The sequence below is a fragment of the Phacochoerus africanus genome, chromosome 3 (assembly GCF_016906955.1).
Source record: "Phacochoerus africanus isolate WHEZ1 chromosome 3, ROS_Pafr_v1, whole genome shotgun sequence".
NCBI classification, from domain to species: domain Eukaryota; kingdom Metazoa; phylum Chordata; class Mammalia; order Artiodactyla; family Suidae; genus Phacochoerus; species Phacochoerus africanus.
This window is the reverse complement of record NC_062546.1, coordinates 53,190,070-53,261,257: the sequence shown is the minus strand read 5'-3', so window position 1 is coordinate 53,261,257 and position 71,188 is coordinate 53,190,070. Positions and strand designations below refer to the sequence as shown.

General features: G+C 50.7%; 1 protein-coding gene across 1 annotated transcript; it reads right to left on the bottom strand.

Moving 5' to 3' along the window:
- Nucleotides 1–14,184: 14,184 nt before the first annotated feature.
- Nucleotides 14,185–68,064, bottom strand: SFRP1 (secreted frizzled related protein 1). Its single transcript, XM_047771822.1, has 3 exons — nucleotides 67,332–68,064; nucleotides 62,263–62,340; nucleotides 14,185–17,647 (listed from the first exon to the last, which is right to left on the bottom strand). Exons 1-3 carry the CDS (start codon nucleotides 67,855–67,857, stop codon nucleotides 17,325–17,327), a joined length of 927 nt encoding a protein of 308 aa, XP_047627778.1. The 5' UTR covers nucleotides 67,858–68,064; the 3' UTR covers nucleotides 14,185–17,324.
- Between the last annotated feature and the right edge of the window lie 3,124 nt (nucleotides 68,065–71,188).

The window sequence follows — 71,188 nt, the reverse complement described above, 5'->3', positions numbered from 1 at the left end:
GCTGTTCTTCCTACCTACTAAGTGCCAAGGAGGTCCAGCCTGATGGCCCCCGACCAGGGAAACCCTATCGCACTAAGGAAAGCGGCTGACTGCTAAGATGACCCTTTAGAAGGGTTCTGTACCTCTTAAAGCTCTTCAGAAAATGAGGCTGCCAGCTGTCCCCTACCTCAGTAAAGTGGGATATTTCTTTCATCTCCCTCGGGGCTCTCCCTGACCTGCAGGGTGTCAGGGCCCAGGGCCAGTGGTCCCCACCTGGGGAAGCAGACCTGACAGATGGAAGGTGGCCTGCTGCATGTGAAGGGATACACTTGTGTGCAGAGCCTTGTGTGCGTGGCAGGCACACAGCTTGATTACAGTGTGAGGGGCTGTGGGAGGAATGCACCCCCCAGGCTGGAGAACAATCGTGCCTTGTTTTGGTTACTGCATACAAGGATGCACCAGTACGGAGGGCAGCATGCAGGCAGAATGTGCGACGTTTCAGCCCCTCAGGAAACAGCAGCATCCCTGCTGCTCCCTGGAGAGGATGCTACTCCTTCAGCTCTGCTATGGTGGCTATGATGATCTTGCTGTACACCAGTCATGGATGCTCTCAAGTCAAGGGAAGTCTGAACTTGGTGACCGAGAAGCATGAAGAGGGCAGCCTTGGCCAAGGAGGCTGCCTGACTTGCTACAGCAGGGCCAGATTCCCTGGGTGTGGTCCGGCCAGAGGGAGGGTCCCTGCTGCAGGGCACTCAAAACGAGGGTCCTCAAGTCACAGATTGTATGTGGTTATGAAGAGGAGCTGAGGAGAGAGAAAGACAAGGAGAGGGCTTGGAAGACAAAAGAGGAAGAGTTCCCATGGTGACTCAGCAGGTCAAGAACACGACACAGTGTCTGTGAGGATACACGTTCGCTCCCTGGCCTTGCTCAGTGGGTTAAGGGTCCTGCATTGCTGCAAGCTGTGGTATAGGTCAAGTATGTGGCTCGGATCTGGTGTTGCTGTGGAATGCCATGGCTGTGGCATCAACAGCTTCAGCTCTGTTTCGACCCTTACCCTGGGAACTTCCGTATGTTGCAGGTGTGGCCATAAAAAAAAGAAAGAAAGAAAACAGAAAGACTGAGGATTGGGGGGGGGGAAGCCAGAGGGAGCGCTATGAGGGAAAATGATTTGTTTTTGCCTTTGAATATTTTTATTGAAATATATTTGGCATATAACACTGTGAATTTCAGGGGTATGACATGTTGACTCGATACATTAATATCTTGTCAATATGATTGCCATTGTCATGATAATTATCACCTCAATCATGTCACATAGTTATCGTTTCTTTTGAGTGGGTGGAATAATTAAGGTCTAGTCTTTGGGAAGCTTGATGATTTTACTATTTCTTTGTCTATATTCACTATACTGTGCATTGGGTCTCTAAGGCTTATTTCCTACCTGTTGCAAGTTTGTACCCTTAAACCTCTGTCCTCGTCCCCCAACACGCCCCACAGGGATGGACCGTGTGAGGATTGAGCTCAATAAAGGATAAATACTCACTGAGATCATTCACGTGTGGTATCTAAAAAAGCCAAACTTGGGAGTTCCTATTGTGGCTCATTGGGTTACAAACTAGTATGCATGAGGATGCAGGTTTGATCCCTGGTCCCCCTCAGTGGGTTAAGGATCCGTTGTTGACATGAGCTGCGGTGTAGGTCAAAGTTGTGGCTCAGATCCCGAGTTGCTGTGGCTGTGGTATAAGCCAGCAGCTGCAGCACTGATTCAACCCCTAGCCTGGGAACTTCCACATGCCAAGAGTGTGGTCCTAAAAAGAAAAAAAAAAAAAGCTAAACTTGTAAAAATGGAAGGTGATTCAGGCATAGACATAGAAAACATATGATTACTGAAGGGGGAAAGGGTGGAGATAAATTAAGAGTCTGGGCTTAACAGAGACACACTACTGTATATAAAAGAGATAAACAACAAGGATCTACTTATAGCATGGGGAACTATACTCGATATCCTAGAATAACCGATAATGGAAAAGAATCTGGAAAAGAATAGGTATGTATACATGCATCACTGAATCACTTTGCTGTACACCCAAAAATAACATGAGGAGTTACCATCATGGCTCAGCAGTTAACTAACCCAATTAGCATCCATGAGGACACAGATTCGATCCGTGGCCTCCTTCAGTGGGTTAAGGATCCGGCGTTGCCGTGAGCTATGGTGTAGGTCGAAGACGGGGCTCAGATCCTGCATTGCTGTGGCTCTGGTGTAGGCCAGCAGCTGTAGCTGTGATTCGACCCCTAGCCTGGGAACCTCCATATGCTGCAGGTACGGCCCTAAGGCCTAAAGCAAAAAAAGAAAGAAAGAAGGAAGGAAGGAAGGAAAGAAGGAAGGAAGGAAGGAAGGAAGGAAGGAAGGAAGGAAGGAAGGAAAGAAGAAAGGAAGGAAAGAAAAGGAAAGGAAAGGAAAGGAAAGGAAAGGAAAGGAAAGGAAAGGAAAGGAAAGGAAAGGAAAGGAAAGGAAAGGAAAGGAAAGGAAAGGAAAGAAAAGAAATTAGGGCCTGCTGCACCTAATTTCTTCCAACTCACATTCTCCCAGGCTCTGGACACTCCCTTTTATTCCAGAAAGGCCCAGAAGAGATGAAACAGTTTTTGGATTTTTTTTCCCTCTTAGGGCCACACCCGTAGCATATGGAAGTTTCCCAGCTAGAGGTCAGATTGGAGCTGCAGCTGCAGGCCTAAGCCACAGCCACAGCAACTCCAGATCTGAGCCACATCTGCGACCTATGCTGCAGCTTGTGGCAATGCCGGATCCTTAACTCATTACGTGAGGCCAGGGATCAAACCCGCATCCTTACAGAGACAACTTTGGGTTCTTAACCCACTGAGGCACAACAGGAACTCTCTAAACATTATTTTTAATTGTGGTAAATACACATAACACAATTTACCATCTTAACCATTTTTCTGGCGGCACCCCCGGCATGTGGAAGTTTCCGGGCCAGGTATTGAACCCACGCCAACAGCATCAATGATGAATGATGGCAATGACAACACTGGATCCTCAACCCACTGAGCCACCAGGGAACTCTATCTAAAGCATCTTTAACTGTGGAGTTCAGTAGTGTCAAGTTCACTCTCATGGCTGCTGTGCATCATGTAACCCATCTCCAGTTCCTTTTCCACCTCACACACTTGAAACTGTATCCACGAAACGGCTCTCCACCACAACCTCCCTAGCCCTTGGCAAACATCACCTACTTTCTGTCTCTACGAACTTGATTATTCCAAGAATCTCATCTATGTGGAATCATAGTGTTTGTCTTCTTGTGACTGGCTTATTTCAGATCATAGAACGTCCTCAAGTTTCATCTGTGTTGTAGCCTGTGTCAGAATCCCTTTCCCTTTTTAAAATTTTTTTTTGTCATTTTCTTTTTTTAATGATTTTTATTTTTTGCATTATAGCTGGTTTAAAGTGTTCTGTCAATTTTCTACTGTACGGCCAGGTGACCCAGTCACACGTACACATATACATTCTTTTTCTCGCATTATCCTCCATCATGCTCCATCGTAAGTGACTAGATACAGTTCCCAGCGCTATACAGCAGGATCTTGTCGCTTATCCATTGCAAAGGCAATAGTTTGCATCTATTAACCCCAAGTTCCCAGTCCATCCCACTCGCCCCCTCTTCCCTCTTGGCAACCACAAGTCTGTTCTCCAAGTCCATGAGTTTCTTTCCTGTGGAAAGGTTCGTTTGTGCTGTATATTACATTCCAGATATAAGTGATACTATACAGTATTTGTCTTTCTCTTCTGACTTAGTTTGAGTCTCCAGTTCCATCCATGTTGTTCTTTGTTATGGCTGAGTAGCATTCCATTGTGTATATGCACCACATCTGATTAATCCATTCATCTGTAGATGGGCATTTAGGTTGTTTCCATGTCTTGGCTATAGTGAATAGTGCTGCAGGGAACACACGGGTGCATGTGTCTTTTTTCAAGGAAAGTTTTGTCTGGATATATGCTCAAGAGTGGGATTGCTGGGTCCCTTCCTTTTTAAGGCAGAATAATATTCCTTTGTATGGATATATCACCCTTTATTCATCCACTCAACTCCCTCTCGACTATTGTGACTAACGCTGCTCTGAACTTGGGTGTACAAGTCTCTTCAAGACCTTGCCTTCCATTCTGCTGAAGTGGAACTGCATGGATCACATGGTAATTCTATTTTTCATTTTTTGAGGAGCTACCATGTTATTGCCCATGGCACCTGTGGTCTTTTACCTTCCCTATGGCAGCAGATGAGGCTTCCAACTTCTCTCCACAGCCTCACTAACACTTATTATTTTCTGGGTTTTGATAGTAGCCCTTCTCATGAATATGAGGTGGTATGTTGTGGTTTTGATCTGCATTTCCCTGCTGATGAGCAATGATGAGAATCTTTGAATGTGCTTATTTGTATATCTTCCCCCCATCACCCCTACCACCCTCCTTGCACCCACAGCGTATGGAAGTTCTGGGGCCAGGGATCGAATTTAAGCCAGCTGCAACCTCCACCATAGCTGCAGCAAGGCTGGATCCTTTAACCCACTGGCCCGGCTGGGGATTGAACCCACAGCTCTACAGTGACCTGAGCAGCTGCAGTCAGATTCTTAACCCACTGCATCACAGCAGAAACTCCAACTTATTTCTCTGTCTTCTTTGGAGAAATGCCTATTCAAGTCCCTGACCCCTTTCTTACTCAGGTTGTTTACTTTGTTGTGGTTGAGTTGTAGAGTTTTTATATATTCTGAGTATTATCCCTTTATCACATGTATGATTTACAAATTCTCCCATTCCGTGGGTTGCCATTTCACTCTGATGATTGTGTCTTTTGATGCACAGAAGTTTTGAATTTTGGTGTAATCCAATGCATCCAGTTTTTTCTTTTGTTTCCTGTAAGGAACAGTGTTTTAAGCCAATTTCAATACCGGGGCTCTTCTCAAGATGTCAAGATGTGAGAGACTAGCACCCTGTGCTGATGACGTGGGCCCTGGAGCTCAGAGTGGCCCCAGTGAGTAGGTGTGGACTTAGACAGGAGCTAACCTTCCCTTTCTGCCACTCACTTGCCAAGTCAGTTTGTACGAGGTTATCGAGAAATCCCCCTTTTATTGTTTGCAGACCTATGCTAAACTTAAGGATTTGGTTTTTGGCTTTTGGTTTTGTTGTTCCTGTCGATGGTTGGCTTTTGTTTTGATGATGGGTTTTTTTTTCCCCCTGCCTTCTGAGTATGCATCTTTCAAGTCAGACAGCAAGAAATCTTAAAGAATGAACTTTGCATAAAAATCCAAAATGAGGCATTTCCACCATGGTGCGGCAGGACTGGCGGCATTTCTATAGCACCAGGACACAGGTTTGATCCCCAGCCCAGCATAGTGAGTCAAAGACCCAGCATGGCAGGAGCTGAAGTGGAGGTTGCAACTGCAGTTCTGATCTGATCCCTGGCCTGGGAACTTCCATATGCTGCAGGGTGGAAGACAAAGAAAAAAAAAGAGAGAGAGAGATCCAAAATAAGCCACGTATGTAGCAGAAAATGCCCCAGGGGTTCTGGTCAGCTCAGTTCACTGCTTGCACCAGACAGGTTCATCCTAAAATCAATAAAGAGTCCCCAGGGGAGTGAGACAAATGCAGACATTTACTGATCTGGAAGATAAGGGGCTGAAAGCATCTTAGAAAGAAACGCTCAGCATTCAGGTCCTGGCTCGATGCTTTACGGGCCCTAATTCTGATCGGTGTCAGTTGTTGGGTCCTCTGCCAAAGAAATACTGGAAAGCCAGCTTTCCCTAATTTCCTCGGTATGTCAGCAGCTGATGGACACCGTCTGTGAAGCCAGACCAACCTTTAGACCATTCAGACCTACTGCCATGAATTCACCATGCTCCCCTCATAATGGAAAAAACAAAGCCAGTTTAACTGAAGACACTTTCAATGCCATGGTGCCAACGAGGGTTGAGGAAGTGTGCCTAGGCAGGGCCAGCCAGGCTGTTGGAATGCTGTCCTGTCTCGTCACCCCTTCGAGGGATTTTCCTTTCTCCTGGGAGGCCCCACATCAGCCCCCATCTGCAAACTCGGATGGCTAGCTGTTTCCACCCTTTTTGTTCTTAACCACCCAGACAAGTTACCAAAGAAGTTCTCATTGTGGCTCAGCGGGTGAAGAACCCACCAATATTAGCTCTGGGTCTCCTCCACTGCATTGCCCTCAGCACATGGCTTGTACCGGGGCAACTTGTCTTTTTTTCTTTTTAAGGTCACACCTGTGGCATCTGGATGCTCCCAGGCTACAGATCAAATTGGAGATGTAGCTGCTGGCCTGCATCATAGCCACAGCAATGCAGGAGCTGAGCCACATCTTCGACCTATACTGCAGCTTTTGGCAATACCAGATTCTTAACCCACTGAGCAACGCCAGGGATTGAACCCACGTCCTCATGGATGCTAATGAGTTCCTTAACCTGCTGAGCCACAATGGGAACTCTACCTTTTCTGTTTTGTAAATAAGTTCATTTGTATCATATTTAATATTCCACACATGTCTTATCATATGGTATTTGTATCTCTCTTTCTGACTTCACTTAATATGATAATCTCTATTTTCATCCATGTTGCTGCAAATGGCATTATCTTGTTCTTTTTTATGGCTGAGTAGTATTCCATTGTATGTGTGTACTGCATCATCTTAATCCATTCATCTGTTGATGGACATTTAAGTTGCTTCCATGTCTTGGCTATTGTGAATAGTGCTGCAGTGAACATAGGAGTATTTTTTCAAATTAGAGTTTTCTCCAGAGAGATGACCATGAGTGGGATTGCTGGATTATATGGCAACTCTATTTTTAGTTTTTTGAGGAATCTCCATACTCTTTTCCATAGTGGCAGCACCAATTTACATTCCTACCAACAGGGCAGGAGGGTTCCCTTTTCTCTACACCCTCTCCATTGGCTGAATTCATAATGAGTCCTTATCCTATTACTCCAATCCAAACAGGTTTTCTGTGAACCCTGTAAGAAAATGCACATGAAGTTCTTGGAAGGGCTGGACATTTTGCAGGAGTAAATTGGTGTCTGTGGGAGGTGTCGCCGGAATTTTAGGAGAAGAGAAGAGACCAACCAACATGGCATGTTTGTTCCAGGGCTCTCGAAGATAAGCATTTACTCCTGTGAATGGATGCTGGCCTCTCTTATCATGGACTCTGGCTCACTGGCAGCACAGGTCAAGTTCAAATGCTTCGTGCTGCCCAGACAGTGACTGGGCCATGAGCAAGTCCAGGTGGTTCTGATTAGGTCTAGAAAGGTGTGGCTTGTCCACTAGAGAACTAGTTGGTTCCAAAGGTCATCATTCCTGGCTTCTCAGGCCAAGTTTCACTCCTGATGGACTGTCACTTATTTCCCAGGTTCAAAGTCAAGGTCTTCCCTTAGTTCTTCCCACCTACCCTCCTCCCAAAAAGACATCAGGAAAAAAAAAAAAAAAAAAAAGGTTGGCTTGGAACAGAGGCCCTGAAGTTTGCTTGGACATTATCCACCTCTTGTAAATCAGCATTTTAATGAGTTAAGTACACATTAAGAAATGCAAGGGTCACATTTCCTCTGAAATACTTGGGGTGAGGATGCAGTTAGCTTAATCCCAAATCAGGAGGCCAGCCAGGCCCTAGTTACATGTCCCCTGTCCGAACGTTTGGCTCAGTACCCAGGACCTCAGCTGGTCAGGACAGCATGGGAGCTCACAGCCCCGAATTCCTGATGGCCAGCGGGTGACAGCTGCCTGATGACCTGCCTGGGGTAGGAGGGCGCCCGGTTCCATAAATGAGACCAACAATCCCAGCAGTGCCGCTCTGGCCTCCCCAGCAGGCAGGCAGGCAGAATAGGAGGCAAGGGATAATTTAGAACAATGAAAGGGTCTGACATGGAAATTTCAGTAGGAAACAAGCAATTACAAGAGAACAAACATTCCCAACGCCATTCACAATCATCCCAACACATAACAGTGATTAAAAGAACGACAGCAACCAATTTAGACCCAGAGCTGTTTGCACTTTGAAAAAATTGTCCTCCTGGGGCGGAGTTGTGACCCGCTCCAGGCACATGTGTGTATCTGTGTGTGTTTTTGTGTGTGTGTGTCTGTGTGTGTGTTTGTGTATATGCCTTTTGAAACACATGAATTTCATTTGACTTGATTTAAAGCTGGATCTCTTTCCCCTGCAGTTGAAACCACTTCTGAACAAACACGCTTCCATTCGCCAGGCAGGGAGGAAACTGTGAGTCAGAAAAGGGGAGGATTTTCCTGGACCTGCTGGAGGTTTAGTGGATCCCTGATGGAGAGCGTTCAGACCTGGAAAAGAACTGTCCCCGGTCCAGAGCTGTGCTCTCCGGCTCAGAGCTAGAGGTCAGATCACAGCGAGGAGAGTCTAGGCTGCAAATGTTTTGCCCGGAGCTTAAGTGACCACCAGCTGTCCTTTTTCCATCAGGCAGAATCAAGCTAGTCCCTAGGGTTTTAAAATGAGTTCTCTCTGGGGATTTCCCATTGTGGCTCAGCGGTAACAAACCCGACCACTATCCGTGAAGATGCGGGTTCCGTCTCTGGCCTCGCTCAGTGGGTTGAGGATCCAGGCATGGCCATGAGCTGTGGTGTAGGTCACAGATGTGGCTCATATCTGGCGTTGCTATGGCTGTGGCATAGGCCAGCAGCTGTAGCTCTGATTCAACCTCTGGCCTGGGAACTTCCATACGCCATGGATGTGGCCCTAAAAAGACAGACAGACAGATAGATAGACAGATGATAGATAAAATGCGTTCTTTCCTTCCAACTCATTATGAGGATATAAAAGCAAGTCTCTGGGTCCTGATATCCATCTAACAGGGCCATACTTAGTCTGCATCCTGTGTTGCCTTCATCCCCCATCTCTAGCCTCCACATCCTAAAAGAGCCTGCAGAGAGGAGGCACTGGAAAGGAAGGAGGAAGCTTGAAAGCATTATGAGAGGGCACAGAGAGTTTACGCGCGGCAGTGGCTGGCAAGGCAGGGGCAGAGCTAGGAAGGCGTCCTGCTGACATTAATTGCACTTTACAGGCTGGGGCTCATTTTTCCTCTCAGCATCTCCAAGCTGCCTCTTCCTCCTCTCCCTCCTCTGCAGAGGTCTTGGAGCCTCCTCCAGGCCCTGCCCAGCTCAGGGCCCCATTTGCCTACTTCTGCCAGAAGTCACTGAGAAACCTGCCAAGCTGGGCAGCCAGACTTGGATTCCCAGCGGCCTCAGCTGCCAGCCTGGGGAGGGAGTGCTGGCCCTGGAGGAGTCCAGTTAATTCTGTGGCACCCACCCTGGCAGTCTAGGGGTCACATTATGAAACATGCACTTGGGTTTTGGCACACGGTGCTTTATCCCTTCAGATGAGGGGCCAAATCTAGGCAAAGAGGCAAAATTGCCCAGAGCTGCACAAACTCTCCAGAGGACTATACAAGCAAAATGGAAACTGAGGCCTTTCTACCACCTCTCACCCCCAATCCATGCTCAGGTATAAATAGTGACAGTGATGCTGGTGTGAATTCTTTAAAAGTGCAACAGAGGCATTCCTGCTGTGGTGCTGTAGGTTAAGAATCTGCTTGCAGTCGTTCAGATTAGGACACAGGTTCAATTCCAGCCCAGCACAGTGGGTTAAAGGTTCTGGTGTTACCACAGTTGTGGCATAGGTCACAGCTGTGGCTCACATTTGACTCTTGGCCTGGGAACTTCTCTATGTCATGGGTGAGGTCACAGAAACGACAACAACAAAAAAAATGCAACAGAGGTGGAGGAGTCATGCACAAAACATTTCAGCAGGGTCTCCTCTTTTCTAAAACTTTCTCTCTCTTTTCTTTTTCAGGGTGCACCTGCAGCATATGGACGTTTCTGGGCCAGGGGGTAGAATTGGAGTTGCAGCTGAGGCCATAGCCACAGCCACCGCAACACCAGAATCTGACCTGCATCTGAGACCTACACTGCAGCTTGTGGCAACCCTGGATCCCCAAGCCACTGAGCGAGGCCAGGGACCAAACTCACATCCACATGGAGACTGCATCAGGTCTTTAACCCACTGAACCACAATGGGAACACCTCTCCTTTTTAAAGGAAATCCAATATTCAGTTCTGGGTTTTGATTACTTTATTTATCTCTAAGTCCTGACATCTGAGGAGTCTCGGAATAGTCCTAGTAGCCCTGGATCCCACCTGACAAGCCAATGGACAGGCTTCCAGAGAGGTCACAGTTCCAGGGCCCCGGTCTCGGGAACTCCGGGGAAGAAAGAAGGTGAAACCATGCCTTGCAGCTCACAGATGCCTACAGCAGAGCTTGGCGGAGGTGCCCAGGACAGGACCATGAGAATTCCGAATCCTTCACCTCGTGGGGGCGGGGGGGGGGGGGCATCAGCCAACCCTGACACTTGGACGATGAGAAGGTCATCCTAATTAAAACCAGTGGTGGGGTTTCAGCTGTGGAAAATGGCTCCCTTCTCCTTCATCTCACCTCCTCTTTCTCTCCTTAAATACACACTTGCAACTTTCCCTCCTTTTATTTAAGCAAACAGCTCTCTCCTTGATTAAGTACAGCCCCTACTTATCTAAATAGTCCACAGATGTATAAAGACACAGGAGCTTTCGGCTCCTATTTGGAGCTTGTTCTGGTACCCGTCTCCTCCAGATCTACAAAGAGCGGCCTTCCTTGGCCTCTACTGATGGAAATTCCTCACGCCTTTCCCCCCAGTAAATCAACCTTGTTCAGCAGGCTGTCCTCAATTTATCAAAGAGGTGGGATTTCCCTTCCAAATACTTCATTCCCTCTGCCCCCGCCCCCTTCTTTTCGTGGCCTCTCGCATAACCTGAGCTTGAAGCTGCCCAGATAGGAACACTGAAACATGGAAAGTCCCTGTTTTGGTGCGAAATTCTGATACTGTTTGGCAGTGGAAGGGAGCATCAGCAGGTAGTGAACCCCAAGGCCCCCGGCGGGAGGGTCTGGGGCTGGGGGGAGGTCAGTCGAGGGCAGAGGCTGGATGGTTAATAGGGAAAAGAAAAAAGGAAAGTATTCTGTGTGTTTCCAGAATAAGCAGAGTCTGGGGAAAAGAATCCACCATGGAGAGCTGGGACAAAAGTGAATTCTAATAAGCAGGTGGAGAAGGTGGGTCCACAGCTTTGGGTTTCTAACTGCAACTCTCCAGCAGTTTGATTTTCCTTCCATCTCAAAGCACGGTTAACGTTTTGAGGCCCCAAGGAGATGGGCTCTGCCTTGGGTACCCCAGAGGGTGTGCCTTACAGCTGCCGTGGACAGGACCAGACCTGCAGCCTCAGCCCCGCCTCTCACCCAGGAGCCAATCAGAAATGTAGAACTCCAGCCCCCCACCTCAGATCTATCCAATCAGAGCCTGCATTTTAACACGGTCCCCGATGACTTGCTTGCCTATTAGAGTTTGAGAAGCATTCCTTGGAAAGCCTCTCACCCACAAGCCACTTAGGTCTTACTAGAATGTTACACAACATAAGATCCAGTGGAATGCGGGCATCTGGAAAACCCAGAGCACAAACTCAAAGTTGAGATTCTGGGGCCCCGTGGCAAACCTCCGGAATCTGAGTTTCTGGGAGGGAGAGGCAGAAACCTGTGTGTTAGCAAACTCCCCTCAGTGACACACACTAAAATTTAAGAACCGTCTGCCCTATTTCCTTTGAGTCCTAGTGGATGCTTGGTACAGATTTCTCCTCCTTAGCAGAGAAAGTAAACTCTCAGCACTTCTGGACCTATTGTTGCCTTAGAAGTAAGACCCACCTAACTTGATTGGTCTTGATCTCTGATCTCTTTCTGCCCCAGCATAGAGGAGCACCTGCACAATTCCTTGAAGAGATGTGAGTTGGGTGGAGCCGGAGGGCCAGGCTGCTGTTCTTGGTGCTGCCAGCAGCTCTTAAGTGTCAGGTTTAAGCAGTCCCAACCCTTGAACACCCCAAACTCCAAAGTGATGCCAGCAGCTGGAGCCAGGAAGCCTTTGTACACACTTCATTATCTTTTGAGTGATTTGAGTTTTAAAAATTCAAAACAGCACTGAGAATGAATGGGTTGTGGCGATGGGGTTCCAGTGGGGTGACAATGACATCCACACCCACCCTAAAAGCAATCTGCCTTATTAACCACAGGGGAACTAAAAGGAAATGTCAGTATTTTCCTTGGCTGGGCTGGCATGTTGGCTATCAGGTACACTAGTTCGGGAAATCTTTTTTTTTTTTCTTTTGTCTTATGTCTTTTTGGGACCGCACCCATGGCACATGGAGGTTCCCAGTCTAGGGGTCGAATTGGAGCTGCAGCCGCCAGCCTCAGCCACAGCCACAGCCACACCAATCTGAGCCGAGTCTGTGACCTACACCACAGCTCATGGCAATGCCAGATCCCCAACCCAATGAGCAAGGCCAGGGATCAAACCTGCAACCTCATGGTGCATAGTTGGATTCAGTTCTGCTGTGCCACAACTGGAATGCCAGGGATTTTTTTTTTTTTTTTTTTTTTTACGGCTACACATGTAGCATATGGCAGTTCCCAGGCTAGGGGTGGAATTGGAGCTGTAGCTACAGGCCTACACCACAGTCACAGCAACACCAGATCTGAGCTGCATCTGCGACCTATGCTGTAGCTCCTGGCAACACAGGATACTTAACCCACTGAATGAGACCAGGGATCAAACCCGCATCCTCATGGATGCTATGTCCAGCTGAGCCACAATGGAGACTCCAGTTTGGGAAAATCTTTTGATACTGGAGCATGACTTAGTGGAATTTTTGCAAGTCTTCATACCACGACATAAAAACGATGTGTCTTGGAGTTTCCGGTGCGTCGCAGTGGAGACAAATCCAACCATGAGGTTTCAGGTTTGATCTGTGGCTTCACTCAGTAGGTTAAGGATCTGGCATTGCCGTGAGCTGTGATGTAGGTCACAGACATAGGTCAGATCTGACATTGCTGTGGCTGTGGTGTAGGCTGGTGGCTGTAGCTCTGATTAGACCTCTAGCCTGGGAACCTCCATATGCTGCACCCACAGCCCTACCAAAAAAAAAAAAAAAAGATGTGTTTGTGCTTAGGTATGGTTTGGGGGGGACTGGAGAATATGGAGTATTTGTTCACTTCTGGATAATACTGCCAGTTGTCCGAGGTTCGGAAGTGCCCTGTCAATCAGGGCATGACATGAACTGAAGCTGTCACTGTACTTACAGATAAAAATCCTTTTTCTAGCAGAATTCCTTCAGCTAGAAAAATATAGCCTATGAGTTCCCATTGTGGCTCAGAGGGTCAAGAACCCAACTCATATACATAATGATGCAGGCTTGATCTCTGGCCTCACTCAGTGGTTAAAGATCCGGTGTTGCCACAAGCTGTGATGTCGGTTGCAGATGTGGCTCGGATCCGGGTACTGCTGTGGCTGTGGTTTAGGTCTGCAGCTGCAGCTTCAATTTGACCCCTAGCCTGGGAACCTCCATATGCTGAGGGTGTGGCCATAAAAAGAAAAATGCAGCCTAGTCTTAGGCAATTTGGGCTCACCAAGTGGCACAGTCAGGGTCCCAAGGGAGGCTCAGCAGTCATTCAGACATTGTTGCCGTAAGTTTGGGTTTGGGGAGCCCTGAGTTCTGGTTCTAGCAACACCGGTGACCCAAGAGCCCCAAACTCCTGGGGAAATCCTGGCCTTCTCACCTCTTAGCTTCTCATCTGTAAATTAAAGGGGCAGCCCTTGGTCTCCTCTAAGGCTCATGTGGGTCTGAGAGTCCAAATACCAAAGAGTTTTCCAACTTTAGTTGGAATTTTAACATTGAACCAGCCGGAGGGGAAAGATATCTGAAACCAACGACATGGAAAAGGAACTCAGGCAGGGTTGAAAAATAACATTCTTGGAGTGCAAGTATTTAACCTTCTTCTGACCTGAAACACATACAGCCGGGAGAAACTTCTGGAAGTGATTCATGGGAACAGGTGGTGTAGGTGGGATGGGGGTGGAGGTTTCCAAGGTGCCTCCCAGGTACTCCCCCACCCTACCCCATGCCCTGGGACCATGAGAAAGCTGTCAAACTGGGACCGGAAAGCATCCTCGGAAAAACTCAAGGGAGGGTTATGTGGGCAATAGAAAAGGGTGAACGGGGTACCACTGGGGAGGGGCGGGTGGAGTCACCATGCACGTTGCCATTGATTAATTGAGCAATTTTAGTCGAGTGAATATTGATACATGGCAGGAAAAGCATGAAAATAAAATGAACACATACAGGAATTACTATTCACATAAGTGATAACATCAAAACATCGGGTAACAATGCAGTTTAAAAACAACAGCAACAACAACACACCAATGAAATGGAATGTTAAAACGTTTTCACAGTATTCAAAGCTTCTGCCAAAGATGTCGACTAAGAGGGGTGCTACGGAAGGAACTAGAAGAAACCAGCATTTCATCTGCCTCCTATGTATCTGCTGGTGAAAAAGTCAGAAGGACCAAGTTACCTAAGGTGTGCTTCTGAGATGGGGCCTCTGAGTCCAAAACAGCTCCGAAGTCACAGCAGAGCTGCTCTCACTTGGTGTCTGATGCGAAAAACAGATGCTAGGCTTGGGCAATGGCGTTTCTGTAATTTAGAGATCCCAGTGCAAACTGGAGCTCTGATTGGCTTCTGCCTCAGGGAGCCCGAATCCACAGCACCAGGAGCCAAGATGCTCTAAAAATAAAGTGTTCTTGGAACGCTGAACTCCGTGCTTCTAAGATAACTACTAATAGTCTTCAAAGATTTGGTGGAGTTCTGCCCATGACCTCACAGGATGCCACCCAGAAGGACTAGGTTAAACCTTTACAAAAAGGACCTTTGCCCCAACCATAACTACAAGCACACATAGACCACCCCTTCTGCAAATCAATGATCAAGCCAACGAGTCTGCACATTGTTTTTGTTCTGTCTTTCGTTGAGAAAAACAAAGGTGGGTGAGAAAAACGCAGCTTTGGGCCCAGGGCCTCCCTCTGCCCTGAAAGGGCTAATGTGTTGCAGACAAGGCTGATCCCAGGCCACAGTGAACCCTGGGCCCGAGCCCCTGTGGTTGGGGCAAAACCTGCAGCCACAATGCACATTTTCACTGTATTTTGAACTCTCTCTGACCACACTGCTTCTTCCCGCCTGAGAGGTCCACTTAGAGAGCTGCACAGCCCAGCCACCTTTTTCATTTGTAACCTCTCTGTGCTGATTGCTACGCCCCACACAAGCCCTGCTCCCTAGACCCCCTTACCCTGGACAGAGGCCTCCTTTCAGGACAGGCTCTGTGCAAACAAATGGATACAAATGGGCACAGAACTCTTGAGTTAATCAATGAAAATGGAGACCCAGATCCAGGCACTCATGAAACTGCTCTGAATTTCAATTGACAATAGGAGAGTAGCGTACTTCTAATGAATTAATATATATATATACATTTTTTTAAAAATCATCCAAAATTACAGTCAAATCACTCAGGTTCCCCAACACTTTGATTAAAGTTCAGAGAAATCCAAAAAAGAAAAAAAAAAGCATGAAATGATGGATCGCTAATTATGAGGGGTTAATTCGATCAGGATCACCTCAGGTAGGTAATAAAGTTGGCCAGCTGATTTTCAGACTGGCATCTTCAGAGGCTGACAGAATCTTGCACTGTTTCTGTCAGGCAGAGCCATGGGGGTGACACAGCCTCACTGCAGTGCTGGATGGGATGCAAACCTTCGCCCACAGGACAATCACTGAAGTCCTTGAGGTGTTCCGGAGAATAAAGAATCAGACTGGAGGGAGACATTACCAGTAATTTGGTGGACTTCTTTCCTATCCATTGAACAAGAGGAGTCAAGCTGCTTCCGTGAGTGGGTTTATGTATGTCACTTAGTAAACACCATGGCTTTGAGACTTAAAGACCTCAAATGCTTTACTTTTGAAACTCTCTCCCTTGGAGGGGGACCCTTCCAGCTTACCTTTCCCTCTGCAGAAATGAAAAATAATTTTAAGTACCAGAGGACAGAAAGGGTGTTTTGAATGTCTTTGAGCGCTTGGCAATCGAGTTTAAACGATTCCATTTCTTCATAGGAAAGACAAGAACGGGACTCACGGTGAGTTTTGATTCATGTGGGGGCCAGGACAACCCAGAACTCCTCAGCAAGGGGGCCAAGCCTATGCTTCTAGGAGACGCCACCTCCCACCAGTAAACACCCAAGGACAGACACAGCCGCTTGGCTGGAAAGTTGCCTCAAAGGCACCCAGAGACCCTGGCCTTTGCATACCTTTCAAACGGGAGATTTTTTTTTTTTTTTAAACTTTGAAAAGCAAGTGGGTTTTTTCTTGTTCTTTTAAGAAATGTGAAATGAACACCCAGAGGACTCAGAATACTAAGTTTTCACCCCATGACAACGCACCCTAGGCTAAGCCACCGGCTGGACTGTTCTAATTTTTTTTTTTTTCTGTTTTTTCTCCTTTAACGATGCTTTTGGAAAACCACTAACCATGGCCTTCTTAGGCAAATCCTCATCTCTGCCTGGCCAGGGCTTTGGTGCCTGGGGCATTTCCTTTTCCTCACCCCAAAGCAGGCACGTGCTTCCCCACTGCGTGACCACGTGACAGAAGGGAGGTGTTATCCACCTCCAGGGTAGCTGAGAGGTGTGGGTGGGGCAGGCACCTGCCCTCCCCCCCTCCGTCCCCCATTATTTCTCAAGCTCCTCCTACACCTGCCACTCTCTGGAAATGCTTTTCGGGGGAACAGGGGGTGGGGTGGGGTGTGTGTGTGTGTGTGTGTGTGTGTGTGTTTGTGTGTGTTGTGTGTCTGTTTCTGCCCCCAAAACAGACAGCCCTGCCAGCCAGGCGTCTAGCTCCAAAGAAACAGATTAGTGGAGAGTGCCACAAGCAAAGGGTGATGATGCAAAGAGAAGGGGCCCGACCTACTGTTGGTGGCTGCCTCTCACTTGCCGCCTGTCCCCTTTCTCTCCTGGCAACATGTCCTTGTTCAGTGACACTGTCTCTGGTTAAGATGCTGAAGCAGCCACCCTTCCCCAGGGGCGAGCTGCTCCACACTGGAGGTCTTTAAAAGCTTCCTAATCTAAATGGGGTTCCTTACCTGGGAGTGCGGCTTTACATATGGCCTCTACTGGGGTCCGGAGGGTGGGGGTGGAGGGAGCGGGTGGGGGATGCTGCAAGCAATGGGATTACGGCGCCCTCCACCGCTGAAGGAGCAGGGAGTGGGACCCACTGAGGGTCCAGGGGGGTCGGCTCCGCCCCCATCTCGCCCCCCCCACCCGAAACTCAGCCCCCCTGCCCCAACCCGCCCCGGGAGAATCACTTAAAGACCGACTGGAAAGTGGGACATTCGTGATTTTTCATCTTCTTCATGAAGTTTTTGAACTCCTTGTTTTTCTTGTCCCACTTGTGGATGGCCGTCAGCAAATACTGGCCCTTGACCTTGCGGCCCATGATGAGGAAGTGGTGGCTGAGGTTGTCCAGCTGATGGCAGGGGCAGTCTGCCCCATTCTTCAGGTATAGCACCAGCTTCTTCAGCTCCTTCTTCTTGATGGGCCCCAGCTTCAAGGGCTTCTTCTTCTTGGGGACGATCTTCTTGTCGCCGTTTTCTTTTTTCACCTCTTTGATCTTCATCCTCAGGGCTAGAGCGGGTCGGGCAGAGAGAGGAGAGGAGAGAGCGCTTTATTTATTTATTTATTTTGTCTTTTTGCCTTTTCTAGGGCCGCTCCCATGGCATATGGAGGTTCCCACGCTAGGCATCTAATTGGAGCTGTAGCCACCAGCCTACGCCAGAGCCACAGCAACATAGGATCTGAGCCACGTCTGCAACCTATACCACAGCTCACAGCAATGCCAGATCCTTAACCCACTGAGCAAGGCCAGGAATCGAACCCAGAACCTCATGGTTCCTAGTCGGATTCGCTAGCCACTGAGCCACGAACGGGAACTCCAAGAGAGCGTTTTAGAACAGGGCCTTTCATCCGAAAGAACCACGCAGGCTGAGAAGGCTGAAGAGCAGGAGCAGTAGAAGGCAAACAGCACCTAAAAGGCTCTATCTCTGTATTTACAGACAAGGAAGGACCTGCCCCTACTTTCGCAGTGTCTAATGGTATCTCAGCAGTTGCTACAGGACACCATCAGATTCTCAAATAAACTTGCAAAGCCAAATCCTGCTCTTTTTTTTTCTTTCTTTCTTTTTAGGGACACGCCCGTGGCATAGGGAAGTTCCCAGGCTACGGGTCAAATCAGAGCTGCAGCTGCCAGCCTACACCACAGCCCCACCAGATCCTTATTAACCCACTGAGCAAGGCCAGGGATCAAACCCATGTCCTCATGGATACTAGTTGGGTTCGTTACTGCTGAGCTACAACAGGAATTCCTCTGTTGCTCTTTTTCAAAACTCGGGAACTCAGACTACTGCACAGTGCTTTAAGAGTAGAAGGGGATCTGGAGTTTCCATTGTGGCTCAGTAGGTTAAGAACCTGACTAGTATCCATGATGATGTGGGTTCCATTCCTGGCCCATCAGTGGGTTAGGGATACGGCAGTGCGGCAAGTTGTGGCACAGGTTGTGGATGTGGCTTGGATCCTATGTACTGTAGGCCAGCAGCTGCTGCTCTGATTGAACCCCTAGCCCAGGAACTTCCATATGCTGAAGGTGTGGCCCTGAGAAGATTTAAAAAACAAAACAAAACAAAACCTGTCATGCTTAACCACATCAAACACCAGTGTCCAACTTCAGCATCGGAGAAACTGGATTTCCTAACACTGAGCCTCCGGGAGCTCAGACAGCAGGTACTACTCTGCCATCCTCCACTAACCAACCACTGTGGGTGCCCCTAAGATGCTATCCTATCCACCGTGTAGACCCACAGAACCAAACTCAACTTTGACCTCTTAACCCATTCAAGCAAGTCCTGGTGAGGGTCTGATGGATAAACCCAGGCAATGGTGCCTCAAATCCAATATGGTAGCTGGATTCATCCATTCTCAGCATGGTGCGCTGCACAAACAGAAGGCCAGCCCTTCCACCGACCCTGCCCTCCTGTCTCTGTCTCTGTAGAGCCTAGACCAACATTGTTAGTGTGTGGACCACACCCTCTAGTGCTGGCTGCACAGGATCAACTGGTGAGGATAAAGTAGCATGGTCCATTGTAAATGCACCCAAAACACAACCATGGCGTCCCTGGTCCAGTCAACTCCCCTCAGAGACTGGGCAGCCCGGATACTTGCAAAGGAGCTGGAAATGAGTTCTAGATGCTCATCACCAGATGATTTGTCCAAGCTCTGAATCCCAGATCACCAAGCCCTCTCCCTTTCATGACTCCAAGCTTCCACCCACACTCCACGAGGAACGACTTGAATCTGAGCTCCCGATCATGGAGCGAACGGTTATGAAAGAAAACGGATGCCAGCAAGTGTGTTGTTTTCCATGCATTTCCTCAGTTAAACCTAACAGCTCCACAAAGAAGGCACGATTACTTTCCCCACTGAACAGATGAGAAAACGGAGGCATAAGGGTTACTTGCCCAGAGTCACGGATCCTCAACTTAAACACATGCTCTCAACGGGCGCTTTTCATCACTGCGCTGTCCAGGCTGACTCTATGGTTGCAAAACTTTAAAATGAACCCAAACGTTAGAAAGCTGATTAAACGGACCAAGAAAAAAGGAGGAAAGGGCTCAGGCTCCCTTCCCAGTTTCACCCACGTTTCAAAACAACTTCACTGTTGAAGTGGCAAGAGTTCCTCCTGGTTGCAAGGGGCTACTCTGACAGAGAAAAAAAGTGCTTTTGTTTTTTGTAAGGCTTCATCGTTATTATTATTATTATTATTATATTATTATTACTGATGTACCACGGCATATGGAACTTGCTGGGCCAAGGATTGAATCCGAGCCACAGCTGCAACCTATGCTGCAGCTCTGGCAACGACAGACCCTTTTAACGCACTGGGGATCGGACCCGCCCCTCCACAGCGACCCAAGCCGCTTCAGTCTTGTTCTTAACCTACTGCACCACAGTGGGAATGCCAAGGCTGTATTATTTAATTTTCAGTTGTTGAGAAAGCATACCTTTGGCTAACCCAAGAGTAAGGAGGAGAGGGAAATCCGAGGAATAAATCTTCAGGGAGGGAGTTCCTGTTGTGGTGCAGCAGGAAAAAATCCATGAGGATGCAGGTTCGATCCCTGGCCTCACTCAGTGGGTGGGGGATCCAGCGTTGCCATGAGCTGTGGTGTACGTCCCAGACATGGCTTGGATCTCTAGTTGCTGTGGCTGTGGTTGTGGTGTAGACTGGCAGCTGTAGCTCCCATTCGCCACCTAGCCTGGGAACTTCCCACATGCCGCAGGTACGGCCCTTAAAAAAAAAAATCTTTAGTGAATAGGTCAGAATCAGGAAATGTAACTTGCTCCCATCACTTTCTTGCGGCCACTGAGCCCCACGTTAATAGCCCAGGCCCTTGGTTCTTAAGAAAGGTCTCACTCTCGGCAGGGTAGGGTGGCGGGGTGGGCAGAAGCTTTGAGGACTGGCCAGAGCAGCAGAAGGCTCTGGCTGAGGTCAGCACTGACCTGAAGGCTGGCCCAGGCCACTGCCCCCACCCCTACACATGCAGGAGTTGTAGAACACAGCTTGGAATAAGTTCCCCTGCTTCTTTAGCCTGCCCCACCGAACCAGCCACTGCCCAGCATGTCTGATTTGGCCTGACACCTGCACTGTGGACAGAGGCAGGGGACAAGGAAGGGGGAGAACCACAAATAGGAAACAGCAGCGACCACCCCTCTGGGGCCTCCAACCAACCCTGCCCCAAGAAGAACCACCCCCAGTTCAGCTCCCCTTGCTGGCTTATGATCCTGGTCCCTGCAGGGGAGGGGGAAGGTGTCACTGCAGAGAAGACTTCACCTATGCAAGTCTGTGGCTCCCTGAATGAGAACATTCTCCATGGGGCTGAGTGAGGAGCCGGCCAGAGGAGACCTAGGCAGAGCCAGAGCTCCGCTTCTGCCCGCCCTCCGCACTGAAAGAACCCACTGACCCAAGGAAGGTCGGGAACCGCAGAGACGTGAGTGGCTAGGACAGATCTGCTCCTTCCACGAGGTCGGGTGACTTGAGTCCCAAGCCAGTTCCCAAAATTGAGGGCTGAGGACCCAGTGTCGCTGTAGGAGTGACTGTTTTTATCACCCAGGGAGACCAGTGCGTTACCAGGGACAATGGAGCACCCCTCTTTTCTTTCTTTTTTCTTTCTTTTTTTTTTTTTTTTTTTTTTGCTTTTTAGGGCCGCACTTGAGGCATTTGGAGGTTCCCAGGCCAGGGGTGGAGTGGGAGCTACAGCCACCAGCCTATACCGCAGCCACAGCAATGAGGGATGCCAGCCACGTCTGTGACCTGCTCCACAGCTCACAGCAATGCCGGGTCCCCCACCCACTGAGCGAGGCCAGGGATGGAACCCGCATCCTCATGGATGATAGTCAGATTCTTAACCCTCTGAGCCACAGAGAGAACTCCAGGGCACCCTCTTTTCTGCAGAGTCATGAGCCATCATTTTTTCAGAGCGCCCACCATGTGCCAGGCTCTGCCTAGCAGCACAGGACAGGTGTTGTCCCCGTGGCTCCTGACTTCACATGCAGCATCAGCCGTCCTTATTGGTTATGATCAAGGGGAAGGACTTGGGGGGGGGGGTGACCACATGAGACCACCGTCTGTAAAAAGAGCCTCAGGACGAGAACCCACACCTCACCCCAAAGACCACGCTGCTTCCCACTCTCCCGTGACGGGGTTTCAAATGCTATTGCTTCAGTGGAAACTATTTCACTCTTTTGATTGTGTTGCTTTTAATCACAATTCAAATCAAAAATTAATGTTCCTTTGCCATGACCGTGTCAAGGAATTTTGTTTACATAGGTGGGGGGGTGGGGGGGAGGGATAGCGGGGAGGAGGGCGAGCAGATGAGGAAAATGTGTTCCGAATTAGACCCTTTCTTTCCTGCCATTTGGCTCACTTTCTTTTTCGGAGGTGGGGAGACGCGGGAAAGGAAGAGGCACATATGGCCCGAAATTACTAACATCTTGCCATCTTTCAAGGCTTGATTTTTGAGATGCAGATTACTAATGTTTGGATAGGCGATTAGCTGTCCAGGTTGATTTCTCCCTGCCTTGTGGGTATGGGTGCAACCCCCGGCATGCCGGATCCAAGGGCTGCTGGGGACCTTGGGGTGCGGGGGGTGTGGGGGGTGCTGATCCCCCCTCCCCTCCCCCACCCAGCCCCCACCTCGTGGACGGCCCAGGGATTTCGCCCATGGACTGTGTTCCATTGCATTGTACGTGGTGGTGGCTGAGGGTGAGGCGGGGAGAGAAGCCCCAGGAGGCAGCAGCTCGGCCCAGCATGAAGTACCAGGGCCTGGGTTCTAACTCTGTGACCACAAAATCTGGTTTGGGCACTCCCCGGGGACTGCATATTCCATCTGGGAAGTATACAACACACTCAGTCTGCCTGCTGGCTTGCGGGTCGACCATCCAGAGGGCCCACACTGGGCATCCTGAGGAGGTGGCAAAGCGCACTTCCAGCACCTTCGCCCACCCTGCTCCCCCGCAACCTTCTCTCCCTCCTCCCAACCTGTCTCACACCGCGTGATGATCCTACCACTGTCTCAGGTCCTTGGTCTCTGCTACCTCTGACGGCTGGGCCTTGGACTAAAACCAAACAAGAGGGAGTTCCCTTCGTGGCTCAGCGGTTAACGAACCCAACTTGGATCCAGGAGGATGTGGGTTCCACCCCTGGCCTCGTTCAGTGGGTTAAGGATCTGGCGTTGCCGTGAGCTGTGCTGTAGGTTGTAGATGTGGCTCGGATCTGGTATTGCTGTGGCTGTGGTGGAGGCCGGCAGCTGTAGCTCTGATTCAACTCCTAGCCTGGGAACTTCCATATGCTGCAAGTGCAGCCCTAAAAAGCAAAACGCACACACACATGCGCTCACACACACAAGAAACAAACAAACAAAACTCTGCTTTTGGGTTGTTACTGTTATTGTTGCCGTCATTGGTTGTTGATCGACAATTTAACATCTTTCAACAGTAGACCATAACTCCTTCCCCTCACCTTGCTGGTCACTGTCACCAAGAATTCAGAGACCAGAAATTCTGAGAAGCCCAAACTTAAGGTCACAGTTAGGGGCTGTCTAGGTCTTTCTCCACAACCTTAAAATAAATAATCCCTTATTATGTGCAGGTAGACCCTTCAAGTTTCATTCTAACTTTCAGTCACCGAATCTTTTTTTGTTTTTTGCTCACAAATCATATTCTCTTGGAAGCCTCCCCACACACAGGGCCAGGCCCTATTTCTGAGGCTGAAATGCGAACAGGAAGCTCCTAATGCTCATCTCAAACCCACGCCCTCTTCGAAACCATCTCTTTCTCCTGACCTGCTTACACTAAGGGTGCAGCCATAATTCCAATTATCCAGACAAGGAGCCTGGAGGCGAGACAACCACAGGCCAAGAGCCGGCTAGGTACGTGACCTATAATGGGGACCCACTTGCTGCAGGAATGCAAGGGTCCCTTGAGGGGGGGAGGGCTGAGTCAGGAACCAGCTTTGTGACTCATCTGATCAGAGATAACAGTGAAGAGTGAAGCACCGAGGAGGAGGCCCTGCTCTGGGGTGAGAGGAAGAAGCGTTCCTGCAGTCTTGGGAGGCATAGATGAGGAACCAGGCAGCCCGGGGGGTCTCAGAAACCACCAGGAAAGGTGCGTCACATGGAAGAAAGGCTCCTTCATCCCCAGTGCTGCAGAGTTTAAGAATGAGTGTGGGCACAAATGAACCTATCTACAGAACAGAGACAGACTCACAGACATAGAGAACAGACTTGTGCCTGCCAAGGGGGAGGAGGGAGGGAGCGGGATGGACAGGGAGTTTGGGGATAGCAGAAGCCAACTCTTACATTTAAAGTGGGTAAGCAGATCCCCTTGCTGTACAGTGGGAAAATAAAATAAAATATAAAAAAAAATAAAAAATAAAAAATAAAATGGATAAGCCATGAGGTCCTACTATATAGCACAGGGAACTATATCCAGTCTCCTGGGATAAACCATGATGAAAAAGAATATAAAAAATGTATATATGTGTATAACTGAGTCACTTGACTGTACAGCAGAAACTGGTGTAATAGCATTGGAAATCAACTATAGTTTAAATATAAATTTTTTTAAATAAAAAGAATGAGGGAGTTTCTGCTGTGGCTCAGTGGGTTAAGAACCCCACTTAGTGTCTGTGATGATTCGGGTTCGATCAGTGGGTTAAGGATCCTGCGGTGCTGTGGCTGTAGCACAGGCTGGCAGCTGCAGCTCCAATTTGACCCCTAGCCTGGGAATTCCCATATCACCAGTGTGGCCCTGAAAAGGAAAAGAAAAAGGAATGTGGAACTAAATCACTTGCCTTGGCTGTTAGGGGGTGTCAACTGAAAAACAATGCACAATGTGAGAGACGTGAGTTAAGTTTTCCAGGGATCCAATCGGAGCTGTAGCCTCCGGCCTACACCCTAGCCACAGCAACGCCAGATTTGAGCCACCACAGCTCACAGCAACGCTGGATCCTTAACCCACTGAGTGAGGCCAGGGATCAAACCCGCAACCTCATGGTTCCTAGTCGGATTCGTTTCCACTGTGCCATGCCAGGAACTCAGCGTTAAGTTTTCTTTGGAGCTAAATGAGGACTATAGCCCAGGAAACAGCCCTCAGAAGCTCTGAGGAACTGCTCCCACAAGGAAGGGGGAGGTCTGTATACATGTGATTTGGGTGAAGGGGGATACGTGGAACCCAGCACAGGTTTTGGCAGAAGGTTGCTGCTGGTCACCAGAAGCAGGTGTCTCCGTTCGTGATTCTAATGCTTTTCCAGCTATGAGAAGATGCTAGAAATGGGGTCATAAAATCTTCTCCTGAAATTATCTAAGCATCTAAAGGCCTGTTCTGCCAATTTTCCCCAGAACACAGAGGGCCTCACTCCTGATCCCCACCCTGAGCTCCTTTCAGGGGGTGCTGAGGGTCAGTGGCTGCAGTGGTTTGTGACCTAGTCCTTGCAGAGGCAGATGGCGAGTGCCAGTTTTCGGTTGGCAGGGTCACTGATAACCTGTGGGAGGCCCAGATCAGAGGGGGCAAGGGGGAGTCCCAGAGAGCTGAAACCCAATGGGGAGGAAAGAGAAAAAGATTTTCCATTCCGGCGACCACCAAGAGTCTGGAATGCTTGTGAAGAGTTCCCGCTGGCCACTTCTAGCCAAACATACTTGATGGAGCACACAAACATTTCCACTCCTCTAAAATTATAGTTTAAGAAAAAAAAGTTATAAACACATGCAAGAAAATGGTAAAAAACGAGAACATCCCATTTTGTATAATAGAAAGCAAATGGGTGGCGGATCACGGCTTGATGGGGGCAGAAAACCCGAAGCTCCGCTGCTTACAGTGAGGGATGGATGCCAGGAAGAGAGCAGCAGATCCACAGGGCAGGACCCAGAAATGCTCATGACCTGGGGTCACGGGGTGTGTCTGAACTTGACTACGAAGCCTGGATTAAATATGGAAATTGAGGAGTTCCCATCGTGGCGCAGCGGAAACAAATCCGACTAGGAACCATGAGGTTGTGGGTTCCATCCCTGGCCTTCACTCAGTGGGTTAAGGATCTGGCGTTGTGAGCTGTGGTGTAGGTCGCAGATGCGGCTTGGATCCTGCATTGCTGTGGCTGTGGCATAGGCTGGCCACTGTAGCTCTGCTTGGGAACCTCCATGGACCGTGGGTGCGGCCCTAAAAAGACACACTGGAGGTGGGGAAAAGCTACACTGACACTAAAGAATTCAGTGAAAGTCCCCATGGGAAAGATGGGAACCTCAGGTCTTAGGAAACTACAGCCAAATTCCCAAGCAGAGGATCCAGAGTTTCTACCTAAAGAAACTATTCAGCCCCAGAGAAAAGACCTACAGCTCCCAGCAACAAAATTCTAAAATGAGGCCCAAGAGGAGTTCCCATTGTGGCTCACTGGGTTAAGAACCTGACTAGTATCCATGAGGATGCAGGATCAATCCCTGGCCTTACTCAGTGGGTTAAGGATCCAGCACTGGTGAGGTTGCAGACTTGCCTCGGATCTGACATTGCTGTGGTTATGGCATAGGCTAGCAGCTGTACCTCCAATTTGACCCCTAGCCTGGGAACTTCCATTTGCCAAAGGTTTGTCCTTAAAAAGCAAAAAAAAAAAAAAAAAAAAAAAAGAGGCCCAAAGGGAGTTCCCTGGTGGCACAGGGGGTTAAGGATCTGGCAAAGCAGCTGGGGTTTCTGCTTGGGCTCAGGTTTGATCCCTGGCCCAGGTTCTTCCACACACCATGGGCATAGCACCCCTGCCCCCCGACCAAAAAAAAAAAAAAAGAAAGAAAGAAAATGAGGCCCAACAAATCACAGGCCAGGCATACACACAAAGAGCTCCAATTTAGTGCTTTACCCCTAAACTCAAATGGCCAGCCAAGGATCAGCAGGCATTTAAGGAAAGCCTCTAAATATGAACAAGAGACCAGAACATACAAAACACACAGAAAAAAAGAAATTGGAGGTAAAGAAGACAAGGTAGGGTGCATGAGAAAATTTTTTACAAAGATAAGATACTGCATTCATGAAACCAGAGCAGAAAACTATTAAGGGGAACGTTCAGAACACAAGAAAAATATTTGAACTTTTAAAAGGTGAGAGCAGAAGTAGAGAATGCAATACAAGTGCTTTAAGATAAGGTTAAAAACATTTCCTGGAAAGCTGAACAAGATGACAGGGATGGGAAACAGGAGAAAAAAAGATAAAAGAGAGGGTCAGTCCAGGAGTTGCAACATCTAAATAAGAGAGAAGCAAAAAAAAACAATGGGAGAAAATACCAAAGACAGAGTTCTCCTTGTGGCTCAGTGAGTTAAGAACCTGATGCTGTTTCTGTGAGGATGTAGGTTCAATCCTTGGCCTTGCTCTGTGGATTAAGGATCCAATGTTGCTGCAAGCTGTGGTGTAGGTTACAGATGCAGTTCGGATTTGACCCCTGGCCTGGAAATTTCCATATTCTACAGGTGTGGCCATAAAAAGAAGGAAGGAAGGAGGGGACAGGGAGGGAAGGAGGAAGGGAAGGAGAGAGAGAGAAGGAAGGAAGGAAGGAAGGAAGGAAGGAGAGAGAGAGAGAGAGAAAGAAAAAGAAAGAAAGAAAGGAAGGAAGAGAGAGAAAGGGAAAGAAAGAAAATACTGAAGAAATAATACAAGAAAAATTTCCAGAATTGCAGAATGGAAGTTCTAAGATGAAACAGTGCCCACCTCAATGAATCATGACATTTAGAAACACTAGGAATAAAGGGCACTTACAAAATCCTCCAGAGAAAAAGAGGTTACATCTACGCCAAAGGACCAGGCATCCAAATGGCACTGGATTCAACAGTAGCACGAGAGAAGCTGGAAGAGCGTTTACAGTTCCCAAATTCAATCCTGAGCCAAAGTACTACTCAACATGTGCGAGAAGAAGGACATCGTCAGACATTCAATGGCTTAAAAAAAAAAACAAAACCTCCCATGTATCTGTTCTTAGGAAACTATTCCATGATGTATTCTACAAAAATGCAGAATAAGACCCAGGATCAGGAAACAAAAGATCTAACATAAAAGCAATGGATTCTTAAAATGCAGATGCAGAACAACTGTGCAACAGTCTTAAAGCTAAACCAGTTCAGGGAGTTCCTGTCGTGGCTCAGTGGTTAATGAATCCGACTAAGAACCATGAGGTTGTGGGTTGGATGCCTGCCCTTGCTCAGTGGGTTAAGGATCCAGCATTGCCATGAGCTGTGGTGTAGGTTGCAGGCAAGGCTCGGATCCCACGTTGCTGCGGCTGTGGCGTAGGCCAGTGGCTACAGCTCCGATTCAACCCCTAGCCTGGGAACCTCCATATGCCACAGTGTGGCCCTAGGAATGGCAAAAAGACCAAAAAAAAAAAAAAAAAGCTAAGCCAGTTCAGACTGAACCAGGCAGAAAGAGGGTTTAGACAGACCTGAATCCCTGCAGGAAGGTCTGAGGCTGAATTCATAACACAAACATAAGGAACCAGGAAAATAAAATGAGACAACTGCTCTCTCAAGGGAACACGAAACTGTGCATATATAAGAAAGGAAACAGAAATGCAGTACACTACAGGGCTCAGCTGCAAATAACATTTACATAATTATAGTAAGTTAAACATTGAAAATAAATTAACCAAAGGTGTTATATAACTATATTGAAAATAAGGGGGAGAAGAGGGGATATAGAGTGTAAGACACATAAGTCTTTATCATCGATAATAGAAAATCAAGGAGTCCCCGTCATGGCTCAGTGGTTAATGAACCCAACCAGTATCCATGAGGATGAGGGTTCGATCCCTGGCCTCACTCAGTGGGTAAAAGGATCTGGCATTGCTGTGAGCTTTGGGGTAGAGGTTGCAGATGAGGCTTGGATCCTGTGTTGCTGTGGCCGTGGTATAGGCCAGCAGCTGTAGCTACAATTTGACCCCTGGCCTGGAAACCTCTGTATGCCACAGGTACTGCCCTAAAAAGACAAGAAAATCAACAAAAAGTGCCTAAAAATTAAAATTAAGAATTTAGGAGTTCCCGTCATGGCTCGGTCGGTAATGAACCAGACTAGTACCCGTGAAGATTCGGGTTTGATCCCTGGTCTCGCTCAGTGGTACTACCGTGAGCTACTACCTACCTGTGTAGGTCGCAGACACAGCTCAAATCCAGCATTGCTGTGGCTGTGATGTAGGCCAGCAGCTGTAGCTCCGATTCGACCCCTAGCCCAGGAACCTCCACATGCCACCAGTGCGGCCCTAAAAAGACCAAAAAAACCCAATATCATAAAAATTTTAAACTGTTCAAAAATTACAGTTAAGTCTTTGCCTTTAATAATAGAAAAACAAGAAGAGTTCCCGTTGTGGCTCAGCAGTAACAAACCCTACTAGTATTCATGAGGATGCGAGTTAAATCCCTGCTCTTCACTCAGTGGATTAAGGATCAGGCATTGCTGTGGCTGTGGCGTAGGCTGGCAGCTGCTGCTCTGATTCTATCCCTAGTCTGGGAATTTCCATATGCTGCAGGTGCGGCCCTAAAAGAAGACAGAAAAAAAATCAAGAAGTTAACTTCTTTTTTTCTTTTCTTTTTTTTTTGTCTTTTTGCCATTTCTTGGGCCGCTCCCGCGGCATATGGGCAGGCTAGGGGTCTAATAGGAGCTGAAGCCACTGGCCTACACCAGGGCCATAGCAACGCTGGATCCGAGCCGCATCTGCAACCTACACCACAGCTCACGGCAACGCCGGATCGTTAACCCATTGAGCAAGGAAGGGCAGGGATCGAACGTACCCTCAACCTCATGGTTCCTAGTCGGATTTGTTAACCACTGCACCACAACGGGAACTCCAAGAAGTTAACTTCTAAAAGTTAAAATTAAAAATTAAGTGTGGTATTTACTCCAGTTTGTTAACTTTCTTAAGAAAGAGCTAAAATCATTACCTTTGGGTTGTAGGAATTGGTAGTTGGAAGGTGTATGGCAGAGGCCTGCAGTTTTGTATTAAAAGCCTTCTAATATCATTTGACTTTTAAAATTGTATTTATTCTGAAGCAAAAACAAAAAGCAAAACTCAAATTAAAAAAAAAAAACTTGCTGTCTGGTAAAGAACTTAAATGTATCTAAAATGTCAATGAATCACAAAATGGGAGCTCTTAAAAAAAATACAAAGATTACATTTCCAAGCCTCCCACCCCTCATTCAACTAGAGTGGCCTGCTATCTTTTAGAGCTTCTCAGTAAAGGATTTGTTTAAGTAAGAATCCTGTTTTTTTCTTTTTTTCTTTTTTTTCTTTTTAGGGCTGCACCTGCAGCATATGGAAGTTCTCAGGCTAGGGGTCAAATCAGAGCTGTAGCTGCTGGCCTACACTGCAGCCAAAGCAACGCCAGAACCGAACCACATCTGTGACCCACATCACAGGTTGGGGCAACACCGGATCCTTAACCCAGTGAACCAGGCCAGGGATTGAACCCACATCCTCGTGGATATTAGTCAGGTTTATAACCTGCTCAGTCAAAACAGGAACTCCAGAATTCTGCTTTTTCAACCTCTTATTTGGAAAGAGGAGGCTGCCTACAAAGCTGGTCCACCGATCCTTCTGCAGATACAAAGCCACTTAGGTTAGAATCTGTATGATTTACTCTGAACGGGAAGGGATGCGAACCCTAGTTCAGCTGATGCCCAGCAGCAGCCTGCCCAGGGCACAGCTGAAGATGCCCATGGCTCTGCCCAGAACCTGCCAGCTGTCTTCCTGGCCAGAGCTCACTGGTCCACAGGTCCTCCGAGCAAGGAGCAGCAAAGCACGGGACCCCTGCAGACTCCGGGGACAAGTGGCAAGCAGTCCAATACAGTGTCTCCAATAGGCGCTGGTCTGGGGAGCGGGTAATAACCCACCACACAGCCTGTCTCCTAGTGACTTGCTTTCCTTCCTCAATGACTTTCTTTTGCCCAGAGGGCTGAAGTTCCCAAACATGATCTGCATAGCGGGGCGGGCAAGACCTGCAAACTCTTTACAGAGTGGCCTGGTTGCCAGCCCCCAGGACCAGGCAGGGCCCATGGGGCGCCCCCCAAGCATCAGCCTGGTGGCCTCGGCTCCCACCTCGTCCTCCCAGCCAACCTCCCCATGCAAAAGCCTGTTCAGATAGCAAGACAGAGGGGACCTGATGTTCCCAGTCCTGGCCCCATTTTCATAAATCTCTCGGGTGGGCGGCCCTGAGGCCGAAAGCACCCATCCCCAGAGCCAAGTGCACAAATGAGATTTGCTAACAGCAAGGGAGGGGCTGGGAGAAATGGAGCAGAGGTCTGGGCACCGCACAGACTGGCTTGCAGGCATCAGGGTGCAGAGGAAGCCAAGTGACAAAGGCCCGGCAATGAGAGCTTAAACAGACCCTCCATTCCCAGCAGGGGCTGGTGTCTGCATCATTAATTCCTTTGGCAAAGAAAGGGGTTTGCACTCGGTCACAATAACTCAGACTCCCTTCCCGACCACAAACCACACACTGCATACTTACATGCATCTACTGACTACAGGACAGATGCTGTTTTTTTTTAAGCAACAACGAAACCAAAAAAAAAAGAAAGAAAAAAAGATTGAAAACAGCTTTTTTTCTCTGATTTACCAAAAAAAAAAAAAAAAAACAGCAGATGCAGAAAATACTCCAGAGTGACTTACTGGGGGCAAATTATTTAATTGAAATTGTCCTGTTTTCTGGATCCCAGAGATCTTGGGGAAGTGGGGGGGGGGGGGTGTCAGGCAGGAGAGTGGAATTTGCCACACTCTGCCCTCTCCTAACACACTCACCAGTATGCGCACGTGCGGGCACACACTCACATACACACACACACACACAGAAAGGCAGTGTCGATGTCAGCCAGCCGGAATCCCGCTGCCTAATTGCTTGATTTCATGGATTGTGTTAAATCCCCACTGATTGAAGCTAATGGTGCAAAATGGAAACCCCTCTTTGAGAGCAAAGGGCTGCCTGGTGTGGTTTTATTCGGGAAGGCGTGTGCTCCGTCGGCCCTGGCAGCAGGGGCTTGGGCTGCCGAGGGGGACAAAGAGGAGTTCTGGCCTCTCTCCTTCCCGACTGCAACCCTCCTCCCCACCTCCCCAAGCAGGCAGCAGAGGAGAACAGGAGACTCGCCTACATAAAGTCAATCACAAGGATTGATGGAATCTTGGCTCCAAGTCCAGGCCAATCCGCCAAGGCAAACAGCCCTCCTGCCGGGGCAGCGTTGGTGGGGGTGGGGGGAAGCCGTTGTCACTAGTTTTCCATTCCCTCCACTCCACTCCCCACCTTCCCCTGCCCTACCCCCCACCTCCAATGCACACATGGCTCATCCGAGTGTGGAGTGATCTCTTAGAAGGAGAAAAATGGGGAGTGGGTTTCAAAACCAGTGAGTTGGAAATGTCATGAGCTCTCCCAGGTTCTGGGAGATGCTTCAGAGAGGGGTCGTCAGACTCTCCTGGAGGGCTTGTTAAAATGCAGATTGCCCAGCTGTCCCCACGAGCTTCTAATTCAGTAGCAATGGGATTGGGCCTGAGAATCTGCATTTCTTTCCTTAGGTCTGTACTTGTAGCACATGGAAATTCCCGGGCCAGGGGGTACATGGGAGCTGCAGCCTCCGGGCCTATGCTACAGCCACAGCAACTCGAGATCAGAGCCACATCTGCAACCTACACCACAGCTCACAGCAACGCTGGATCCTTAACCCACTGAGCAAGGCCAGGGATCGAATCCGAGTCTTCATGGATGCTAGTTGGATTCGTTTCTGCTGCACCACAATGGGAACTCCAGAATCTGCATTTCTCACCTCTTCCCAAGTGAGGCCAATGCTGGCTGGTCTGGGGACCCACTTGAGGGTGGGCTTTGGGGTCTGTAACCTTGCTTATGCATGGGGATTGCATTCTGAGGACGCTCGGAAGACATTTAAACTCTCCCAGGGCAGCTCTCCAAACTGAGGCTGAAGTCACGACGCAGGATGGACAAGGGCATATCCAAGACCCAGCTGACCTTGGGCAAGCCGGTCCAGCTCAGTTTTCAGAATTGCAGAGGTGGAATCTGGCAAAGTTGGTAGAACAAAGACTTGGAAACCAAGGGGCCACACATTTCAGAGCAAAATCCAAACAGAATCAGCCACCTCCAGCTTCTGGCCGGGACTCCATCACAGACTTTTTTGTACAAAGCACTTCACTTCTCTGGGTCTTCGTGTGGCCATTTGGACCAATGCATCTCAGTTTCCACTGGTCGTCTCTCTACATCTTCATTTTCCCTGTCTTTTTTTTTTAGAGCCACACCCACAGCCTATGAAAGTTCCCAGGCTAGGGGTCCAATTGGAGCTGCAGCTGCAGGCCTATGCCACAGCCACAGCCACGCCAGATCTGAGCTGCATCTGCAACGCCAGATCCTAAACCCACTGAGTGAGGCCAAGGATCAAATCCTCATCCTCATGGAGATTATGTCAAGTCCTTAACCCACTGAGCCACGATGGGAACTCCTCCTCTGTCTGTCTTGAAATCCAATATAGAAACCCTCATCACCCAAAGGAAAGTATCTCCCATCTCAGATGGTAACGGCTGCCCTCGCCTGGTCACAGCGCCTGGGGACCCTGCTGACATCGGCCACAGCCCTGGCCCACAGCAAGCACAATGGCACAAAGGTCTGGCCTTGGCCCTGGCCCTGGAGTCAGCTCAACCCCCAGACAGCCCAGGAAAGCATCTCCTAGTGTGGTAGCAGGCAGGTCCTCACAGGATCCCATCTGACAAATGGGGGAAGAGGCCGGGATGTGCCCTTAACCCCTAGCCTGGGAGATCCCAGAAGCAGCTATGAGTTGGTACCTCGGGGAACCTCTGCCCTCAGCCCTTTCTTCATTTTCATAGTTGGTCCCCCTGAAGGCAAAGGGTGACTCCAGGCAAAACTGATGTTTCTCCTACCCATCCTTCCGGCCAAGCTACAGACCATCTTTTCCCAGAAGCCTCCCCAGCCTGGTCCAGCCTTGCCCTTCAGTGGGGCCCTCCCTGTCGGCATAGGTGATAATTACCTGTGAGCATAACCCCATGGTCCAGGCCCCCCCCCCCAATCCACGGACTAGGGTGTGCCCCACATGTGCCTGCACTCAGCTAACACGGGATGGACACACAAAGGACTAAAGGGATGAAGAGCACGGGCTGCCTCCAAGTTCACAGCCCCACTACTGAGACCAGCATGAATTCCTTGCACAAACCTCTGATTTATTCCCCCCGCCATCCCCCACAAACCTCTGCTTTAGCAATAACAACAGCCAACAGCTACCTGCCAGGCCAAGTACACGTTGATTCATTGATCGAATCCTCAAGATTGAATCCTCAAGTAACCCTGCAGGGCAGGTACCCCCATCATAACCGGGTAATTGATCAGGAGACTGAGACAGGATGGCTCAAGTGATTGGCCAATCACTGGTCAATGGAGCTGGAATTGACCCCAGGGAATCTAGCTCGTAAATAATCAAGCAGGGAAACGAACTCTGCCAGAGGAGGGGAGGCGAGGCGGCCTTCGTCCACGGCCTCAAGCACAGACAGGGCACAGCAAAGGTCCAGGTGAACCAGACCTCGTGGGAGGTCCGGGCAGGTGGCTGCTACACCCCAAGTCTCACTAATTCTTCTCTAACACACAGAGAATGTTCTCAACAAGCGGACCCCAATCACTGCCTCTAACAGAGGGGGGCCCTGTGAAGCCCTCACATGGTCCCCATATTTAAGGGGACATTCCAGAGACAGACACAACGCTGTAAATCAACTACGCTTCGAATCTGTTCAAAAGGGACATTACTTCGAGATGTTGAAACAGTAAGTGAAATACTTTGCTCTTGAAAAGCCTAAGATGAGGAAAACAGCAAAGCAATTTTAGAGATGGAAATGCCTACAATATAAATGTTTTCAGGAAGAATGCACCAGGCAAACTTGTGCCCATCAGAGATGCAGGGGAGGTGTTCCCACTGTGGTGAGACGGGATTGGCGAGTCTCTGCAGCACCAGGATGTAGGTTCGATCCCTGCCCGGCACAGTAGGTTAAAGGATCCAGTGTTGTCTCTACTGCTCAGATATGATCCCTGTCTGGGGAACTCTATACACCGCAGGATGGCCCAAAAAGAAACAAAAAAAAGAGAGGAGTTCCTGTCGTGGTTCACTGGTAATGAACTTGACTAGTATCCATGAAGATGAGGGTTTAATCCTGGTCTCACCCAATGGGTTAAGGATCTGGTGTTGCCATGAGCTGTGGTGTAGGCGGCAGACTCGACTTGGATCCCAAGTTGCTGTGGCTGCAGTGTAGGAGGGCTGCTGCAGCTCCAATTGGACCCCTAGCCTGGGAACCTCCATATGCCACGAGTGCGGCCCTACAAAGACAAACAACAACAAACACCAGTGATTAACCCTACATGCATCCAACCAGATTTCCCATACAAAAAAACAAAGAAGAATTTTAATTCCTTGCTACCCCATGAAGTTTCCTGGGACAGCCAGCAGGGAAAAGCCCTGGTGACAGCATGCGGAAGTGAGAGCCATAGAGCTGAGCTTCCAAATCAGGACACTTCAAGACAGAAAGAGGACCATTCGTTCTCATGCCAGGATGACAGGAATAAACTGGGATGGTCCTGGGTCAACAGGAGACTTGGCCACCCTAACAAGGAAGTGGCCCATGCATAAAGGGTGGATGCATGTTTTACAGATGTGACTGGTGAGGAGGTGGTGGTGAGAGGCTTGGCCAAGGGGAGGGGACAGAGCCCCACTCTCCTCTCTCTTCTGGCTCCCGAAGCTGCTGGGCAGTGCACTGTCTAACCCAGCTGTCACCCACCCTTCTGCAGCCTGGCTGGGACATGTTTCGTGGACCCAGAACAACTGGGCTGGGAGGAACCACAGACACCATCCTAGGTTCTATGCCCAGTTCCCTCAGTCAAGGGAAGAAACCAAGGCGGGTGTCATCAGTGATGGGTGACAGAGGGTTAGTGGGGACATGATCAGCAAAACAGGAGCTCTGAGTCCTGGGGTGTCCTCCTTCCACAGGGGCCTGGGGCTGGGACTGTCCCCACTCAGGGCTCACCATCCCCCTTTCCTTCTCAAGGACGTCCTAAGTGTCACAGGATTCAGAGAGAGAGGCGCCTCTCTGACCCACCACAGAGTTCTCTAAAGGACCAAGCTGAAAACAGCTCACAAAAGAAGCCTATGTCCATTTTTAGCAACATGGATGGACCTAGAAATTATCATGCTAAGTGAAGTCAGCCGTACAATGAGACACCAACATCAAATGCTTCCACTGACATGTGGAATCTGAAAAAAGGACAGACTGAACTTCTTTGCAGAACAGAGGCTGACTCACAGACATTAAAAAACGTATGATCTCCGGAGAAGACAGTTTGGGGGGGTGGGGGGAAGTGCTTGGGCTGTGGGATGGAAATCCTGTGAAATCAGATTGTTATGATCATTTTACAACTACAGATGTGATAAATTCATTTGAGTAATAATAATAATAATAATAATAATAAAAGAAGCCTATGTCCAAAATTGTTCATTCTCAGCAACACAGATTTCACTCCCAAGGCTGGCCCTAGACCTGAGCCCACATCTCTCTCCCGACACTAAGGTTCTTCCTGCTGCTTCACATTATTTTTTGGCCGCACCCATGGCAGGTGGATGTTCCCGCACCAGGGATCGAACCCATGACACAGCAGTGACAACGCCCAATCCTTAACCCGTGATGCCACCAGGGAGTTCTGCATTCACATTTCTGACCTATGTTTCTATCTGACTGACTGCACTTGAATTTTCCTGGCTCTTTGTTTCAGCCTTGGTAGGCTTTGTGTAAAGAGCAGGACACCCAGTCATCCCAGCAGCCTGCCGGACCCTGGCCTGACAGGCACCAAGGTCCAGCCTGGGCCTGGGCCCACATGCACACCCTCCCCGTCCATCAGATGGGGCGGTACCCAGCTTCACCCCAAAGCCCTAGGCGTAAGCACACGTGCACACACAGACACACATAGACACACACACCCAGCTTCACCCCAAAGCCCTAGGCATAAGCACACGTGCACACACAGACACACACACACAGACACACACACCCAGCTTCACCCCAAAGCCCTAGGCGTAAGCGCACGCACACACACAGACACACACACACAGAAACACACAGACAGCCCACCAGCACTGTCCCACTGATGACAGCATGTTTCTTACTGGATCCCAGTGTACACCAATCAGGATGAAGGGGAACGCTGGTCTTCCAAAGGTGAAGTTTATCTTGGCCTCAGGTAGGTTTGGATGAAGCCAAGCATCTGAAAAGTTAATGGGAGTCAGCAGAGCTGGCCTCCTGTCAAAAAGGGAACCATCCTACACTGTTGGCAACCACTATGGAGAACGCTATGGAGGTTCCTCAAAAAACTAAATATACAACTACCATATGATCCAGCAATTCCGCTCCTGGGTATATATCCAAAAAAAAAAAACAACAACAAAAACACTAATACGAAAAGATATATGCACCCTAGTGTTCACTGCAGCATTATCTACAATAGCCAAGACATAGCAGTAATCTAACTGTTCATCAACAGATGAATAGATAAAGAAGATGGGGGTCTAAACATACAATGGAATATTACTCAGCCATAAAAAAGAATGAGATTTTGCCATTTGCAACATGGATGGACTTGGAGAGTATTATACTAAGTGAAACAAGTCAAAGGCAAATACTGTATGATATCACAAGAAGTCACAAGGTACAACAAACTCATGAATATAACAAAAAAGAAGCGGACTCACAGAAACAGAGAACAATTAAATGGTGACCAATAGGGAGAGGGAAGAGGGGAGGGGAAGGACAGGGGCAGGAGAGTAAGAGGTACGAACTATTAGGTTATAAAATAAGCTGCAAGAGAGTTCCAATTGTGGCTCAATGGAAACGAATCTGACTAGTATCCAGGAGGACGCAGGTTCGAACCCTGACCTCGCTCAGTGGGTTAAGGATCCGGCGTTGCCATGAGCTGTGGTGTGGGTCACAGAAGCAGCTTAGATCCCGAGCTGCTGTGGCTGTGGCTGTGGTGTAGGCCGGCGGCCGCAGCTCCTATTCAACCCCTAGCCTGGGAACCTCCATATGCTGTGGGTGCGGCCCTAGAAAGACAAAGAAAATAATAAAAAGCTACAAGGACATACAGTACAACACAGAGACTCTAGCCAATATTCTGTAGTAACTATAAATGGAGCATTACTTTAAAATTAAGTGAAAAAAAGAAATTCAATAAATGAAAAGCTGGCCTTGGCACAACACTGTAAATCAACTGTACTTTCAGTTTAAAAAAAAAAAAAATGAAAAAAAAATTGACCTCCTCTCTACCGTCTATGGTTCCAGCTCCTGCTGAGCTGCTGAGCTCAGCAAGCAGCACAAGAGGTAGCCGGTGGTATCGGCCCCACACTAGCTGCCCTGACTCCTGCTTCTAGGTCCTCTGACCTTCACCAAGTCTCTTTTCTTTCTCCTTACCCACTGGGAGTCTCATAAACAGATCATGGGACAGACATGGGCCCTGAGCACCTGGGGGAACCGTGATATGAGGGGCACAGAGTGACGGGATGGGGTGTCCCCACTTGGGGCTCCTTCCTGCTTCTCCAGGAAAGCCACTTATTAAAAAGAGACAAGGGAGTTCCTGTCGTGGCTCAGTGGGTTAAGAACCCAACTAGTATCCATGAGGATGCAGGTTTGATCCCTGGCCTTGCTCAATGGGTTAAGGATCTGGTGTTGTCACAGCTGCAGTGCGCTTGGATCTGGTATTGCTATGGATGTGGTGGAGGCCGGCAACAGCAGGTCTGATTCAATCCCCTAGCCCGGGAACTTCCATAGGCCTCAGGTTTGGCCGTATACAAAAAAAAAAAAAGTAAAAAAAAAGCCCACAAATAAAAAAAAAGAAAAAAGTCAAAAAGTAAATAAATAAAAAGAGACAAAAACAAAAATAAATCAAACTTCCCTGTGGCTGCAGAGGCTGACCTGGACCAGAGGCAACTCCCAGGGAAGCCAGGCAGGTGGGTAAGGACATGGGCTGACAAGGACAGAGCTTCGTGGGTGACAGGAGAATGGCCACATTACGGAGTGATGCCCCCAAACCCCACATGCACACCTACCATTCGGGTGGCAAAGGCTCTCTGGATATTTCCCAAGCTTCTGGCTCCAGAACGGACAGATTTCCTTTAATGGGCCCCAGACGGCACCATGCACACTGCATCCCTTCCTATTGAAGACTGTCAGGACCTCGGGGGGTTGGGGCAGTGACTCTGGCTCAGCCCCACCCCCTATTTCCAGCAGCCTGGCACTAACCCAATCCAGCTACCTGAGGTCAGGAAAGCCACACACTCAGAGCCCACACGCTCGTTCCCCCGCAGTGGTTCCCCACCACCAAGCGCTGGGACAAAGCAGGAGAAGTTGGGAGGCTGGGCAAGTGCCCCCGGATCTGCTAGAGAATGGAGGTCACCACACCATGCACACGCTCCCAGCATTGGAGCACTGATGTGACAGCCACACACCAGAGAAGGGAGAGGATGGTGTCACCCTGCCCACAGGCAGAGCTATGGCACCAGGTATAGCCAATTGCAGGACACAAAATGGGCAGGTTCACGGCCACTCGGAGGCCACTGCAGATAAGCTGGTAGGTGGGAAGCACCTTCTCCCATCAGGTGCTGCACAAACACCCGTGCCTATTGTGACGGTTGGTGGACAGATGTGTGTAGACAGACACCGCAAACCTAACACCCACAGTGCCAATTTGTCGTAAACTGTGGGTTGGCTGGGAAATCATCCTTAATTCGGTGTGCACGTGGGACTAATTATGATCAGGAGCCATGCTCTCCATACAAAGAATCTCATCTGGAGGAGTTCCCTTCATGGCTCAGCAGTTAAGGAACCTGGCTAGGATCCATGAGGATGCGGGTTCGATCCCTGGCATCGCTCAGTGGGTTAAAGATCTGGAGTTTCCATGAGCTGTGGTGTTACAAGAGGAGGCTCATATCCCTCATTGTTGTGGCTGTGATGTAGGCCGGCAGCTGTAGCTCCAATTTGATCCCTAGCCTGGAAACTTTCATGTGCTGCAGGTGTGGCCCTAAAATAGAAAGAAAGAAAAAAAAAAAAAAGAATCTCATCTGTGTGGCCCACCAGGAAAGATGCAGCAGCCTCAAGATCCAGGTGCCCTGGGCAAGGCTGCTGGCAGTTTCCCAGTATTCTGATCTATGCTGACTGAAGACAGTTCAGCAACTAAATGATTTTTAAAGGGTCCCTATTTTTCAGAAGGAGCTGCAGGGACAATTCATCAGTGTGCTGGAGACCTTCAGAGCACTCCAGGACAGGGGCACAGAGCGGGCCTCCACCACCCCGCTCACGCCCTTTGAACAACCAGGAGCCTGGCCCTGCTGCGATACAGCACCCCATGGGTCACCGTCTCACATCTGGAATTGCCTCCACCAGACTGGCCAAACCAACACGGCTTTCTCCCTCAGAAAAACCTCCCTTCCAAGATTCATGCCTCAGGGCCCACTGTGCGGAGCTGGCTTTCTGTGTCTGCGAATTTATTGTGGCTTTGGCGACCCTGCCCTCCACTGCCAGCTATCAAGTCCACCTTGCGGAACACCTGGTACTGGCAAAGTCGGTACTATGATCGTTCTCCTTGTAAGACAAGAGGATTCAGGAATATAACTTGCCAAAAGACACCAGCTAGTAAGTGACAGAGAGCCAGGATTCAACCTCAGATAAACCAGCTCAAGAACCTTGTGGGGGAGGTTGAAGAGTGTTGCCCCGAAATTCATGGCTACCTGGAACCTCCAAATAGGACCTTACTTGGAAATGCAGTCTTTTGCAGGTATCATTATAAAGATTCAGTCATACTGGGTTTGGTGGATCCCAAATTCAATGACTGGTGTCCTTTTAAGAAGGAGAGGGGGGGACACAGAGAAACACAGACACTCAGGGAAGGAGGCCACTTGAAGATAGAAGTCTAGATTGGGGTCAAAGTCAAGGGAAGCCAAGGACTGCTGGGAGCCGCCAAAAGCCAAAAGAGAGGCCTGAAACAGAGTCTCTCTCCCTCAGAGCCTCCAGGATTTTGAATTTCTTGCTCCTAAAACAAGAGAGGAGACACTTCTGTCATTTAAACACTCCCACTTTGTGGTAATGTATTCTGGCCACCCTAGCAAAATAATAGAAGCCAAACTCAACCCCACTGAGGATGCAGCCTGTCACCAAAAAGAAATACAGAGAGTCTGCTGGGATGACAATTCCTGACATCCAGGCTGCCCTGCATGTGACTCCCAGCTCTGCTGTGTGACTTTGGGTAAGTCACTCAACTTCTCTGAGCCCCATTTTCCTCAACCTACAAGGGGAGTAATAATACTTTCCATACCTCATAGGGATGCTGGTAAGCTCAATATAAAACTAAGCTCCTGCTGGGAGAAAATATTTGCAACTGAAGTAACCAACAAAGGCTTAATTTCCAAAATATACAAACAGCTCATACAACTCAATATAAAAAAAATGTACAACCCAATCCAGAAAAATGGACAGAAGACCTAAACAGCCATTTCTCCAAAGAAGACAAACAGGTAGCCAACAGGCATATGAAAAGAAGCTCCACATCATTAATGACTAGAAAAATGCAAATCAAAACTACAATAAAGTGCTACCTCACACTGGTTAGAATGGCCATCATCAAAAACTCTACAGATACGAAATGCTGGACACAGTGTGGAGAAAAGGGAAGCCTCCTACACTGTGGGTGGGAATGTAAATTGATGCAGCCACTAGGGAGAACAGTATGGACGTCCCCTAAAAAACTAAAAACAGAGTTACCATATGATCCAGCAATCCCACTTGTGGGCCTCTATCTGGAGAAAACCATAATTCAGAAGGATACACACACCCCTATGTTCACAGCAGCACTACTCACAGTAGCCAAGACATGGAAGCAACCAAAATGTCCATCGACAGAGGAATGGATAAAGAAGATGTGGTATATATACACCATGGAGTACTACTCAGCCATAAAAAAGAATGAAATAATACCCTTTACCCAGGTGTCCTCACCTCCAATGGTAGTATCGTTACCTGTTTGCACAAGTGCAGAGGAACTTTCTGGAGAAAGTGAACCTTAAGATTCCCAGCAAATGGGATCTGATTGCAAGTAGGAACATCTGGAGGAACTGGCAAGAGCCACATCACTGGGGGTTGTCAGGCAGGAGGAAGAGAAGGGGGCTCATTGGTCCAGACTCATAAGCAGGACCTGGGGGAGGGTGGGAACTGTGGGGAGAATGGGCTGTGTAAAGACATAGAGGGGCTGCTTCACCAGCGAGGGAGCCCCATCAGGGCCTGAGCACTGCACTGTGGGGCTGCCTCCCTGGGGCACCCCTCTGGGAGCCCAGAAGCCGCAGCCTCATGGCAGCAGGGGCAGAGGCTCAGGGCTGTGGGGACTCCCCACCCCACGGAGCCCAACAAGGGCAGCAGGGAAGCAGCATCTCCTGCAGAGACCACCTGCTGCCCTTGGTGAGAAGACGGTCACCCTCTGTACCCACAGGCCGCCAGGCCCAGGGACGCTGAGTAAAGGACCCCATGTCCACCCAGGAAGCAGGGCCAACATCTCATTGGATCTCACTGGATCACCTTGGCCCTTCTTCCTTGAGGTCAGACACCTTCCACATGCCCTTGACTGATGGGGAGTTCCAGGTGTGGTGCAACAGGATCACTGGCTTCTCTGCAATGCTAGGATGCAGGTTCGATCCCTGGCCCGGCACAGTGAGTTAAAAGTATCCAGTGTTGCCAGTGCTGCAGCTCAGACCTGATCCCTGGCCCAGGAAATCCATCCATATGCTGTGGGAACGTGGGGGGGGGGGAGGACGGGCAGACGTGCCCCGGAGTAAGAAGTGGCCAAGCCACCTAGGTACAGCCCTTCCACCTCCAGCCCAACAGTCCCTGTGCACCGGTTTCTATGATGAAGGTCAGGGTAAGATTTCCTTCGAAGAAAGGTTCTGCTTCAGGATTTGTGTGTGTTTAAAAAACACTAAGTTAGGACATATAAGCACAGTCTGAGAGAGACATGGGATTTAAGGGGCCATCCGGCCCAAGTCTTGATCCAGAGATCAGAGAATGGAGGCTGGGAGGCAACGTTGACCCTGGTCTCAGCCGCCAGCAGCAGATAGGAGGTGGACCCAGGACCCCCACTGCCTCGGGGCCATGTACAGCCCCAGGTCCTTGATCCCCAAGCACTGTTCTTCTCACACACCCTGAAAGACGACCCCTATCTGACTGGGAACCACGAGGTTGCTGGTTAGATCTCTGGCCTCGCTCAGTGGGTTAAGCATCTGGCATTGCCGTGAGCTGTGGTATAGGTCGAAGACACGGCTCAGATGAGGCATTGCTGTGGCTCTGGCATAGGCTGGCGGCTACAGCTTGGATTAGACCCCTAGCCTGGGAACCTCCATTTGCTGTGGGTGTGGCCCTAAAAAGACCAAAAAAAAAAAAAAGAAACATGACCCCTAACTCCTTGGCCACGTCCCACCCCGCCCACCCCACATGATCACCTCTCCAAACACAAGCAGACCTCCCCCTGCCCCAAGGCCAGAGCAAAATGCCCCAAACCAGAAAAATGCAGCTGCATCCAGGCTAAAGAAGCACAACCCCAGCTAGCTAGGAGATCAATCACTTCCTGCCTGAGGCACGGTTGCAGCGAAGGAAACCCGGGGCCGGAGCTTCCTCCGGCCCTCAGCCTTTCACAGAGAATCTGGCCCCTCACTCTGGCCCGGGACCACCCATCAGACAAAACAGGGGTTGGGCACTGCATCCCCTCCAATCCAGGAAACTCCTACTGGACAATCCTGGGGCCTGTCCAGGTAAGTCTCTGACCTGTCTGCTTCTGGGGAGGATTTTGGGGTGAGTCAGGGGCTTGGACAGAAGGATGTGCTCCCATTGAGTTCACTCATTAAAGAACTATCCCAGAAATGGGCTCCCAGACCCAGGGGTGCCAGCCACCCTGCAGGCCACTTCCTAAGGAGCCGTGTGTCTGTGCTCCTGCTGCAGTTTTTTGGGGGTGGGGGCCCCCCTGGAATTTCCACCCTGAGGGCTCCAAGGGAGCACCAAGCAGCTTCTCAACACCAGCCTGGGTTTCTCATCCTGAGGCCCCCGGGGGGTCAGGCAGGAGCATGGAGTTCTCAGCTGGCTCAGGCTGGGTTCCTTCCACCCACCAACCAACCCCCTGAGTGCGGAAGGGGGACCAGGATGGGGATGGGGAGCCGCGCTCGGGCGGCGGGGCCGCCTGTTCCTCCTCTGAGTAATCAAGCAAAGCGAGGAAACCTGCCAGAAGACACATTAAGTCGGTAAGAAAAGAAGGCTGCAGGCGAAGAGCTGTCAGTCACCAGGACACCCACACAGGCTGTTGATTCCCTCCTTCCCGGAGAAGCCGGCCCGTGCCCCACCGCTCCACCGGCCCCACCACACACAGTCACCCAACTGTGCAGGCAAAGTCGCCAGAAAGCTGATACCAGGAGCAGGGGGTAGACCAGATGGTCCTGCCTGCTGGGAGGAAAGGGCAGGAGGCAAGGCCCGCCCCAGGCTTACACTTCATTCCAGGCCCGTCAACTTCCTCACAGGAGGGCTGAAGACCGCTCCCCAGGAGTCACCGGCCCCTTGCTCCAAGCCTTCTGCAATGACACACTCAAAGATGGGCTTTGAGGTTCTACTTTGCACACCCAGCAGCGGTCGGGGGGCTCAAGAGGGAAACCCACGCTGCTGGGTGATCTGATCAGCTGGAGGCCCCAGGTTTTTCCTCCATCCTCCTCTGGAAAATCATCCTACATCCCCCAGAGATGGATGGTTCATCCATCACCATGGCCTCCTCTCGGGGGAAGCCGCCAGCAGATGTCCCAAGGATGCCCTCGAACCAGGGGATCTGCAGGGCTGGGAAGGACCAGAGGGGGTCCCACCTCCTGGCTTCCTGCCAAATGCAGGCTGCTCAGGTTTTCTGGCAAGAAGCCATCCAGGCCCTTAATAGCTCCTGACATGGGGACCTCACTGCCCGGTGGGTCCCAGGTTTTGTTTTCCCAACAAGCCGGGTTCTACCTGAGCTGCATGAAACACAACCTCCCTGTCCTAGACATGATGGCCCTGGCTCTCTCCACCCCCGTCCTCCCGGTCCTCAGAGTCCTGAGAGGCAAGCACAGCCTTGTCCACATGACGGAGGAGGAGGGAAGAGCATCATCAGGCCCCAGGGCAAGTGGGAAACACCCAACGTGACCCCGCAAGCCCCAGAAATGATGCTCTCAGCTCACCTGCTGACACTGCACAGCTCCCGCCTACACAGAGTACCTGGGTCACTGGCCACTGAGGGCCAGAGGCTTCTGGCTGTGCCCTGACTGCACTGGGTCTGCCATGGCCCCTGGCCCCTCTCGGGGAAGAGACGGACACAGGGTCTTAGGCCCTGATTTTCCAAGAGTTTTCACCAACCTGTGCTTTAAACCTAAGTCTTCAGGTAGTACTTGCCATCAACATGACCCCAGAGACGTCTAGGTGTGAAGTCAGGCAGTATTTTAATTTTTTTTTTTTTGTCTTGTTCTTTTTAGGGCTGCACCCATGGCATACGGAGGTTCCCAGGCTAGGGGTGGAATCAGAGCCGCAGCTGCCAGCCTATACCACAGCCACAGCAATGCAGGATCCTTTAACCCTCAGAGCAAGGCCAAGGATCGAACCCCCATCCTCATGGACACTAGTAGGGTTTGCTACTGCTGAGCCACAATGGGAATTCCTCAGCCTGTATTGTAATAACCTCTCAAACTCTTTTTAAGCTCCTCTGAGAAAAAACATCAGCATTACTCTCCTGGTTCAGATTTGATCTATCTGCAAAATGCATTCACCCTTTCTTTTTTCTTTTTAAGGAAAGCCAAGTATGCACCTTAGGTTATAAATGCTTTAGGGAAGGAGTTCCCTGGTGGTGCAGTGGGTTAAGGACCTGGCGTTGCCACTGCAGTGGCTTGGGTTGCTGCTATGGCACGGGTTTGATCCCTGGCCCAGGAACATCCACATGCCGTGGGCGAGGCCAAAAAATAAAAATAAAAATAAATAAAGGTAATGTTTTAAAAATAAATAAATATTTAGGGAAAGAGTTTCCCTTATGGCCCAGGGGTTAAGGACCCAGCATTGTCACTGCTATGGTGCGTGTTTGATCCCTTGCCTGGGAACTTCCACATGCTGAGGGTGCAGCCAAAAAATAAAAATAAAAATAATTAAGATAAATTTTTAAAAAGTAATAAATGCTCTAGGGAAAAATGGCCATGCATAGAGAGGCCCCCAATACTATAAGGTGGCATCTGTGACTGGAGGCCAAGGGTGACATGCTAGGTATGAATGTGCACTGTGTCATTTCCAGGACACGTCGATACAATCTCACGGGGTCTGAGACGCACACTTAGTTATCTCCAGTTGGCAGGCGAGAAAACTGAGGCTCGGAGCACTGGCCTTGGCCCAAGTCTCACGGCTGATCAATTGTGCGGCTGGAACTGAAGCTCAGTTCTGGGGTTTGCAGAGTCCTCCTTGGCGACCTCTTGCTCCATGCTTGCAACCCGCTCTGCCATCAGGCTGTCCTCGTCTGCAGGTCTCTGAGCAAAGCCCGGGGTGGGGGGCACACATCCAGGAGAGGGAGCCCCCATGTGGGACCAGCCCAAGGAGAGGGGAGTCCTGCCGTGGGCCATGCCTCACCCTGGGTGGCGGTCCCCCAGCCCCGCCCCAGCCCAGCTCCTCCTCCTGGGCCTCCAACTCAGGGCTCAGCTGCCACACTCGCTTCCACATGGGCTTCTCTTCCGCACATGGGGACCCAGGTCCCTGGGGAGTAGATGCCAACAAAGATATTTCTCCAGAGACCAAGTCACAGGGTTTTGCGGGACAAGGCACCATAGGGATTTCAGAGCTGGAAGGAGCCTTAACGGTCACCCAGGGAGACCCCTTCAATTTGCTTAAGGAAACAGGCTCAGAGGCTTTCCTGATTGTCACTAACCTGTGCAGTGGCTGCACTGGGTTAGAATTACAGGTGGGTAAACTGAGTCACAGGGAGGTTATGCGGCTGGCCTGAGCTGACACAGTAGGTGGCAGAACCAGATCTTGAACTCAGGTCTGAATGACGCCTCAGGCTGTGCTTGTTCTACCCGAGATACTTTTTATAGCCCAGGGATTACACCATGCCCTTCATGCCAGTCCCTGCTAACCACTGGAATCTGCGAAGGCAGTGGCTTCTGCCCAGAGAATCAGCAGTTCTAATAGATGTGCTATAAATACTAAGACCTAAAGAAATAAGCCTAGTTGGCATCTGGAGTGATAAACAGAATGCAGAGGCTGGAGGTGGGTTCCTGCACTTGCAGAGACAGCCCTGGGTGTGCAAGGGGGCACGCGGCCCAGAAATCCCACCTGGGTTCTAGAAGCTCTCCAGGTCAGGGGGCTCAGCGGCATGTTCTGGAAGGTCTCTCTCTGAAGCAACAGGGGAAGGAGAAAGCCCCTGACCTCATCTATGGAGACTAAGCCCCTGGGGGGGGTCGGGGGAGCTGGGAGGAGCGGCTGGAATCCATGCTCGCCGGGCTGACGCGCTGCACACACACCAGCCCATGCATGTGTGCAAACACACAGCTTGAATCTACACTCAGCCCTCAGACTCACACATACACACTCAGATGTGGATGCACATGCACCCCATCTGAGGCCCCCTACCCCCACAAAGCCCCAGACACCTGGGCTGGCCCAGCCCCTCACATCCAGGTACCCGGCCCCAGCTCAGCCTTCCCGGGGCTGGCTCCTGGCCCCATGTGCTGCCTGCCCGGGCCGCTAACAAGGTCTGGAGCAAGTCAGGGGGTTTATGACAGCGCCTAATGACCACCGCTCTCAGTAATGACCAGCTCTGCGGTGACCCACGTGGGAGCTGATTACAGGCTTGGGCTCCTGCTCTGAGCGCCCGAACCAAGGTCTCCTGGGGGCCCTGACCGCAGCAAATGGCCCTTCCCTGCTGCCCCGGCCACGGACTGCCCTCATCAGAACAGCCAGCAGGGGTTCCTTCCAGTGGGTGGCCCAGGCCCTGCCAGAGCTGCCCTGAGTCCCCAGACACCTCACACCCCTGATGCCTGGGGTCCTGCACGTCATCACCGGAAGAATAAGCAACTTCTCCTTTGGTTTTTCTCCTCCTCTCCCTCCTCCTCCTCCTCTTCCCCCTTCTCGTCCTTTTCCTCCCCCCCCCCTTTGCTTCCTCCTCCTCTCCCTCCTCCCCCTCTTCTTCCTCCTCCTCCTTCACCTCTTCCTTCTCCTTCCCCTCCTTCCACTCCTCCCCCTGCCCCCTCCTCCTCTTCTTCCTCCTCCCCCTCTTCTTTCTCCTCCTCCACCTCCTCCACCTCCTCCTCCTCCTCCATCTCTTCCTCCTCCTCTTCCTTCTCTTCTTCTTCCTCCCCCTCTCCCCCCACCGAGGTCTTCCCTGAAGATGTGAGTGGCAGTAACACTTTAAGATAAGCTCCTGAGCCCCCTCGTTGCCAACAAGACAAGCTCCCTCCTCAGCACAGCAGTCAAGAGCCTGAGGTGACTTTTGCCTTCACTGTCAATCTCCTTTCTAGAGACTCGCCCCCCATACACCTTAGAAGCCAAAGGCAGACATTCACTGCCACCCCACACAGACGACATCAAGCCTCTGTGTCCTGACCCCTGTGGCTCCTCCGCTTCGAATGCTCTTCTTCTGCCCATCTTTTTGACCAACTCCAACAGATTCCTGGTTCTATGATGACACTCAATCACACTTGGTCTCTTTTCTCTCCTCTGTCCCCTCCCTCTCGACGGTAAGGCAGGAACCACATCCCAGCCACCTTGCATGGCCACCATCATGTGCACTCACCAGTCCTGCATGTGTGAGTCAGTTCACCGGGCCCCTATGACATTGCAAACGTGAACACGTCACCAGTTCACGGAAGCGCTTCCTTCCCAAGGGCAAGAAACACCACACGGATTCGCACAGAAGTGCTGCGTGCCAGGGTCCGAGAAGTGGAACTGAAGCCCTTTGGGGAAGCCCACTAACGAAGCTCTGGCCTCAAGCAGGCCCCAGGGACAGGGCAGGTGAGGCGCCCTCCACCACGTACCCATCAGACAGAGACCTGAGAAGCCCATGAAGGCAGCCCCTCCTCACTGAGAATCCAACGTGAAAGGCTGCCCGCAAAGGGACGAAGGTGGACCAAAAAGCTCCCCTGAGATGCACAGGTCAAAGCCATCCTCTGGCTGAGGTTTCACCTTCCTCGACAAGGGAGCGCCTGGAGGGAGGAAGCGGCCACTCTCTTTGGCCTCGATGGTGGGGCCTCCCCTCTTCCCTGGCTCTGGGAAGAAATGACACAAACGCTTATCTCTGTATGTCTGTGGATTCCAGGGTCCAAATAGGTAACCTTAGTAGGGCCATGTCCTTGACAGAAGCCTGACAATCATCTGTTGAATTAAATCTGTGCACACCTCCTGTGGATAGATTTTGAAAAGGAAACAGGCGTACACATCCTATGCATGTTTTTTTTTTTATTTTTAAACTTTTTTTTTGTCTTTGGAGTTCCCGTCGTGGCTCAGTGGTTAATGAATCCGACTAGGAACGATGAGATTGCGGGTTCGATCCCTGGCCTTGCTCAGTGGGTTAAGGATCCGGCATTGCTGTGAGCTGTGGTGTAGGTTGCAGACGTGGCTCGGATCCCATGTTGCTGTGGCTCTGGCGTAGGCTAGAGGCTACAGCTCTGATTCAACCCCTAGCCTGGGAATCTCCATATACCACAGAAGCAGCCCTAGAAATGGCCAAAAAAAAAAAAATTGTCTTTTTAGGGCCACACCCACGCATATGGAAGGTCTCAGCAACACAGGATCCAATTGGCATCTGCGAGCTACACCACAGCTCATGGCAATGCCAGATCCTTAACCCACTGAGCAAGGCCAGGGATCAAACCGGAGTCCTCACAGAGACTAGCTGGTCTCATGACTGCGGAGCCACGACAGGAACTCCCTATGCCTGTATTTAAACGAATGCATGTTGAGAGTAAAGGAGCCACCACTGGGGAGGCTGGGTGCTCGCTGGCACCTGGCATGTTACAGGCATCCAGGCCTTCGCATCTGGACAAAGGCTGTGACTCTTGGGGGCCCCGTCCCTCTGGGTAGAGGTGATGTGGAGGTCAGAGGCTGCCTTCATTGGCTCGGTCTCCCCCCTCGGGCTTCTCAGCGCCTTGCCCACAGCCCGCTGCTACACTCCCTTTGCAGCCGAGTTCCCACCAGTGGGACCGGTCACCCCTGTAACGCACCTGCTCATCCCCACTGCCGACCCCTGAGAGCAGGCCCCACGTTGCTGGCACCTCGGCACCCTTGCTGCGGGGTACATGGAATCAGAGAGACCACCACCTTCCTCACACCTCAGCTCAGCCCATGAGTCATTCCTCCCCAACTTCCCCAGGTTTGGGCTGAGGCGAGACCTAACCGGACACCAAGACAGTGGCCAGGACTGATGGATGAGCTTCTCTACCTTCACTGACTTACTGAATCAGGTTTTGTCACTTGAAGAAGCACTAACTCCTAAATAAATAAATAAAATTTTTAAAAAATGAAAAAATAAAATTAAAAAACCTTTTCAGGAGTTCCCGTTGTGGCTCAGTGACTTACGAACCCAACTAATATCCCTGAGGCTGCAGGTTCGATCCCTGGCCTCACTCAGTGGATTAAGGGTGCGGCACTGCCATGAGCTGTGGTGTAGGTCGCAGATGCGGCTCGGACCTGGCATTGCGGTGACTATGGTGTAGGCTGGTGGCTACAGCTCCGATTAGACCCCTAGCCTGGGAACCTCCATATGCTGCAAATGCGGCCCTAAAAAATTTTTAAATTAAAAAAAAAAGAACTAACTTGTTTCCCAGCCTTCTCCCAACACCACAAATACCTTTCTCTCTCCTTTTTTTTTTTTTTTTTTTTTCCTTTTTACAGCTGCTCCTGAGGCATAAGGAAATTTCCAGGCTAGGGGTCGAATCAGAGCTGCAGATCCCACCTATGCCACAGCCACAGCAACACAGGCTATGAGCCACATCTGCAACCTGCACTGCACTTTGCAGGAACGCCAGAATCTTAACCCACTGAGCGAGGCCAGGAACCAAACCTGCATCTTCGTGGATACTAGTCGGGTTTGTAACCTGCTGAGCCACAGTAGGAACACCACAGATGCCCTTCTTTCTCCATCACCCTTCACTGCCTCCAGAAGGCCTCCTTGAACTTCTCCAGCCACCACGGGAGACGCTGCCCTCCTTCCAGGCCTGAGAGTTGGAACTCTGCAGGAAAGCAAGAGAGCCGGGACCAACTAGCACGGCCCCAGCCTGTCTCAGCCCCCAGGCTCTTAGCTCTGTTGAGGACCCAATCAGAGCTGAGATCACAGGAAGCTAGAAGGGGCACGGGCGTCCCTGGCACAGACACAGACAGGGTTTGAGAGGCCCGAGTGGTGCCTGCATGAGGGAACCCACTCCAGGGTGGGGGGCCAGCTGATGCTTCGGGTTTCAAGTGCTCCTTCAAGGCCTGTTTCTAGCTCTGCTGCTGCAGCCACAGAGGCAGGGATTTCCTTCAGCTGTAAAGCCACCTCCAGAAGCCGCCTGGATTTGTGGTGGAAGACACACCAGCATTAATTCATTTTCCCTAATTTTGTGAGGGCTCACCAAGAGCAGAGAATGCATCCGAGGGGCTCCCAGAGGGGAATGAACGTCCTGGGGAAAATGCTGCTGAAAGGGCTAGAGAAAAGAAGGGGCAGAAACTCTCTCTTGTAATCCAGCCTGAAGGAAAAAGAGCCTCTTAGGGAAGCGGGTTCCGAATTTTCTCCCTACTGCCAAAGCGCTGTTTTGGCCTCTCTTTACAACTCACAGACAACCTTCCAGAATGTGTTGTAAATGATTTCCCTTAATTCCTGCCCTAAAGAAACACTCCTTTATTCCCCTAAATATCTGCTGGCCAGGAAGCATCTATGATCCACACATCAATCCCTAAAGAGCTGTCAGAGCAGCCTGGCCTCACACGCCCACAGCCACCGCCCCCACCCCCCCAACACCCTTTACTCTCAAGACTCAAACAGGAAACCCCAACCCAAAGAGCCCTCACAGGAGACACAAACGTCATTTCTTCTCAGGGGTCCTTGCTTCCCCCACCTGACCCACCCAGGATAAGGACCCAGGATGGGTCACAGGTAACACCCGTGACACCTTCAAATTCAGTCCTGCCTTAAGGACCCCGACCAAGGCCACAGTGATCCGGAAGCTCCAAGATCCAGGGGCTCTCTGAGAACAAGCAGTTTATTACTCAGCAACCCTCCCTGAAAAGTCACTCTGAACAGTGGCTGTAGTATCTCCCCTCGGAAAGATCTAGAAGGCTTGGTTTCCTCTCATTCCATGGTCACCATCCATTTGTTCATTCCCTCCCTCGCTCAGCCAGGCCCCAGGTCCATGTGCCTGAGCCAAGGCACAGAGCTGGATCTGCCCCCCTGCCCCACCTTATTTCCAAATGGAGCTCTAACAACCCTGCTGAGCAAAGCCCCCAAGCCCTCCCTGTCCCCATCCTTAGAGTTCAGCAGAATCTGCAAGGTGACATCACCCCCCTCCACCACCACGCCCAGCCTCGACTCCCACGTCATTCAACACAGCCCAGCCCCCTGCCAAGCTGCTCCCACAAATGTCTACTTGCAGAGACACCTAAGTGAGATGTTTCTGGACCCTCCAGAACAGGCTGTCAGTGTGATGCAGAGGGAAACCAGCCTGACACTTGCCCCCTCTGAGCCAGGAAGTCCCCTGTGCCAGCACTAAGTGGCACTGGAGCCCAGGAGTGACTCCGGCAGACAGGGCCTGGCTGGTCCTTGCCTGATGGCCCCGCCAGCCTAGGTCTTCCCTGGGCACGGAGGGAGTGACAGCGCTGGTGACAGGCCAGGCCTCTGACACAGCAAAGCTGTAGCTCAAATATTTATTGTATGTGTCTGGCTTTCACACGGAATTTGCAACCTGCCAGTTACCAGTGTTTACCTTGGTAGAAATTCACGGGAAATCTTGGTCTGAACAGGCCTGGAGTTTATTTTACTGCCAGATAAACAACTTTCTTTGATAAATCATCCGTGTGACAGTGTTTCTGAAAGACTATACAAAGATTTCAAGTGCAATCTATAGGCCTTTGAGAAGCCTTCCAAAGCTAATACGTGTTTAATTGGCCGCTCCAAGCAGGCGGGGGCAGGGTGAGGGCCTGACATTTCTTTGGCCACTTGCTATTCTTTGAAAAAGAAATACAGATTGGCGCGTCTGGCTCGTTTCTGCAAAGCACGATGAAATTTGCCAATATTTAAATGCTCGTTCACTTCTGAATACCGCCTATTTTTTTGGCTGAAGGGCCCGTGTCTCACAAATATCACAAGGCAGCTATTAGAAAAAAGTGAAAACCCATCCGTGCCCAAGAAAAGGGGACAGACAACACTTAGGCCTCGAAAGTGTATCTGAGACCCAATAAATGAAGAGCAGGAAAAACTCACATCAGGAATAAGATTTCTAAAAATCACCCCAAAACAGAAAAACAAACTTCAGTGGAATTAGAAAATATTCAGACTAAGCTCACTTGTTCTGTGGTCACAATTGTCCCTCGGCTTCCAGTTTTCCAGTGACTTAAGGGTGTCCGTTAGCTAAAGCCCAGACCACCTAACTTTTCATATTTATAGGCTTGCTTTTCATTTGGTTGGGTTGGGTTTTGGTTTGGTTTTGCTTTTGTGAACCACAGCACCCTGGAGTTGCGTAAAGCTTTCAAAATTTTCCCAAATGGGTATTTTTTTTAAAAAAAGTTTCTCCATTCTAATCCTCTGTCAACCAGAGAATCAATCGAGGGATTCCATTCCACTTCCTAAAACAATTTGCCAAGTAAGCTGATTTTATTAATGCTTGAATCCTCCTACCTGGGCCAACTTCCCTCCTGAAACAATTCTTTCCAATAAGAAGAGGCAATAACTCTTATGGATGGAGCAACGTCCATGTTCCAGGACCCGCTTGATGGATTTGCCTCTCCTTCCAACACAGGAATCACCATCCACATTTTGCCACTGAGGCAACACACTCAGAGAGGTTGAGAGACTTTCTCGGGGGTGCTCAGCTTGTAAGGTTGGGATCAAATCCAAGTCTGTCTGACCGGAAGCCTAAGTTCTTTCTACTCCATGGCACTGCCCGCCTCTCCACAAAGAAACCCACCTTGCTGTGCATTTGGCACAGGCATCAGCGCATTTATACCTGGCAAACTCCGAAAGCACCCGTGCCCCCTTCTCAGGGAGATTTCTCTCCCGTTCCTGGCAGGATAGGACCGAGATGGGCAGGAGAAGACACGAAGGAGGATGGGTGTGGAATCCGGACGGGTTACCTGGCTGAGAGCTACTGGGAACAACAACTGGAAGGGATGCCAGGCAGAGTGGCCTTGGGCAATCTGATGACTAACCCCTTTACCAGAGTCTTACCGGCCTGCATCTATGAGCAGAGGAACCCGGACTGGCAGAGCCTTGAGGTCCCATCAGGCTCAGCTGATCTTTGGAGTGACAACGGGCTGCCAAGCAGCAAGGCTGCACCCAAAGAAACGGGCAAAGAGCCCCTTATCTCACCTCATCCCTCACCCACTCCTTCTCCCCCGACCTCCCCCCACCCCCCGCCCCAGCAAAGGCTCCAGGGAACAGAGGTGAACCTGAGGGTAAATCCTTCGCTTGGCTCCCCTTCTCCATGACCGTTTATATACACATCAAATGATAAGAAGGACATTTTGCTAAGTGAGAGAAGCCAGACACACAAGGACAAATAGTGCAGGATTCCGCTTACATGCGGTACCTGGAAGGGTCAACTTCCCAGAGATGGAAAGGAGAATGCTGGTTCCCGGGCAGTGGGGGGGGAGGGGATGGAGTGTTAGTGTTTGGATACAGAGGAGCTTCAGGGTGGGAGGAAGAAAGAAAAAAAAAATCCAAAGATGGATGGCAGCAATGCCAGCAAACAACGTAAATGCACTTCACATCACCACCCCGCACACTTAGGAAGGACTAAGAGTTCCTGCCATGGCGCAGTGCATTAAGAATAGACTGCAGGAGTTCCCGTCGTGGCGCAGCAGTTAACGAATCCAACTAGGAACTATGAGGTTGCGGGTTCGGTCCCTGGCCTCGCTCAGTGGGTTGAGGATCCGGTGTTGCCCTGAGCTGTGGTGTGCGTTGCAGACACGGCTCGGATCCCGCGTTGCTGTGGCTCTGGCATTAGGCCGGTGGCTACGGCTCCGATTCGACCCCTAGCCTGGGAACCTCCATATGCCGCAGGAGCGGCCTTAGGAAAGGCAAAAAGACAAAAAGAATCTGACTGCAGCGGCTCAGGTCAATGCGGAGGTGTGGGTTCAATTCCCCGCAGTGGGCTAAAGGATCCAGCGTTGCCACAGTTGCGGCTCGGATTCAGTCCCTGGCCGGGGAACTTCCATATGCTGTGGGTGCAACCAAAAAATAATTTAAAGAAAGAAAAAAAAAAGACACTGGCCTTCCCAAGGAATAACCTGGTCAGGGCTGGGCTCCTTCGCAAAGAGGGAGAAGTCCTGTGGCAGCCGGTCCCACGTGCCTTCATCTCAATGTCTCGGGTCAAAGAAAGCAACCCTTCCATCAGGGATGGAGACAGAGAAGAGATGGGAGAGACTGCGGTTCAGGGGAGGTTTCAACAGGGAGCCTCTGAGTTGTGCCTCCAGGTCTTTGGTGAGAGGCGGGAAGGGAGGTCTCGGTAGCCCACCCCCCGACCACACCACCATGATGAATGGTGAGTCGGGGCCTGGGGCTGGGCTCCTTACACCAGCTCATCTGCCTCCCCCCAAAACCTATCCCAGGTACCAGCTGCCATTTGACAGGGAAACTGAGGCCTGGAGAGACGTGGCGATTTCCCAGAGCTGCAGGGCGTCCGTGCTGGCTCCAGGGATGCCGCCCCCACCTGCGGGTCTTGGGGTTTCTGCGTTCTTTCTCATACTTTTCAAAAATTTTTATTTTTTATTTTATTTTATTTTTTTTTAGGGTCGTACCCGTGGCATATGGAAGTTCACAGGCTAGGGGTCGAACTGGAACTACAGCTGCCAGCCTACACCACAGCCATAGCAACCCTGGATCCTTTAACCCACTGAGCGAGGCCAGGGATCAAACCCACATCCTCACAGACACTAGCCAGAATCTTAACCCACTGAGCCACAACGGGAACTCCCTGTCATACTTTCTCACAAGGTCAAATATGCTAAAGAAACGTGCTGTAATTGACATTTGCCTTATCTAAGTATCTTCCCGCCAGTTATAACCAAGAGAGAATTAACTAGGCAGATGGGGTGCTCGCCAGAAGGGGAAACCTTGGGCTCTTTTCCCACCTTCTCTTCACGGTTTCTCAACCTGGCTTCAGCATGCAAAGTGGTCCCCTTGGGGACCTCAGCTCCAACTCCCTGGGGCCTGATTCCTCCAGCTAGGCCCCCAGGTCGGAGGCCTTGGGGGAGCAGGGTACTGCCATACAGCCCACTCGGACCACTGGAAGCCTTTGAAGGCTCCTGTTCAGCCATGGTCTCTGGGTGGAACAAGCCACCCCCATCACATTCAGGATGGGCCGGGAGCTGTGAGCTTCATTTCCAGGGCACTTGAAGCGCCGCGCCCACATCTCCCCCGCACGAGAAACACCACAGGACGCCTTTCAACTGTGTACAGATCTGTGGATGGGCTGCGTACTTTAGAGGTCTTCAGTGACAATAAAAACCAGTTGTTTTCAGCCTGCCAACTCCACCCCAGGGTTACAGTTCCTTCTTCCCTGTCTGATTCATTTGACTTCAGCTGAACTGGATGTCTGGATATCCAAAAGAGGGCTTTTGCGTTTCCTTTTTTTGTTTTTTAAACACTCAGTGACCCAAAACAGGGCATGCAGTTTTTCCTCCAACTTAATACACAAAGTTGCACATATTCATTTGGAAAAGAGCTTTCTCCTTTTCTAAAAAAAGGAAGGTCAATTTCCATCCCCATGCCATGCTCTGTCATTCATTCACACACGCATCCGACAAACTTTGACTTTGGGCCCACCATGGATAAGACATTGTGCCAAAGACGATTTAAGTACAAACGGGCCTTGTTTCGTTCATTCCAAGACACAGATGCTTCTCACATTTTAACCCAAAGTATGTTTTCTCTGTGGGCGGTGCGTCTCACAGGTGATGAATTGCGCATCTCACAGTTCATGGGTGTCTTACATTAGGTAAAATATGGTACCGGAGACAGACCCTGCTCTGAAGCAGCTTACAGATGTTGCAATTACTGTGTTGGCAGCCACTTTTCCTCCTCTGCCGGAGGAAACCCAGAGGTTTAGTTTGGAAAGGCTGAGCCTCCTTTTTGCAAGAAATCAAACTGCCCCTTCAGAGTGAAACAGTGTGCTTCCAAACAGCCCAGCCAAGACACCTTGAAAGCAGAGTGAGGCAGAGTGAGAACAAATTAGTGAAGGCACAGGAACCAAGACTTTCTTCTAGGAAATACTCCCCAGTGCTAAGAGTGAGAGACGATTTTTTTTTTCTTTCCTACTGGACCCCGTTTTGTGTTGCAAAGTAGGCTTTTACTCTTTATGAGGAAACATAAATAGAAAAAAAAATGCTTCCAGAAGGCAAGGAAAATTTCTGGGGGCCAAAACATCTTTTTCCACAGCAAGAAAATACTGGGTTCAAAAGTTGCCACCTGCAGTTCCTGTCGTGGCTTAATGGAAACCAATCTGACTAGCATCCATGAGGATGCAGGTTCGATCCCTGGCCTCACTCAGCTGGTTAAAGGAGGATCCGGCATTGCCATAAGCCGTTGTGTAGGGCACAGATGCAGCTCAGATCTGGCGTTGCTGGTTGCTGTGGCTCTGGCATAGGCCAGTGGCTACAGCTCCAACTCGACCCCTAGCCTGGGAACCTCCATAAGCCGAAGGTGCGGCCCTAAAAGAGACAAAAGAAAAAGAAAAAAAAAAGTTGCCTCCTGAACTCTCAAAAAACAAAAACAAAAACAAACAAACAAAAAAAAAAAAACAAAGAAACAAAATGAGAAAACAGTGTCTGAGCTACCTTAGCAGAAGTATACAATTCTGCACACTTTGACCAGCAAAGCTTAGGGTGTTTACAGATCTGGGAGAAGAAGCTCCAGAGGGTGGCCAGAGGCAGGGTCCTAACCTCACAGCAGGAATAAATCAGACCCTCCCATCCCTGGGAGAAGCTAAGCTAAAGGAAAGGTGGTTATGGGCTTGGAGTTGTTAATGGCAGGATTATGAGGGCTGGCAGCCTGCAAATCTTATATTGACCTGGGGAAGAGACAAGAGCAGGAAGAGCTGGGAGGCAGAAGGAGAGGCGAGGCAGGGCAGGGCGTCCTAACTGCAGCCTAGTAGGCAGGCTGGCTGCCATGCTGTGTTTTGGGGACTTTGCACCACCGAACCGTCTGGCTTCCACACATCTGGTGCTTGATCCGGGCTGATCCAGCTGCATTCCTGAGCATCAGCACACAGGTGTTTCTACTGATGCTTTTTCCCTGTCGGGGGTGGGGGTGGGAACGCGCTCTGAACTGAGGAGGTACAGGGCAGGGTGGACAGACCAGTGGCCAAGAAGACCTGCCAGAGAGTCCAACATGCAGAGGGAGGCAGTGATAGGTGGAGCATGGCCAGCTCCACAGAGGCCGGGCTGGCAGGAAAGCCGGTGCGTGCTGACCCAGAAGGAATGTTTCCCCCCTTGTCCCTGGAGCTCCCAGAGAGCCTTCTAACAACCTGACGTCTTCCCACTGGGGACGTCAGGGCCCATTCATGCAAAGTTTGATCCCCGGAGTAGAGAGGAAAGCATTATTTTTCCTCTCCGTGGGCGTGTCAGCTTGCACGGCTAAAGGGCTTTGTTTCCTAACTGAATCCCATCAGCGTGGCTGACTGCCTCGCTTACTTGAAATGAACTGAGCTGGGAGACAAGTTCTCAACAAGGCTGTATTCTCCAGGGTGCTGAGAAGGGCAGAGCTAAGCTCAGCCCCTGTGGGGGCGGGGAAGGGGGGATTCCTGTTTATTGCCTTATGCGAACATGACACAAAACCCCATAAAAGTCTCTCCCGCATCCAGATAAAGAAGTCTGGCATCCAGCACGCCTGTGCAAAGACAAACACCCCTAGGACCAAGCCCAGCAGCCATTCATCTTTTCAGGGCAAAAGGCACACGGTCCCAAACTACTAATCAGATTGGCCAAGGCCTGACCGGTTATTAAAGTGACATACACCCTGTGGCGCCCACACGCAGTGAGCAGGTGGCCTGCTGACCAAGCTGGTACCCACTGCAGCGGGAAGAGGATGTCCGGCCACAGGTGGGCTACCTGAGCACGCTCTAGACCCTTGCCCTTCACCAAAAGGTCAACCTTCACATTCAAATTCTTTCCCAAACTTTGCTTCTGCAGCCCACCGCTAGGGGTTGTAGCTCTAGGTTAGCTAGTTGCCACAAAGCACCCCACCCCCAACAAATTCTGGTTGTAAACTTCCAGAAAAAGAATCTGAGCAGGAAGACCCGGCTTCTCTGGTCACAACTCCTGAACACTTGCCTGGCTTTGAGTCCTCATAGCGCCCCCTTCAGGCAGTGAATTTCTAAGACTCCAGGATTCTCTTGGGAAATCTCTGGTGTTTGGTGAGGGCTAAGATAATATTTTTTTCTCTTTTTTAGGGTCACACCTGCAGCTTATGGAAGTTCCCAGGCTAGGGGTTGAATCAGAGCTTCGGCTGCCTACACCACAGCCACGGCAACACCAGATCCAAGCCGCATCTACCACCTATGCTGCAGCTTTTAGCAACAAGGGATCCTTAACCCACTGGGAGAGACCAGGGATCAAATCCACATCCTCATGGATACCAGTCAGGTTCGTAACTTGCTGAGCCACAATGGGAACTCCAAGAAACTTTTTAAATTAAATTTTAATCTATTTTAGGTCAGTATTTTTGGCTACAGCACAGAGCTCTGCACTCAAGAAACATGGGATGGCTGAACATGTGGGTCAAAGAATGATCAGACAGGAGGAATCTGAGTTCCTGGACAAAAGGCAGGTCTTGTCAGCCACTGACACTAGCACAGCCCCAGCATTTTCCACAGCACTGCCCTCAGGAGCTGAGCCCAAGAGAAGTCATCTGAGCATAAAACATCAGCTAATACCTTAGGTCTTGGAGTCGACTCTAATACGATGCCCTGGATTTGTTGAAACGTCGGAGAATCAACACCTAACAGGGGGTGTGTTGATTTATAGTATCTCGAGAGGGTCCGTGAAATGTGAATGTGGATCCTGAATAACACACACACACACACACCCAACACACCCAGCAAGGAAGGATCAATTGGGATCACAGCACTATCTAAGCAGGTTCTCCCTGCCCCTGCCAGGTGGCAAAAGGTTTCTGGTCAAGATTTCTGAAGGATTTTATGGCCTTTTGCTCGATCCCCAAATGCATCTCTACAAAGGACTCTCAACACAGTTTGTGGAAGGAGAGCCTGATACTGGGGCAGGGTGGGGCTGTGTAGATCCTAGAGCGAGTTTTGGGGGCGTTTGGCTCCCCTTGATAGAGTGACAGTGTGAATATCGAGTGTCACTGCCGTCACACCGAAGGGTCATCGGTGTTGCTGCATGTCATGCAGGTCCCTCTCCAATTTTATTTGAGTTCATTTACAATGCCAGCCATGGGAGCTCCTTGATGGTCTAGTGATTAGGAATCGGCCCTTTCACCACTGCAGCCCAGGTTCAATCCCTGGTGTGGGAACTGAGATCCCACATCTAGCCACTGAATGCCACGGCCCAAAAATAAAAATAAACAAAAGGGCAATCAGAACAAAGGATGTGACTTGAACGCAAGCAGTAAAATGCTTGGGAGACCAAATCTAGAGGTCACGCACCAAGAACAAAGAAGGCAGGTAGCAATGCTTAATGAAGAAATACGGCACGAAAAATGCATCTGCTCTCAAGAGGCTCTCAGCAGCAAAGGGTCAGAATTCCCCAACTCCACCTTCAGCCACAAGGACAAATACCCTGAGATACAACTGTCGTGTTCGGTTTCCTTCAACTTGTTAGGAATGGCCAGAGAAAAAGGAGGCAGAGACAGGACCAATGAGCTCCCAAGCAGGTTTATCAACCAAGAGAGTGGCCAGGAGCACTGAGGGGAGAGAACTCAGGTTCCCAGCAGCTTGGAGAGCAGCTAGGGATGTAGAAAAAGGGGTCCTTTCAATTTTTAGCACAGGTTTGTGGTGGGGTAAGAAACGGGGGAGTTCCTCTCATGGTGTAGTGGTTAAGGAATCCGACTAGGAACCATGAGGGTGCGGGTTCGGTCCCTGCCCTTGCTCAGTGGGTTAACACGATCCGGCGTGGCGGTGAGCTGTGGTGTAGGTTGCAGATGCGGCTCGGATCCGGCGTTGCTGTGGCTCTGGCATAGGCTGGCAGCTACAGCTCCGATTCCACCCCTAGCCTGGGAACCTCCATATGCCGCAGGAGTGGCCCTAGAAAAGGCAAAAAGACAAAAAAAAGAAAAAAAAGAAACAGGGAAGATATGTTACACAGTTACATTTTCAAAGTTTTTTTCTCCAGCTCTTCTTGTCTTGCAGCTTTGTGTTTCATTTTGTACAGTTACCACCTAATGCAACTCACATGATGGCAGCTCTCCAACCTAGCACTTCAACTAGCACAAGGCCCTTTAGTGTATTTTATACTTGGCTAATGAAAACCCAGAGTAAGTAACTCTGGGTGGACATAAAGACACACATTACCTATCATGGTGCTTCTCCTGGTAAGAATTCTGTAAGAAATCCAGCACCAGGGATGCAAAGGGCTGGAATCCTGAGAACCCGTCCTTGGCAAAGTGGGCCTGGCTACAATCCCTTCTCAGCGGCCACATAAAACAAAGGCAGGCTGGAGGCCCTTCAAAAGGATGCAGTTCCTGTCTGCTCTTCCAGAGGATAGACTACCAAGGTGCCTGAAGCTCTTGTCTTCTGTCAGGCAGACCACCAGGGACCGTCCCAGAAAAGCCCCCTGAGAGCAGCCCCTGCAGGGGAGGGGAACCACAGCCAGGCCTTCTCCTGGGGCTGCAAGTGTGAATCTGGAATTCCTTTTTACCCAGCCGGATTTGGGAAGAAAGCAGGGACACTCTCCCACTGTTGGGGATGTCAGTTTCCTTGCCCGCCGGAAAGACTTAGGAGCCCCCGCCCCCAATGCCCTAAGCATGGACTCTCCCCTCCCAGATCCTGGGCAGAGTGGTGCTGACACCTAGAGGCGAAGGGAAAAAGAGGAGAGACCAGCCCAAGCCCACCATCATACCTCCTGGTTTCCCCAGCTCCCCTCCACCTCATGCCCAGCCCGCCCGCCTCCACACCTAGAGAAGATCCCTCCAAACCTGTCACATGCACAGAAGGGCAGAAGCCGAGTTTGACTTCCATACAAATCGGCCCGTTCCCTACCCTATCTAGTCTTCCATTGGCCTGAGAAAAGCAACCATCTGGGGAGGATGGAGGAAAAGAATATATATCCCCGCTGCCCAAAGATGCTCCCACAAGCTCTGTGCACCCAAGACGTGGACCAGGAGGAGCCAGGGATACCCAACCTTCCAGAGATGGCCAGGGGGCTTGCTTACCAAACTCGCTGGCACAGAGATGTTCGATTATGGCTTCAGACTTCAACTCGTTGTCACATGGAGGACACACAGGCGTGCCTAGGAAGGGAAAGCAGAGAATGGGAACTGTGAGTGATGCGGGGGGGGCAGTGCCAGGAAGAATGGCCACTCGGGCAGAGCTCAGCTTCCTGAGTAGGCTGAAAGGATGAAAGGTCTTCTGGCATTTCTGAAGGGCAACCTGAGAAGAAAAGAGACCAGGAGGCCATAACAGATATGTAATTTCTGGAAAATTTGGGGACCAGAACTGTAGAATCCGGTACCATCTTTGGCTTTTTAGGTCACACCCGTGGCATATGGAAGTTTCCAGGCTAGGGGTGGCATCGTAGCTGCAGCTGCCAGCTTACACCACAGCCACAGCAACACCAGATCTGAGCCAAGTCTGCGACCTACACCACAGCTCACAGCAAAGCCAGATCCTTAACCCACTGAGCAAGGCCAGGGATCGAACCCAAATCGTCATGGATACTAGTCAGGTTCTTAACCCGCTGAACCACAATGGGAATTCCCTAGTACATCTATTAGCACCAGCATTATCTGGGGCTGAGTGAGGTAGCTGCTGTGAATCATGGTTTGCTGAGGTGTGGTGGGTCCCCAGGAAAAGCTGACTTGTAACCCAGCACACCTACCTCAGCTGTCCGTCTCCTGTTCTCCCTCCCCTTTCCCTGAAACACCCCCCTCTGATTCCTGTCCCCTTCTTACTCCCAAACTCCCCACAAGACAGCCCATCCATCCGACCAGCTCTCCAGAAGCCAAGAAAGAAACTCAGACCGACGCACAAACTTTGTGAGCAGAGGCTCTGAACACCACAAGGGCTACTGCAGTGAGTTCCTGCGGGAAAGAGGCGGGGGTGGGGGGAAGCAGGAGCAGCTGGGTGGGGGCTGGGGGCCGCACTCGCCCTGCTGCCAAATGGAAGGATGGAGAAGACGACGGGAGAGACCCTCTGAAGGCATTTTCACACTGTGAAGTGCTTTGAAGAGGAGGTATGTTTGTGCGCAGGCCCGCAGGACTGGGGGCCCCTGGAGGCAGCCTGGGAAGCCAGAGCCAGAGGCGCCTCCCAGCCAAATGCCGCTGTGGGAGGGACCCCTGGGAGGTAAAGGGGCTCCGTGGAATGGCAAGGAGAAGGCAGTCTGGGGGAGAATCCTCAGAAGGTGAGAGGGCTTATCACCACTATCACCTCCACCATCTATCATATGCCTGGGGGTTTGATCTAAGAGATAACCAGCACTTTCTAAGGGCCCTCCACCACCAGAGGCCACACCAGGCTAGCACTGGATTCATCAGTGCGCGGGTGAGGTGAGTAACATGCGCCCCTATTAAGGCTCTTGGACCCCCTCATCCCCTTCCCTCCCCCACAGCTGCATCTTTTTCGCCTTCGCTCAGAGAGGTGGGCAGAGCTTCCCACACTGGATAAGGAGGTTGCCCTACAGCCCTCCACCTGCCAGTACTGCCCCCAGGATACAGCTGGTCCCTGGGGAGGTGATGCTCTACCAGTCCCCACCTCCAACCAGGGTCCCAGTGAGGCCCGGCAGAGACTCCCCCACTGCTCTGTGCCCAGGGTCAAACCCCATTCTGATTCTTTCTGCGGCAAGAACCACAGCCACCCTCCACACACAAGACGGATGGCCTATCCTTCGACCCAGAGGCTGAAACTTTGCTTTTCAGCCAGAACTTAAGATTGGATTCCAGGAGTTCCCATTGTGTAACAAGCCCAACTAGCATCCATGAGAACGAGGGTTCGATCCCTGGTCTCACTCAGTGGGTTCAGGATCCGGCACTGCCACGAGCTATGGTGTAGGTCACAAGAGCGGCTCAGATCTGGCGTTGCTGTGGCTGTTCTGATTTGATCCCTAGCCTGAGAACTTCCATATGCCGTGGGCATGGCCCTAAAAGGGCAAAAAAGAAAAAAAAAAAAAAACTGAATCTGGTAGATACACCAGAATCTATCACAACGTTGTGAATCAACTGCACTTGAATAAGAAGTGAGATGAGGCAGTCACATGGCTAAGTCCCCTTTTCCTTCTGGGACTGAAGGGGGGCCTACAGGAGCTGGCTGGGGTGAGCTCCTTCCTTGGGTTAGTATGGCTCTCCCCCACCTCGACTTTTCTCTGGGACAGCCATATATTACGCAGGATAGTATTCACCTGTGGCCTCTCCAGGTTGTCCTGAGGGGGGCCCTGTAGGCAGCCTGAGCTGGAGAAATCTATCTGGTTGGAGACAGAACTAAACCACTGTTTTAAGGTGTATTTAAAATGATATTCAGAGTTCCCGCTGTGGTGTAGTGGGTTAAGAATCCAACTGCAGCAGCTCGGGTTGCTGCAGAGGCTCAGATTCAATCTCCAGCTCAGTGCAGTGGGTTAAAGGATCTGTCATTGCCTTGGCTGCGGCTCGGACTCAATCCCTGGCCCAGGAACTTCCATATACATGCTGTGGGTATGACCATGAAAAGAAAAAAATAATTGTGTTCAAAAAGAACCAAAAACTACACAGTGTTGTTGTTTCATCCATATTTAAGGAAGAGGAGAGGAGAAAAGTCCAACACTGGAATCAAGATTAAGTGGGTTTTTAAAAAATCAATGCTCACACATGCACAGAGCACATTTCACAATGTGCATGTATGCATGCACACACACACACACACAGCAGGTCTCCCCTGACCCGCTCTTCAAATCAGAGAAGGGACCCTAAGGAAGGCTCTTGGGAGGAATGAGGGCACCATGGCCTCTGCAATCCGTAACTACAACAGCCAGGCTGATTTACCACACAACATGCCTAAACAACAGCAAAATAAAGTATGGGCTTGCTCGCAGAACTTGAATCAGTAAAACCTTGCAGGGAGGAGAACCGGCCTGGGAGTGCACAGGTCCGAGTGCAAGTGCAAGACACAGAAATAACTTTCTGGGGGCGGGGGAAGCAATTGCTTCTCCCATAACAGATGCTGATGCAGCCTAGGCTGCAAGGGGGGAGGGGGGGGGTTGTCCTTTGAGTCATTTCTCGTTACCAAGTTTATCTTTAATAGCATGACTTCAAAGGTCTGCCCAAGTATGGGAACTGAATTAAAAAACCCAGTTTTAATTTCACAGAAGAGTCAACATAGCACAAGTATAGTTAATCTCATCCAAAAGTACCAGTTCTTATTCTGGAGCCACCAGTCATCAGGTCATGGGGACTGTAGTCTGGTCGGTCTCAACCTGCCCTACCCACACACAATGCTCCCACTTCTGTGCTCAGCTGACAGTCAGCAGCCGCCTCTGGGCCTCAGAGGAAGTCATGTAGGACCCACTTCTACCAAGAGGCAGAAGCAATGCCTCCCACAGAGCCTTCTCACCAAAAATACTGCGGGGAGAATCAGACCCCAAGTCCCTTCAAGCTGGTCTCTGTTTGCAGAATAACTACTTGAGACCCCTGAGATGGAGTGAGAGGAGAGAGGAAATGGTACGCAGGGCAGATTCTGGAGACAGACAAGTGCAACAGCAGCCAGGGAGCAAAAGGCTTCAAGAAATCAGCAATTATTTGATTCCCTCCTCCCCAACACTCCATCCCAGCCTTTTCCGGCTGGAGTTGGGAGGATCCTTGCCACTTCATAAGCAGGCACCCCAGCCAGTGTCCCATCTTCCCATCCACAGGGGGTTCCCCTTTGGAAGGTTTCCAGCACTGGTTATGCCAGAAAGAAACCCCTTGGGAGTGAGTGGACCCAGCCTCAGCAGGGCTGGCCGAGGCTTCCTCTGGCTGGGCTGGTTTCCCCCGCCAGAGGTGAGGAAGGGGAGAAGGCAAATCCCCTGGGATTTTGTGCTTTGTCTGCTCCAGGTAGCCACTGGGCTCTCCATCTCAAAGCCTCCCTCTGCAGGCGGCCTGCCACCCCAGGACAGCCACCCTGGTCCCATCTCCTCCTTCCCGGGATCAGCATGGGCACTCAAAATTCGAAGTGCCTCCCCCGGCTCACCACCACCGCATCCTCACTCTGGGGCCACTCAGTGCACATTCCTCCTTTGGCATCACTTGCCCATGAGCTAGGTCAGCAGGCAGAGGGTGCCCCCCACCCTAAACCCTTTCCTCCAGAAGTCCCCCAGGGCCGGGGGACAAACGTCCCTGTGCTCAGCGCATTGGGATTGGTGGCCTCCGCGTCTCTGAGCCTCAACTCTACTTCCGAAAAATTCCGCGTTGAACTCACGCCTCTTAAAAGTCCGGCCACTGTGCTGGGTTGTTTTCGTTGGGTTCGTTTTTGTGGCGGTGTTTTGCCTCTCATTAACTTGTTTCATTCGGTTTCGCTGCCTCCCCGTCACTAAGGGCCCTTTAAGTGGGAGGGGCTGTTAGGAAAGGCTCCAATTTGCGGGAGCTCCGCTCCCCCCAGGAGAACTCAACAATGAGCTAATGACAATTTTATCTTTCTAATGACTTGAGGATTTGTGTAAATGAGAGAGGCAGCGGGGGAGGGATGCAGGAAGCACAGAGAAGAGCCTTTCCATCCCTAATCCTCCCCGAGTCTTTACCTGAAAGGAAGAAGCCCCACAGTTTCTAAACTTTTTTCTTGGTCCTCTCCGCACCAGTCCTGGAGCAACTTAGCTGAATGACTAGCTAAGGAAAGAGTTGTGTATGTGTGTGTTTGTGTGTATGTGTGTGCGTTTTAAAAGCTCCCCGAACCTAAGAAAATAAACAAAGCTGAGCCTTAGCTTTTTCTCGGCCTTTCTGAGCTTCCCAGATTTGGGGTTTGGGTGTTTGTTTGTTTCCTGGCGCATCCCATCTGCAGGGCCGGGGGGGGGGTGGTGTCAAAACTCCCATGGGGACTCGGGTCCCTCCCAGAGGAAAGATGAGCTCTTCTCGGAACCAGAGCTAAGGCTTTGTTTCAGGTGCGGAGAAAGCGAGACTGGATCCCCGGGACAGCGGCTCCAGGAACCGGATCGGGTGTGCGCCGCGCACCACTTCGGACGGGTTGGAAGCTCTTAGGGCCGATGGGCACCGCTGAGAGCAACCTCCAGGGACCACGTCCCCCGTCCCGGGGCGCAGCGCAGACAGCCCCGGGGCCCCCGCCTCACCTTGGGGCTTGGAGGCCTCGGTGGCGTTAGGCGGGGTCATGGCGATGCAGACGTCGCCCTCGGGGAACTTGTCACACTTGAGCATCTCGGGCCAGTAGAAGCCGAAGAACTGCATGACGGGCTCGCACGAGTCGCGCACGGCCTCGCAGAGCCAGCGGCAAGGGTAGATGGGCCGGTCCAGGCAGACGGGCGCGAAGAGCGAACAGAGGAAGACCTGGGTGCCGATGTGGCAGTTCTTGTTGAGCAGGGGCACCCAGCTGCTGGCCTGCTGCTTCACCTCGGCCATGGTCTCGTGCTCCAGCAGGTTGGGCAGCACCATCTTCTTGTAGCCCACGTTGTGGCAGAGCCGCAGGTCTACCGGGATGTCCACGCACTGCGGCGGCTTGGTGTAGAAGCGCCCGCTCTGGTACGAGCCAATGTCCGACTGGAAACTCACGTAGTCGTACTCGCTGGCCGAACCCGCGGCCAGGAGCCCGGCGGCCAGTGCCAGCAGCACTCCCGCCGCGGCCCAGCGCCCGCCGCCCATGCTCGGCGCCCCGGCCCCCGCGATGCGGGGCGTCCTCGGCCGCCTCCCCGCGCGCGTCCCGCCGCGAACTTCCAGGGACCCCCGCCGACAAAAGGCGCAGTCCGCACCCGCCGCAGCTCAGCGGCCGCGGGCTCCTGCCCGGCGCTGGATGGGGGCCCTGGGGAGCTCGCGCGGGGAGGCGAGCGCGCGGCCCGAGTGCGGCGCGGCTCCCGAGGCGGCGGGACCCGAGTCCCCGGCGCTCCCGCGGCCGAGCCCTCCGAGCCGCGCCAGCCAATCAGCGCTGGCCGCCGCGAGCGCTCAGGACCCGCCCGTCAGTCACCCGCGCCGCCGGCCAATCGGCTTGCGGCTCCCCGGCGGGAGGGCTCGGTTCCCTAGAACTCAGCGCAGGTCAACACCCCTTAAAAAACAAAACCGAAAAATAAATGAAGAAAGAAAGAAGGGGGGAGAGAGAGGAAGAAAAAAAAAGGAGAGGGGAGAGAGGCGACGGATAGAAGTGTGCGGTGGATAAAGACGATGTTTAATGCTGTAATTAACTTGAGTGGGATCACAGGAAAGCAAAGAACCTCAACAGTACTTGCAAATCCATAAGATAATGAAGACTTTAAAAAACATAAAAATAAACACTTTTCCGTAACTTTACGCAGCAGCCCACCTCCTCGGGTTTGTTCTCCGTGGCTGCGGTACGCAGACCGTCAGTTTCCAAGACCCGAGCTCACGGAAGTCTGCAGCGAAGGAGGTCGGCTTTTAAATCCCCAGCTGGTCGTTTTGGCTTCCCGCAAAGAACCAGGGAAAGGGTAGTCGGGTTGTCCGCTGGCTTTAAAAGGCAACGCCTTTCCAAGGTGGGACAAGATGATTGATGGCCCTCCGACCCCCTGGAGGCAGTGAGTCGGGAAAGGGTGCTCGCAAAGGTGTTAGCCTGGGGAGGACAATTACAAAAAGAAAAAGAAGAAAGAAACCCCTGCTCGAGGCCCAGCCCGACAGCTCGTCTGTGTGTGCACGCATATGCACGTTGACATGTTTGTGGTATAGAAAGCCACAACATTAGAAACACATGCGCACTTATCAGCGTGGCTTGTGTAAATATCAAGTCCATCACTCAAGCACACATGCTACATTCATAGCTGGCCCAGGAGCCTCCAGTCAAAAATTCAGGGTTCCCGGTAAGGCAGAAGAAGCCAAGAGGGAAGTATGAGCAGAGAAACAGCTCGGCCTTCTCATCGAGCTCCCGACACCCACCCTGAAACAGAACTCTCCCCCACCACCCTCTGACCCAGAGGCCCTGGAGATTCCTTGTATGTTTCAAAAGGGTACCCTGAGAGGGAAGTGTAATCCAGAAAGCTGGGGGTGTAATTATGATTAATCCCAGGGCAGGGAGATAGCAACAAGCAGTTCATGGGGCTGTCTGGGTCTCCCACCCTGAAGTGTGGGGTGAAGGGAGGCATCTGAGCAGGGCTGCACCACCCCCAGGAGGCAAATGGGCCACAGAACTCTGAGCTCAGGGCAGACATGGGAGAAGGCGCTGCCTTGCTGGGCTAGCTTGTTTGTAAAGCTCTGGGGAAGCTTGCTCTGGACGCTGCAGAGCAAATTTCTTGATGGACAGATTCCAAGTCAAACGACTAGCGTTTTGGAAGGAGCCAGGCTATTTTCTTAAAGCACTCCGGCCTCTACGCAGGTGGGGGTTCCGCTGTGCACATGGGCAACGTCTGCAGATGGTCAACTTTCTCCATCGCATCTAAGCTAATGAAAGGTTGCTCTACAGCAAGAGGGGCCGCATGAAGGAAAAGAGATGGAGAGAGAGCAAGGCCTCGGGTGGCAAAGGGTTAATCCCTAAACAATTGGTAACGCTGATCCCCAGAAGCTGCGGAGGACATTCCTCACCAACAGAGAATAGACCGCAGGAGACCAGGCAACTGTGTCTCAATTCAAGGGGCAGTTAGAGAAAAATGTGGTTTGGTGGGGGTCCTTCTCCCTCCTCCAGGCAGGCTCTGAGTCCCAAGCCAAATGTGTCTGTTTACTCATTTGTGGCAAAGAGTTGTGTTAGCTGATAACATCCTCTGACTCCTGTTTGCACAATTTCCCCAAATGGTGCGAGGACTTGGGTCTGCCCACCAGGAACTTTCTGGAAATTTGTCCAGGTGACTGCACCCCCACCAGTCCTGGGGGGAATGGGGGGTGTCAGGTCAGAAGTAAATCTTGCAAATTTGTTCATGGAAGGGTCTGATTGATCACCCCTTAAACGACTTGATTGCTTTATCAAGAGGTCTTTTGGGACGAGGCACAGGCACAACTGTCCTGAGCACATACAGGGAGTGTGGGGGCTAGTGCAAGGAACATCCCAGAATCCTAAACCCAGTGCATTTTGGGCTCCTGCCAAGGCCCAGCTGGAAAAGAAGAGCTAAAGTCTCAGTCCCACAGACAGACTTAAACCCACAGATGGGATTTTTGTTTCATTTTGTTTGGTTTGGGTTTTGGCAGAGCCCAAGGCATGTGGAGGTTCCCGGGCCAGGGATCAAACCCAAGCCGTAGCAGAGACCCAGACAGCTGCAGTGACAATGCCAGACCCTTAACCTGCTGTGCCACAAGGGAGCTCCCACAGCTGGGATTTTGGAGAATGACCACCCACCCTTAGCCAGTTCATATCCTGCTTAATAGCTCCAGAAAGAACAGTTCGAAGGCTTTGTATTTTAGAAATGAAAAAAAAAAAAAAAAAAAGGAGTTCCCGTCGTGGCGCAGTGGTTAACGAATCCAACTAGGAACCATGAGGTTGCGGGTTCGATCCCTGCCCTTGCTCAGTGGGTTAACGATCCGGCGTTGCTGTGAGCTGTGGTGTAGGTTGCAGACGCGGCTCGGATCCCGCATTGCTGTGGCTCTGGCATAGGCCGGTGGCTACAGCTCTCATTCGACCCCTAGCCTGGGAATCTCCATATGCTGCGGGAGCGGCCCAAGAAATAGCAAAAAGACAAAAAAAAAAATAGAAATGCAGGCAATAGTTGGGGTTTGGCAGCTGGGGGTGGGGGGAAATCTCCTTTTACATATTATCGAAACTTTGCGCTTCAAAGCCCAGTCTCCTTCCCCTAATGGCAAGAAGGTATGTGTAGAGGAGAAAGTTCTAGAACAAAAGGTTCTTTAAACATGTTATTGACATGACAGAGCTCCCAGAAATCAGGAGTCTCCAGTATGGAAGCCAAGAGGCAGGCAGCACAACTTTCCTCCTTGATGTATTGATGGGAGCTGGCTGAGAAGCCACTACTGGACCATTTCACTTCACTGGGACACAGCCTCCAGGCTCAGGCAACTTCTGCAGAATCTTCTTCATTTTTTGAAGGAAATT

Coding starts and splice junctions, on each gene's coding strand:
- SFRP1 (XM_047771822.1), bottom strand. CDS start 67,857: ATGGGCGGCGGGCGCTGGGCCGCGGCGGGAGTGCTGCTGGCACTGGCC. Junction 62,341..67,331: donor CGAGGCCTCCAAGCCCCAAG/GTGAGGCGGGGG, acceptor TTCCCTTCCTAG/GCACGCCTGTGTGTCCTCCA. Junction 17,648..62,262: donor TCTCTGTGCCAGCGAGTTTG/GTAAGCAAGCCC, acceptor GACCCGCTCTAG/CCCTGAGGATGAAGATCAAA.